The 72,089-nt window shown below is 40.9% G+C and overlaps 1 pseudogene across 1 annotated transcript; it reads right to left on the reverse strand.

Annotated features, from left to right (window-relative positions):
- Window positions 1-30,577: 30,577 nt before the first annotated feature.
- On the reverse strand, window positions 30,578-32,149 carry LOC311614043 (T-complex protein 1 subunit beta-like; annotated as a pseudogene). Its single transcript has one exon. The product of its transcript is annotated as a T-complex protein 1 subunit beta-like (transcript).
- Between the last annotated feature and the right edge of the window lie 39,940 nt (window positions 32,150-72,089).

Below are 72,089 nucleotides of genomic sequence, written 5' to 3' on the forward strand. Positions count from 1 at the left end.
AATGTGTGTCTACAAAATATGAGAGTAATTGTAACACAAGTGATAATAAGGAGGATAAAGGGAAAGAGGATAATGAAGATGAGGCTAGACTGAGACAGGGCTCTTAGCCTAAAGAAATGAAGGCTTTTCGTACAGACATACCATTGCCATGGATCTCCCAGTGAAGGGTGTAGACTGTAGAGGCTTCCCTAAAAGTATTGAGAAATGTCACACATGGGACCCCAATGAATTAGGCAGCTTGGGTGATTCATGGTAAGACCAGATCAGTAATGACCCCAAAAGTGTCCAAGTGCAGATCCCCTGGACCTAGGAAAGTGTTACCCTTCAAAATAGAATCACTGTGAGAATGTGCATGTAGGAAACAGGCTTTCCATTCCAACCAGTTGACAATGACATCTTCCTTATTTCTCTTGTTCTGTATTCCTGCTGAATTTTTAAGATTTAAATTTCTAAGGAACTCCTGTTCGTAAATATTCTGGTATTTCCTCTGGTGATATAAGATGTCTCTATCATGCCCACTACTTCCTTCTGGGACAGCACCAGAGGAGAGTTTAAATTCACATGTCCAGTAACTCTCTGTCCACGACCATCAGGCATATTTCTGTCATGTGGCTGAAAACAATCCAGCTTCCTCATCTCACCCAGATCCACAGTCAAGTCCAGATTTATGGGTAGTTTCCCAACAGTGCCCCTCTCTGGTACAAGAACCTCTCAAGTCCCTGTGGCTGCTGTAACCAATCTACACAGACAGTGTATGCTCAGCATTTTCTCTGGAGTTCTTTGTAAAATCATCCAAAACCAGTCCTATTAAAGGCAATAATGATGAATTGGATGATAATATAAGTAAAAACTTTTGTGCCACCAAATACTCCATCATGGAAATTAAATAACTAGCTTATCAGGAGAATATATTTCTGAATAATGTGCCTGATGGGAGAATGTGTTCATGATACATCAAGGATGCTATTGTATGTTATGGAGGAGAGCCTGACACTCTCTGACCACAATGAGCATCCCCAGAGACAGGACACAGGGAGACTTGGATGAAGGTTTCCTGACAAGACTGAATTTCCCTTTCCTGTGAGAAAATGTATGCTAGGAATTCTCCAATTCCCCTCACTCTGAACCCCAATATCACTGATAGCACTAGACTGAGAAATCAGGTCACTTAACAGGCTGCCATATCATTTCAACATATAAAAGATTCTCAAATGTGCACATGCATAACCACTGCTTTCATTTATTATCTTTTCTCCAGGTTAAAACATGATTCTTTCTGATGTGATTAGTTTGAGATCTTTGCAATGTGCCCTGTGCTTTCATAAGGAAAGAGTTTGCACAGTGTGTTATAATACAATAAAAAGTTCCTACATAAGGATCAAGGGTCTCCCTTTCTGGTGCTTGTGAAGCAGTTACTCATATCAAAGTGAAGAAATGAGGAAAGCATGGCATTAAAGATGACTTTTCTTTTTAATATTTTTACACTAAAGTAAATATAATTAGGTATAAAATGACAATGATAATCATTTGGTCATCATAGATATAACTAAGTGTTGGATTTCAGAAGCTCAACAAATCCCAAAACCTATTAAATTTGTTAGAAGGATTAAGGAGAACTTACCAATGTAACCTATTCATCTAGTCCAGTGGTCGGAAAACTGCACTCTCAAGCCATATGCAGCTCTTTGACCTCTTGAGTGTGGCTCTTCCACAAAATACCACAGCCTGGGTGAGTCTATTTTGATGAAGTGGCATTAGAAGATATTTAAGTTTAAAAAATTTGGCTCCCAAAATAAATTTCAATTTTTGTGCTGTTGATATTTGGCTCTGTTGACTAATGAGTTCGTCGACCACTGATATAGTCCAATATTTCTTCTTATGCTCAGGTGAGGTTGTCCTTGACTGAATTCCAATCAGCTTAATGACCCAAGTGGTCCTCTGTGCCTGACTTACATGGCGAGTGAGGTCAAGGGAAGTTATGCTTCACATAGGCTCCAGAAAGGCCAGGGCCCCAGAAAGGCCAGGGCAGTTTAGCCTCAGACCCCACACTTATAGGAAAGGCTGACCCACATGCAAATTTCTCTTCAAGCTCCAGGGTAAATTCTCTCCTGGGCTGTGCAGGCTCACAGCTCTCTCCTCACACAGGGCAGTGGTCTCTGGGTCGGCAGAGCTGTGGTCTAGAAGAAGATGTGGCTGCTGGGTCTTCTCCTGTGCCTGGTAACAGCCCCCCAAGGTGAGAGTCTCAGGGGTCAGACAGGATTCATGGGATGGCTGTGACTACTCATGACTGACAGGAACTGATGCTCCTTGTCCCCTGGAGTCCTATCCCAGGTGCAGCTGCGGGAGTGGGGCCCAGAATGGGTGAAGCCCTCGCAGACCTTCTCCCTCACCTGCTCAGACCATGGGTTATCCATCACAACCAGTGGTTACTGCTGGAATTGGATCCGCCAGGCCCCAGGGAAGGAGCTGGAGTGGATGGGGTGCATACGTAATGATGGGAGCACTTACTACAGCCCCACCCACAAGAGCCGAACCTCCATCTCCAGAGACACATCCAAGAACCAGGTTTCCCTGCAACTAAGTTCTGTGACTACAGAGGACACAGCTGTGTATTACTGTGCAAGAGACACAGTGAGGGGCAGTCATTGTGAGCCCAGACACAAACCTCTCTGAGACTATAACAGGCCTGGACTGCCAGAGGCGCTCAGGACACCAGGGGGCGCTCAGGACCCACCAGCACATGAGCAGTCCCAGCAATAGGGGCAAAGGGAGTTGGGGAGGGAAGGGCCTTCCTGTTGGGCTGAGGCAGTGGTAGGCAAACTCATTAGTCAAGAGAGCCAAATATCAACAGTACAACTATTGAAATTTCTTTTGAGAATCAAATTTTTAAAACTTAAACTGAATAAATAGATACATTATGCCAAAACCGGTTTGGCTCAGTGGATAGAGCATCGGCCTGCAGACTGAAAGGTCCCAGGTTCCATTCTGGTCAAGGGCATGTACCTGGGTTGCAGGGACATCCCCAGTAGGGAGTGTGCAAGAGGCAGCTGATCGATGACTTTCTATCATCAATGTTTCTAACTCTGTATCTCTCTTCATTCCTCTCTGTGAAAAATCAATAAAATATATTTAATAAATAAATAAATAAATAAATAAGGTAATTGTTATTACCTTAATTAGGGTACTCCTAAGATGGCCTTTGCTAAAAACGTCTTCAATCTGATTGAGGTATGTTCACCTTCCAACTCTCCCATCCACACTCATCTTGTATACTTGTTTCATCTATTTCCTTTCGTTCATCCTCTCTATGTGTCCAAACCATCTCTACATACCTTCCTCAATCCTCAACACCACATCTTCTTTAACTCCACACTGTTTCCTAAAATTAACTTAATAAACTTTACTTAAAGTTTTAAGTCTTAGTTAAACTATAGGTATGTTGAATAAAACTTGATATCATACTTAATAATGATATTATTTAGTGATGATCTCACTCAACTAGGGGAAATGGTAAACATAGACTGATGAACAAGAACCAGAGATAAGGAGCCATGGGTCAGACTGTTGGACCTCAAAGGGAGGGTGGGGATAAAAGGGAGAGATCAATCAAAGGACTTATGTGCACACATATGAGCCTAACCAGTGGTCAAGGACAATAGGGGGAGGTGTTTGAGATGGGAATGGAGGGGGGGGGGGATGAGGACAATTATGTGATACCATAATCAATAAAATTAAAAGAAGATTATCATTGTAATTTGTCAAATGTATAATTAGTTCATTTGAAAAAATTAAACAAAAATGTTTGATTACATCACTTTTCCCATGAGTCAAGATACAAAAGTGATTTAGAATGAAGGGCCTCTCCCACCTCTAGCTCCTAGATCCTTTTCCTGGAGCTAGGCAATGCCAGCAGTTCACTGTATGTTATTGAACAAGATTCCGTGCCTAACCATGTGTGCATGGGCTTTTTACACAAATGATAAACTATAAAAGACTTTGCTCTGGCCTTTTCCCTCCCCATTGAATATCAGTATGTAAGGAATAAGGAATCTGTTTCCTTTTTTGGATACATAAAATTCTATTGGATGAATATACCATAATTTATTTAATCTACCACTGATGAATAGTTGTTTCCTGTCTTTTGCTGTTACAGTGATAACTTTGAACCTGATGTTATCATATGTATCTATGTAGGGAATAGCCATAAGCTAACGTCCTAAAACTGTAATTTGCACTAAATATAGATAAAGTCCCACTTCATTGTGTGTTTTGCTTGTTGGGCAGCTTTATTGATAATGCCACGTCTGAGGACATTTTAGCAGAATTAGTAAACTGCAAGATTACTTAGAGACACCTATTTTCAGACAGTGATGGCACTGATACAAAGGGTCTCAGCATTAGAAAAGTCGATAACCACTGCTCCAGAGGCTCTTTCAGAGACTGAGCCTTTCCCATGACTGAGGCTAACAGCCAGCAGGTAGGCAGAGGCAGGCAAAGAGGATCCAAAGATGCCTTGGGATATTTGATGATCTTTCCCTAGGCCCTTGGTGATAAAAATAAGCCTCGGAGCTTAATTTGGTCCTTCTGGTGCCCAGTAAAGCCCAGCAGAGAAACTATAAACTTTGGGGCCACAAGTAACTTCAAATTGGTTGGTACAGGCGAGGCGTAGATGGTACCTAAGATTGGCCTTCACCAGAGAACTTCCCAGGATGCCCTAAAACAGCACACTTACTGGCCATCTGCAGACAATATAGGAGCAGCATCCAACAAGCTTCCCATATAGCCTATCCAAAGGGAGACTGCAGCAGGCACTATATGCTCTGCTAAGGTGAACCCCATTTTTTAATTTTTTTTTATTTCTTAACTATATTTTCTTTTCTATTTTTCCCTTCTCTTTTACATTTCTTATTTTTATATTTCTGTTTCTTATTCTGTTTATGTTTTCCCATTTACATTCTTCATTCTGTATTTTTCTTATTTCATTTCATATTTTTTACTTTTATTTTTTCTCCTTTTTTATGTTTCTTTCCTTGTTTATTTGTTTATTTATTTATTTGTTGTTGTTCTTGGTGGTGATCACTTTCTGTTCTCTCTCTCTCTCTCTCTCTCTCTCTCTCTCTCTCTCTCTCTGTCTCTTATTTAATATTTTAAGCATAGTATATAGATTTCATGATGTGGTCTGTTTTGAGCCTCAGACAGCCAGTCTGAAGGTCAATGGCAGTCATGAATGAGCCAACAGAAATCAAGACCCAATTACAACAAGAGGGCCCACATAACCCACACAGGGACATTCCATCTAGCTCAAGACATCAGAGAAACTGCACCAATGGGTTTCACAGGACACCTGTTACTTAAGGCCTCTCCACAAAGAGTGTGAGTCATAGAAATTCCATCTAATACATAGAAAAAGAAAAACCCAAAGAGACTTCCATATTAGGGAGATAAAGAAACAAGCTCTAGAGCAAACAATATCGGTCTCCAGAAAACAAGCTAAATCAAATGAAGGCAAACAATTTATCAGATATAAAATTCTAAGTAATGGTTATAAGGATGTTCAATGACCTTATTGGGAACTACAATGGTGTGAAAAGTTACATAGAAACTATATATAAGAACCTGATGAAAATGAAGAACACCATTTCTGCCACCAAGGATAAAGTGGATGGAATTAAATGTAGATTGGATGAAGCAGGGGGTTGAATCAGTGATTTTGGAGAAAAGGTATCGGGGAGAGAAACATTCAGAGAAGAAAAACTGAGAATAATTTTAGGAAAATTTTGGACAACGTAGAATGAAATATCTGCATCCTAGCAGTATCAGAATGAGGAGATACTGACCAAGTGACCAATAACCTATTAGATTAAGTAATGGCAGAAATGTTCCCTAAACTGGTAAAGGAAAAAGACACAAAATCTAGGAAGCACAAAGAGTCCCAAATAAGATGAAAGCAAAGAGGCCCACAAGTCAATCATAATTAAAATTACAAAAGTTAAAGACAAAGAGAGAATCCTAAGACTAGCAAGAGAAGGATACGTAAATACCTTAAGGTAGGTGTTTACAAGGCAGCTCCCATAAGACTGTCCATTGAATTCTCAATAGAAACCTTTCTGGCAGAAGGGCTTGGCAGAAATATTCAATGTGAAGAAAAGCAAGAACCTACAAACAGACTACTTTACTCAGCAAGATTTCAGAATTGAAGGCTAAATAAAGACTTTCCAAGACAAGAAAAAGCTAAAGGAGTTTGCTATATCAAACCAGTGTTATAAGAAATGTTAAAGCTTCTGCTGGAAGAAAGAAGAGGATCAGGAGGAGAAGGAAAAGAAGGAAGAGAATAAGGATAAAAAGAAGAAATAATACAGGAGGTAAAAGCATAAAATGGCAATAAATATATAACAATCAATAATCACTTGTAAAGTAATAGCTTAAATACTACAATCAAAAGACATAGGGTAGATGATTGGATAAGACAGCAAGACTCATATATGTCATCCACAACTGACATATTCCAGAACAAAAAATACACACAAAAAAGTAAAGTGATTTAAAAAGAAATTTCATGCAAACGGAAATGAAAAAACAAAAAACTGGGGCAGCAATACTTATATCTGACAAATAGACTTTATAATAAAGACTATATTGAGAGCCAAAGAAAGACACTACATAATAATAAAAGGGAGTAATTCAACAAGAGGATATAACTCTGGTAAACATTTATAAACCCAAAAGGAGGACCTAAATATATAAAGAAAATCTGAGTCAGGCCTGTGTTGCTCAGTGGTTGAGCTCTGACCTATGAACCAGGAGGTCAGAGTTGGAATCCCAGTTAGGGCATATGCCCATATTGCAGGATCTATCTCCATTACAGTGTACTTAGGAGATAACCAAGCAATGATTCTCTATTATCATTGAAGTTTCTTTCTCTCATTCCCTCTCCCTTCTTCTCTGAAATCAATAAAAATACATTTGAAGCCGAAACTGGTTTGGCTCAGTGGATAGAGCTTTGGCCTGTGGACTCAAGGATCCCAGGTTCTATTCCAGTCAAAGGCATGTACCGTGGTTATGGGCACATCCCCAGTAGGGGGTGTACAAAAGGCAGCTGATCGATGATTCTCTCTCATTGATGTTTCTAACTCTCTATCCGTCTCTCTTCCTCTCTGTAAAAAAATCAATAAAATATATTTTAAAAAATGCATTTGAAGAAAGCAAATCTTGAAGAACATGGAGAGATTAACAGTGATATGTTCATTGTATCAGACTTTAACACCCTATTGACATCAATGGGTGGGTGTTCCAGATGGAAAATCAATAAGAATATACAGATCTTCATTGATGTTCTAGATGAATTTAATTGAAATATTTAGAGCATTCCACCCCAAAGCAGCAGAATGTACATTCCTTCCAAGGGCACATGAAATATTTTCTACGATAGACCATATATGAGTACACAAAGCACCTCTTAATAAGTTTAAGAAGGTTGATATTATACAGAGCATCTTCTCTGACTATAATGTTATGAAATTATAAATTAACCACAATAGGGAAAAAATACAGAGAGAAAAGCATGCAAAGTCATTGAGGCTAAGGAACATGTTACTGAACAATGAATGGGTTAGGAAAGATGTCAAGGAAAAGCTCAAAGTTACTTTAAAACAAAATTAAAATAAGAACACAACAACCCAAATTTATGGGACACAGAACAAGCAGTTATAATAGAGAAATCCAAACCAGTACAAGCCTACCTCAGGAAAGAGGAACAAAGATAACAATCTAATTCTACACCTAAATGAACAGGATAAAAAACCTGAAGTGAATACAAGGAAGAAAATAATAAAGGCCATAGAGGAAATAAACAAAACACAGCTTAAAATATTAATGAAAGCAAGACTTGGTTCTTTGAAAAGATAGACTAAATTGACAAACTTATAAACAGATTCGTCAATAAATAAAGAGATGACACGAATAAATAAAATTTAAAAAATGAAAGGGAAGTAACAACTAATACCATAGAAATAGAAAACTTATAATAAACTATTATGAACAACCATATACTAACATATAAGACTATATGTACGAAATGCTAAATTCCTAGAAACATAAATCCTTTCAAAACTGAATCAGAAACAATCAGAAAATACAAATAGATCAAATTAACTTAATGAAATCATAGCAGAAATAATAATAAGAAGGAACTCCCAGATGATTTCACAGGTGAATTTTGCCAACATTTAAAGGACAACTAACACCTATCTTTCTCAAAATATTCCCAAATCTCAAGAAGGAAATCTCCCAAGTTGCTTCCATTATCCAAATTCTCCCTAGATTTGTCCCAGCCCCTTAATTCCATGGCCAGAGCCCTGCTGACTCTCCCCAGCTATTCCCACAGCTGGGAAGTGCAGACCATGTAAAACCCACCTGACCCCTTTCATCCACAAGCACCACTCTCACAGGTTCACCCATCTGTGGACATCCAGGATGGGTCACAGACCTGAAGCTGAGCCAGGACATGATGACAGCAGTCCCAAGAACCACATGCAGACATCAGATTTCCAATCACAAGATTTTCGTAACCTAAACTTAATTATTCCTCAATCATTACCCATATCTTCCTCTAAACGCAGTTGACCATGTATGAAACTGGATTAAAAAGAAGTCTAGAGAATAAATACAACAAAGAAGGAGGTGCACCTGCTACCATTCAGAACCAAACTCCCCTGAAGGAATAGCATGAAGCTCTGTCTGTGTCTCTATAGTTCATGCTTCTGGTTCCCAGGGAACCAAACAGATGCTCCGTTCTCCCCCAACACTTGGGCCACTGACTCTAGGCTCACACTCTGGTCTGAGTTTCTCCTTTGATCACTTTGTAGGGTAAATAGTGTCAGATGGAACTTCCTGACTCCTAAACATGAACCTCCTGCACTTTTACTTCTTTCTCAGATTGTGAGGGTTGATTTTCTTGGTTGTCATTACTGGTGACTGCCAAAAGCATCTCTCATTTTAAACCTTCTCCTTTTACTACTATAAAAAAAATTCTCTCCTTGGACTTTGTACATGTGACCTGCAGAATTTAGGTTCAGTGGGAAGTGCACAGGCCCATATGTGGAGAATTATTTATTTAACATACATGCACCCTTGGACATATCACATTCAGGGACACTGTACTCTATGTCAAAGTTCAACCCCAGAGCCCCTATATAGCAGGAAGATATGCAAATAGGGCCCCCAGTGCTAATAAACACCAGCCCAGCCCCAACGCTGCAGCTCTTGGACAAGAACCCAGCCCTGGGATCCACAGGTGTTCCCATTCCCTGAACAGGACTGATAAGAACCACTCACCATGCGGTTTGGGTTCAGCTGGGTTTTCCTTGTGGCTATTTTAAGAGGTAAATTTAGCAGAACAAGAGACACTGAGTGTGTGAGTGGGCATGAGTGATAAAAACAGTGGATGTGTGAGAGTTTACTGACCAGGATGTATTTGTGTTTGCAGGTGTCCAGTCTGAGGCACAGCTGGTGGAGTCTGGGGGAGGATTGGTGAAACCTGGAGGGTCTCTGAGACTCTCCTGTGCAGCCTCTGGATTCACATTCAGTACCTCCTGGATGGCCTGGGTCAGCCAGGCTCCAGGGAAGGGGCTGGAGTGGATCTCACTGATTAATCCTGATGGAAGTAGCACATACTATGCAAACTCTGTGAAGGGCCGATTCACCATCTCCAGAGACAACATCAAGAACACTCTGTATCTGCAAATGAACAGCCTGGGAGCCAAGGACACAGCCTTGTATTACTGTGCAAGTGACACACAGTGAGGGGAAGTCAGTGTGAGACCAGACACAAACCTCCCTGCAGGAGAGGCTGTAACCACGAGGGGGCGCGCAGGGACCCTGGACACAGGACCATCCCAGGTGCAGGTGCAGTTGAAGATTAGGGCTAGTTTCCTATGTGGTTTCCTCTTCATGTCCCAGTTTCCTTCAGGGAACCTCTCTGGATTCCAGACTCTGCACTTGCCTCTAATGTCTCTGAGATAGAAAAGGCTGTTGTAAACAGAGACAACTTTCTCAGGTGGACAAACCTCGGGCACTCTTGTCATTAACCTTTTGACCCAGGTCACTGTAATCTAACCAGAGGCTCTGCTGACTCAACAGTCCAGTTCAGTTCCTCACAGGTCAGGGTCCCAACCAGCCAGCATCAGGACAGGAGTGTACTGGACAGCAGGCACCAGAGGAGTGTGACCCCAAAACTAGAGAAGGAAGAACCTGGCTTATCATCATGCTCATAGCACCAAGAGCAGGTGGCACAGACAGAGGCAGAGGGACCTTTAGCAAATTGGTACACATGTCCAGGTTAATGAGAAACACACACACCAAGTGAACATAGACTGCTTATTTCATATGTAACTGACATCTCTGGGATGCACAGGAAAGGCCCTTCAGGAAGTCAGATCTGCTTTGATGGAGCCAAGAAAGGAGACTGGCTTAGGGTTTTATTTATCGAGGTGGTGACAGAGGGAGAGTATTTTTCCTTCCAGGGGTGTGTGTGGTTTCAATTTCACAATGACATCTAAAGACAAAGTCATGATTTTCTTATCAGATTTCCCCTGATGGACAGATGGAGAAGAGATAATAATAAGCCATCAGTTGTCAGCAGTCAAATTAAAAATATGAATGTGGCCCTAACCGGTTTGGCTCGGTGGGTAGAGCATCGGCCTGCTGATAGAAGAGTCCCAGTTTCAATTCTGGTCAAGAGCATGTACCTTGGATGAGGGCACATCCCCAGTAGGGGGTGTGTAGGTGGCAGCTGATCAATGTTTCTCTCTCATCGATGCTTCTAATTCTCTATCCCTCTCCCTTCCTCTATGCAAAAATCAATAAGATATGTTAAAAATAAGAGTATGGCTACCTATTTTACTTAATAAGTATACAAAATGACCAAAAATATTATATAAAGTGTCATTGTGTTTGTTAAAGAAAAACACAATAAAAACTAGGTCTACATTAAATGAGAAGTATAATTACAAGTAAAACAAATGATGATGGTGGTGGTGGTGGTGGTGGTGGTGGTGGTGGTGGTGGTGGTGGTAGTGGTGGGGATAGTGATGGTGATGATAGAAGATGATAGAATTGAACAGAGGTTGTGTTCTGAGGTATTGGTGGGAATCTTTACTTTATCAAGGTCATCAGTTTTTATTTTATGTTTGTTTATTTTTAAACATATATTTTCATTTATTTTAGAGAAGAAGGGATAAGGATAGAAAGATAGAAATATCAATGATGAAAGATAATCATAATTGGCTGCCTCTTGCATGCCCCACACTGGGGATTGAGCCTGCAACTCAGTCATATGCCCTTGACCAGGATCAAACCTGGGACCCTTTAGTCCACAGGCCAATGCTATATCAACTGAGCCAAACTGGCTAGGGCCAAGGTCATCAGTTTTTAGGAGGCCTTATACAAACCTAGAGTTGGGCCATTGGGGATTGAATTTTCAAATGACATCTAAAGATGAGGCATCTGCATTCTCTTCCTATAAAAAGTCATTGTGTAGACAACCATTATGTCTACAGAAAATGAGAAGAATGATGAAAAGTAATCAAATGGGGAAGGATGGATGGAGAGTAATCATCCAAGAATTTGGATGCTTATAAGCATGGCCCATGACCACAAACACTGGGGCAGTGAGTGCCTGGCACAGGGCAGCAGTACAGAGAGAAAAAAGAAAGCAAATGGTGATGTTGGTGATGATTAAGATGATGATGATGGTGATGATGACTATGATGGACTGAGAGAGAATCCTGTTCCAAAGAAATTATGGCACAAATACAAACACATTGCCACCATTGCTCCTCCAGTGAGTGATGTCCACTCTTCACCTAATGTGTTGAGATATTTCATAACTGGAACTTCAGTGAACTATGCAGATTGGATGATCCAGGGGAAGCCATGTGAATACTGACCCCAAAGGTATCCAAGTGCAGATCTCCTGTACCTGGGGAGGTGATACCTTCTAGAAAAGAGACACTGGGAGGATCTGCATGTAAAAAATAGGGATCCATTTCACACCAGTTTTTAGTGACACGTTCCTTATTCTTTCTCGTGTTGTGAGGGTTGGTTCTCCATGGTGTGTTCATTACTTGTGACTGTCAAAGGCATCTCATTTATACTTTGACCTCCCTTTTATTTTTTTTAATTGTTCATATTTTTATTTTTATGTACCGTATGAGAAATAGACTTTAAAACAATTGAACTTTATGGAAAATGAGCAGCAAATAAATCAGACCTATATTAAAATAAAAATCAGATAAGTTTCTAAACTTAAGGATATAAGAACCACACATAAACTTTCATGACACAGTCTTCTTTAAGATATCAAAGTCCATCAAACTATGTTGCTGTGAACTGGTTCAGGCATAACAACATATAGGAATTCCCAACAAGGGGGAAGAGAGTTAATCAGGGATACTTTTCATCCACACATAAAATTACCTCTGCTGCTTCAGCTGCACTCAAAAGAACATGCACTTCACTTGGACACTGTCTGTGATGCCCAGCATTTCCATATCACCAATAGTGCCTTCCTTCATATCCAGTACAGCAACTGTATTGCCTTTATGATGGTCAGCTCAGGGCTGTGCCACCAGATCTGCACTGTCACAACCTTTGTCCCAGCTGTAACATCAAGTTACATACTCAGTGCTTGAGCCTAAGAATCCATTGCAACAGCTTCTTTTTAATAATATATTTTATTGATTTTATACAAAGAGAAAGATAGAGAGTTAGAAACATCAATGAGAGAGAATCATCGATCAGCTGCTTCTTGCACACCCCCTACTGTGGATGTGCCCACAACCAAGGTACATGCCTTTGACCAGAATTGAGCCCGGGACCTTTCAGTCCGCAAGCCGACATTCTATCCACTGAGCCAAACCGGTTTCAGCTGCAACAGCTTCTTTACCTGGGGTTTATTGGCAGCTGTGACACAGCATGGGCCATCAGCAGCTCAGAACAGCCTCCTCTGTAAACTATTCTAAAAGCCTTCACAGTGTGTGCAACAACACAAAAGGCATCATGCAAAGATCTTTCTGATTCATCTAACATGTGCTGAGTGACACCACAAAGAACAATAGTCCAAACCTCACCAAGGGCTCCCCCAGAAATATGAATGAGTCTGTCATCTCCAACAATGACTTCCTCGTTAAGCTTGCAACTTCCAAGCTTCACTGGTTCTGGGAGGCCAAAGGTAGAGGCAATTTCTCCACCTGTGAAAGAGCCAGGTGTTCTACATGTTCAATAGCCATAACCCCAGCAGCCCCCAAAAGACTGATCAGGAAATTTATAAATTTATTGCATGTTAATAAAGCAATTATAAATTAACTAGAAGCCCAGTGGAAAAAAATTATGCATTTTTTTGGGGGGGTCTTCAACCCGGCCTGAAACCTCTCACAATTTGGAACTCCTGGTAGGGTCCCTAGGCTTGGCCTTGATCAGGGCCTATGAGGCTTTCCTTCCCCTGGCTGCTAACAGCTGTCCCCTCCCCCATTGCTGCCACTGCTTGGCATCTGTGTGGTTCTGCCCTCTTCCCCAGCAAACATTGTGTGTCCTCCTTCTTCAGGAGACAGATTTGGGGTACGATTTCTTGGCTACCTGGGCTCTCTCTTTGGGGAAATATATCTCAGAGCTCTGAGATTGAGAACCCAGTAGAGGGAGGCCTGGCACCTGGTGGGGATCAATTGCATCGCATCTGTCTTAGCTGGCCCCACACCAGTGCATGTCATAACCTGGTTGTCTCAAAGTCATCCTGAATATCATTCTGCTGTTTGGTGGTTTGGTCAATTTGCATATTATGATTTTATTATTATAGATTGCATTTAATAAAGCAATTCTTATCCTTTGCCTAAGTATACATTTAATTTTCTCCATCATTTCCTTTTCTGTTTGTTCTATTTCAGCAACCTTTGCTATAGAATTAACTCTTATACAAAACCAAATATCTTTATTTTGTCTATATTCATACCAGTATTTGCAATAAGAATTTTAGCATTTTCAATTCATTTTGGTTGATTTACTCCATTTTTTTTATCCCATAGAAAGCCTTCATCTAAATAGGAATCCACTTGAGTTCCTCCTAGCTTCTTGATGACATGAATTACCTTCAGGTTACCAGAGCCTTTCATCTGAGAAGAGATGAAACAGGGGAACTCAGTGTGAGCCCTGACACAAACCTGCCTGCAGGAGTGGCTGTGACCTTCTCCCTCACTCTTTCTGGATTCTCTTTAAGAAACTATCATGTACACTAGATCTGCTAGCCACTGGGGAAGGGGCTGGAGTGGATGGGATGCATAAATAATAATGGAGACACTTAATAAAGTCCCTCCCTGAAGAGCCAAACCTCCATCTCCAGAGACACATCCAAGAACCAGATCGCCCTGCAGCTGAGCTCCATGACCACTGAGGACACGGCCATGTATTACCGTACAAGACACAGTAAAGGGAAGTCAGTGTGAGCCCAGACACAAACCTCCCTGAGGGAGGCAGCAGGGCTAGGCTGCAGGCAGTACTCTGAATACCAGGGGCACTTAGGACCCACATAACCTAGAACATCCCCAGGAGCAGGGGCAGAAGGAGGTTTGGAGGGAAGGGCCTTCCTGTGGGCTCAGGGATTTCCTCTCAAGCTCTCAGCTGCCTCCAGGGACAAGTGTTGTTTTTCATATTTTCACTGAAGACAATAATGAAGAAGGGATATTTTCTGTTTGCAGGTGAGATGTCGGCATTTACAAAAACTCTCCATGAGGTCTCCTTCACAAATTCCAAAAGTGACTTTTTGTCACTGTCTTTTAAACTTTTAGGTGATGTATGTGAACTCTGAAGGTGGATTGCTGGGATTGAGCTGTGTGCACAGCTCTGCATCCATCCCTCAGTGTCTGACTCTCCATTCCCCCCCTTTCCTGGATCCAGGGAGATCACAGAGCCCTTCCTCTGCTGAAAGGCCTGAGCACACTCAGAGCTGTCCGATCTCACCCATCCTCTCTGGGTCCACATTGATCCCTGGAAGAGCTGTCAGCTCAGTGCACCGAACACAGGGAGCCCCTACATTTGTCCACACAAGGGACTCCTGTTGTCCTGCAAGAAGCAGTGCTAAGATCATGGTATGAACAGATGACTCTGGGGGCTGGGATGTGCATCATGTAACTCCTCTCCACCTTTCCTCTTGCATCCAAGGTTTTCTAGCTTCACTGTGGGTGAGATGTACTTTAGGAGCATGTTGGAAGCCTAGGAGCATTCATGGGACACCCTGTATCCATACCATTATCTTCCTACTTGCCCAGGAAACACAGTCACATAGACACATAGTCACACACAGAGAGAGTCACTCACAAACACAAATGTAGTAACACACACACAGACACAAACACAGTCACAAACAGTAACACAAAGTCACACACAGATGCACAGAGTCACACACATGCACACACATGCACACAGACACATTCTTTTTTTTTTGAAAACTCATGTACTCACTAATGAGCAGTGATACAAAACCATTCATGTAATTACAGCTGTACTTTATAAATCCTATATAAAAATATGGTTATATTTCATTCTCTTGGATGCCATATAAAATAAATATGTGATCTGTAAGCAACTATTATTTCAACACTGACCACATCTTATGAAGATCAACAGTTGAATTTCTCAGTCCACTTAGTAGGAGCTCAAATTATAAACTGGATCCCAAATTGGCTAGATTGCTTTGAATTAAAAAAAATAATAATTGATGCAGTAGTGAAAAACTTCAAATAAAAAGCAAAGACCAAATGAAGGGTGAATTCCACCAAAAACCTAAAGAAGAATTCATAGCTTTTTAATTATTCCTTCCTGAATTCTTCCAATAATTAAAAGAAAAGGATACACTTCCAAAGAGATTTATTGAGCTGACCATTACACTGATACCAAAGTCAAGTAAGGACACACACACACACACAAAAAAAAAAAAATGACAGATAAATGTCCCTGATGATCATAAATGCAAAAACTCTCAGTAAGATATTAGGAACCTTAACACCACAATGAAAGGATCATTAACCATGATCCAGCAGGGTATTTTGCAAAAATGAAAAGATTGTTCAGTGTTTATAAACCAGTAAATAAACTACCCTCATGCAAAGAATGAAGGATAAGGTGTACCCATATAGAATAAACTGATATAGAATAAAGCACTTAAATTCAAAAATTTCCTCATAATAAAATTATTAACAGATTCACTGTAGAACTGATAAACTTCAATATAATAAAGGCCACTTTTGAGAAGCCAACAACTGACATCATGCTACACAGAGAAAATTTCAAATCTATTCTTCTTGCATCAGGCCCAAGATAAGGGTGCCCCTGTGACTGCTTTTATTGAAAAACTAGAGTACTTGTCAAAATACTTAGGCAAGAAGAAGAAAAACAAAATGTATGCATTAGAGTAAAATATGTTAAAATCTCTTTTTATCTCTATATGTATAACATGATATTTTATACAGCAAACCCTAAAAACTGAATGAGAAAATGGAAAGACCTAGAAAGTGAACTCAGGAATGATATAAGGTACAACATCAACACACATATGGCTTGTGATCCTGCACACACTCTCTCTCTCTCTCTCTCTCTCTTTTTTTAAGGTACACATTGCAGCTGAGCATTTTATTGATTTTTTACAGAGAGGAGGAGAGAGGGATAGAGAGCTAGAAACGGCAATGAGAGAGAAACATCGACCAGCTGCCTCTTGCACACCCCCTACCGGGGATGTGCCCGCAACCAATGTACATACCCTTGACCAGAATCAAACCCGGGGCCTTTCAGTCCGCAGACCGATGCTCTACCACTGAGTCAAACCATTTTCGGCCTCCTGCACACTCTCAACAGTGTCTTGAATACTCCAGGAAATATGTGGTGCTGTTTCAGAGGAAAATGAGAAGAGAAAATTTGAACTGTAAAACAATGAGTGTATCACAATCCAATTAAAGAACTCTGGATGTATGTGTCAACCCCCAGTATGTACCAGGTAGCTTTCCCCCCAATGTGGCTATGTCCCATCAGGTGTAAAATTCATGTAATCATGTATGGACATGGTTACATTGGTCCCAAGGGTCACATGCAGACATCAGGTTTCCAATAATGGTTTCTTAAACCTAATCAGAACCTAATATTACCTACATCTTCACCACAACACCCTACCTTTAACCAAGTTTCATTTGTATTACCACTGATAGAAATCGATCTTGTAATTGAGTCTAAAGAATAAACACCACAAAGGAGGCAGTGCAGATGCTACACTTTCAGCTCCAAACTGGCCTGAAAAAATGGGGCCCAGGAGCTCTGTCTATGTCTCAATAATTCATGCTTCTGGTTCCCAGGGACCCTCACTGATGATTCACTTTCCCCCAGTGAACTTGGTCCACTGGCTCTAATTTCACACTCTGGCCTTAATTTCTATTCTGATCACTTTGTAGGGGAAATAGTGTCAGAAGAAACTTCCCATCTCCTGAACGTGAACCTCGTGTACTTTTACTTTTTTTTTTTTTATTGTGTAAAGCACTGGTTCTCAACCTGTCAGTAGTGATCCCTTTGGGGGTTGAAAGCCCTTTCACAGGGGACACCTAAGACATTTAGAAAACACAGATATTTATATTACAATTCATAACAGTAGCAAAATTACAGTTATGAAGTAGCAACAAAAATAATTTTATGGTTGGAGGTCACCACAACATGAGGAACTGTGTTAAAGGGTGGTGGCATTAGGAAGGTTGGGAACCACTGGTAGAGTATTACATACAGTAGTACATATATCTCCTTTTTGTTCCCTATTGACCTTTGACTAGCCTCCCCTACTCTCTGTCTCATGTCCTCATCCCACTCCCACCCACAGTCTCATGTCCATTGGTTGTGCTTATATGTGCGCATACATATCCTTTGGTTGATCTCTATTCCCCCCTCCTCAACACTCCCCAGCCTTTCCACTTTAATTTGACAGTCTGTTTGATGCTTTGCTGCCTCTGTATCTATCTTTTTGTTCATCGGGTTATGATTTTCTTTATTTTCATAAATGAGAGAGATATGTGGTATTTTTCTTTCATTGCCTGGCTTATTTCACTTAACATAATGCTCTCCAGATCCATCCAGGTTGCTGCAAATAGTAAGAATTCTTTCTTTTTGAGGGGACTTCCTGGAAGATGGCGGCCAGGTAAACACTTGTACAGGCTGCCTCCCACAACCATATCAGTGCTGCAACGAGGGATCTTACCTGAGACCTGAGAGGACCACAACTGTGGTCCCCGACTGGCGCGGACACGCAGATTCCACAGAAAGGTTGGATTTTGCAGGGGATAACACGGGGTGTCTGTCCCAACAGCGAAAGCGAAAGTGGCAGCTGCAGCTGCCTCAGAAGTGGAGGCCGCTGGGACCCCAGAAATCTGTGTCCACAGAAGCCCCCCACTGTTGGGGCTGGCGTGATTCGAGAGAGTGGACAGGGGTCCCCAAGTTTGCTACTAGTGGGGTTCTCTAGGGAGCAACCCATTCTGATCCTACACGGTGGGAGAACATAGGAGTTGGAAAGCAGTCTGTTTGTAAGTGCGAGTAGACTTGCCCATCGCGCACCTAGGCTGGTTCCCCTGCAACACTTTGCTTCTGATTACAAAGGAGAGATCACCCAGATTGGCTGACCCTAAGAGACAGCAGGGGAAAACTGCTTTTCTGGAAACTGAGAAGCAGAGCAGGGAGAAATCATCCAGGATTCAACTCCGAGGCAAAAATAAATAAATAAAAACAAACAAACAAACAAACAAACAAAACCACCAGTATTGAGTGCCACAGAAAAAGAAGGCTAGAGCAGCCAAAAGACAGGACATCAATCCACATACACTGCCACCTAGGGTATGGAGTACAAACTGACTGTGTTTATTATTAGTTTTATTTGACCAAAAACCAAGAAACTAAGGAATCGCCACTGAGGTGCAGCAGAACTCAGGGAACTGCAATACGGTCTGGACTGAGAAATGGGCATGTCAAATAGAATAGCAGTAGTGAATGGCCTTCTCAACTGCACACTTTTTTTTTGCTAAATTTATCTTTATTGTTTTATTTTTTTATTTTCATTTTTTGCATCTTTTACTTAAGAAACAATTTTTTTCCTTTTCTCCTCACTAGATTTTAACTTTTTAATTATTACATTTTTAGGTTCAATAAGCATTTTTACTACTTCCATTTTAATTTTTTTAAGTGCCATTTTATTTTCTCTTTATTTTACATTGAAGTTAAAGTTCTTCATTTTATTTTCATTTCTCCTTTAACATTGTTTAACCCTATCTCAACACTACCTTTACACCATCATTCTCTTTCTACCCTTCCTTCTTTTGCTATCCTGTTTATCTTAACCCTTTCCTGCTTTAGATTTCCTTACTCTTTCTGTATCCCCTGCGCTAAAATTTCTACCCTACTTATATATCTAATTTCCAATCCCCTGTGCCAAGTGCATACACACACCTCTCTGAGCTGTATTAACTAGAAAAAAAATGGTTTTCTCACTGTTCTTTAGATGCTATTTGGGGGAATTATGATTATATAGTATTTTTATGCTTTTTAGTGAGAGTATTTTGCTTATTCTTTTGTTGTTGCTGTTGCTCGGTATTTTCTTATTTGATTGATTCTTGTTCCTTGTTATTTCATTAGTTCTGTTTTCCCTTCCTGTGCTGGAAATTAGGGGATGTTGTAGATTGTATTATTCTCCAGGTACTGCTAACAGCATTTGTTGGGGTTAGTGGTTGTTCAATTGAAATTCTCTCCTGTATATATAGTTTATTCCCTTCTCTCTCTCTCTCTCTCTCTCTCTCTCTCTCTCTCTCTCTCTCTCTCTCTCTTTCTCTCTCTCTTTCTCCTCCCTGTCTCTCAAATTCATTTTGACACTCTTTTTCCTATCTTTTTCTTTTGCTCCCTCCATCTTCTTTTTTTACTCTTCTTATTTCTCTCTTATTCCCTTTCCCTAGTGGTTACCTTTATTGGAGGTTATTAATATTGAAAATACATTTCTGTTCAGTGCCTTGTGTCTTGTACATGGTTGTGTTGTATTTTGTGCCTTTAAATCAACGCAGGAGAGAGAAATCAACCCAGGAGAGAGACATCCTGAAAAGAGAGACCATGGGGAGACAAAGAAACAGCCCACAAATGAAAGAAAAGCAGGAATCACCAGAAAAGGAAGTAAACAAGATAGAGGCAAGCAACCTACCAGAGCAAGAATTCAGAGTAACGATCATAAGATGGCTAAACAGGATGGAAGACAACTTTGACAATATGAGTAAGATCCAAGAGGAAATTAAAAAAAAAAAAAAAAAAAACCAAGAGGAAATGAAGATGACTCAAGAAGAAATGAAAAATGACACCGCTACTATAAAGAACTCAATAGAAAGCATCAAGAGTAGACTAGAAGAAGCAGAGGACTGCATCAGTGAGCTACAAGACAAGATGGAAAAAATACCCAATTAGAGCAGCTTCTAGAAAAAAAAAAACAAAAATTAAAAGCAGGAGGACAGCCTATGGGAGCTTTGGGACAATGCAAAACAAAACAATATTCGAATAATAGGGGTTCCAGAAGGAAAGGAAAACGTATTTCAAGAAATAATGATAGAAAACTTTCCCGAGATAGAGAAGAAAAAACCCACACAAATCCAAGATGCTTGCAGAATCCCAAGCAAAATGAATCCCAGAAGACCGACACCAAGGCACATTATAATTAAATTGGCAAACACCAACGACTAAGTAAGAATCTTCAAAGCAGCCAGAGAGAGACAGAAAGTTACAAATAAAGGAACCCCCATCAGACTAACAACTGATTGCTAAACAGAAACTTATAAGGTCAGAAGGGAATAGGATGAAATATACAAAGTCATGCAAAGGAAGGGTCTGAATCCAAGAATACTGTACCCAGCAAGGCTATCAATCAAAATCGAATGCGAAATCAGGAGCTTCACAGGGAAAAAAAGACTAAAGGAATTTGTCTCCACCAAACCAGCAATGCAAGATATGCTAAAGGGTCTACTGTAAAAATAAAGAAATAGGAAGTGAAGGAGGAACACAGGGGTATAGAATAAAAATGGCGTCAAATGAGTACCTATCATTAATAACTTTAAATGTAAATGGTTTAAATGCTCCACTAAAAAGACATAGGGTAACAGATTGGATAAGAAAACAAGACCCATATATCTGTTGTCTACAAGAAACCCACCTCAGAAAAAAAGATGCACACAGACTGAGGGTGAAGGGATGGAAAAAGGTCTTCCAGGACAATGGAAATTAAAAAAAGCTGGGTTAGCAATACCTATATCTGACAAATTAGATCTCAGAGTGAAGGACATAACAAGAGATAATTAAGGCCATTTCATAATACTAAAGGGAGCAATCCAACAAGAAGAAATAAACCAGGTAAATATATATACACCCAATACAGGAGACCCAAATACATTTAAAAGAAAAAAAACTGCTGGAGAATATTAAGGGAGAGATTAATAGCAATACAATAATAGTAGGAGATTGTAATGCCCCACTGTCACCCTTCCACAAATCATCTAAAAAAAATCAGCAAAGAAATATCAATCCTAAATGACTCACTACACCAAATGGAATAAATCGACATCTTCAGAACAATCCACCCCAAAGCCACAGAATATACATTCTTCTCAAGTGCACATGGGACATTCTCAAAGATAGACCACATTTTGGGACATAGACAAAGTCCCTTAAAATTCAAAAAGATAGAAATCATATTGTATCAAGCATCTTCTCAGATCATAGTGGCATAAAACTGGAAATTAACTACAATAAAAATAACCCAAAGAAATCAAACACACGGAGACTAAACAGCATGCTATTAAAAAGGACTGGGTTACCAGAGAAATCAAGGAAGAAATTAAAGACATCCTGAAAACAAATGAAAATGAAAACACAACAATCCATAATCTATGGCACACAGCAAAAGCAGTTTTGAGAGGGAAGTTCATATCCCTACAAGCCTATTGAAAAAACAAGAAAAAATGGTAACAAATTATCTAACTCTACAAAACAAAAGAGATACAAAAAGAGGAATAAGAAAAGCCCAGTGTAAGCAGAAGGAAGGAAATAACAAAAATCAGAGCAGAGATAAACGACATAGAGATTGAAGAAACAATACATAAGATCAAGAAAACCAAGAGCTGATTCTTTGAAAGGATAAACAATATAGATGAACCTCTAGCCAGGCTAACCAAGAAATAAAGAGAGAGGACCCAAATGAACAAAATCAGAAATGAAAGAGGTGAAATAACAAGAGACCCCGCTGAAATACAAAGGATTGTTACAAAATACTACGAACAACTCTATTCCAACAAACTGAACTACCTGGAGGAAATTGACATATTTCAAGAGAAATATAACCTTCCAAAACTCAATCAGCAAGAATCTATAAATCTCAATAGAACAGTAACTTTGGAAGAAATTGAAACAGTCATCAAAAAGCTTCCAGCAAACAAAAGCCCAGGGCCAGATGGCTTCACAGGAGAGTTTTACCAAACATTCAAGGAAGAACTAAAACCTATCCTCCTCAGACTATTCCAAAAAATCCAAGAGGAAAGAACACTTCTAAACTCCTTCTATGAAGCCAGCATCACCCTAATACCAAAACCAGATAAAGACAACTCAATGAAAGAGAATTACAGGCCAATATCCCTCATGAACATAGATGCCAAAATCCTCAACAAAATTCTAACAAATTGGCTCCAGCAGAGCATCACAAAGATCATATACCACAATGAAGTAGGACTTATCCCAGGAATGCAAGGATGGTACAATATCCGCAAATCAATAAATGTGATACATCACATAAACAAATTGAAAGATAAAAATCATATAGTCATAACAATTGATGCATAAAAAGCATTTGATAAAATCCAACACCCTTTCCTGATAAAAACTCTCAACAAGATGGCAGTATAAGGATCGTACCTCAACATAATAAAAGCTATATATGATAAACCAACAGCCAACATCATACTCAATGGGAAAAAACTAAAACTATTTCCCTTAGGAACAGGAACAAGACAGGGTTGCCCACTCTCACCACTCCTGTCTGACATAGTACTAGAAGTACTAGCCATTGCAATTAGACAAGAAGAGGATATAAAAGGCATCCAAATTGGAAAAGAAGATGTAAAGGTATCCTTATTTGAGATGACATGATATTGTACATAAAAAACCCAAAAGACTCCATTAAAAAACTAATTGACTTAATAAATGAATTTGGCAATGTAGCAGGATACAAAATTAAAGCCAAGAAATCTATGGCATTTCTATACACCAATAGTGAACTTGCAGAAACAGAGACTAAAAAGGCAATCCCATTTTCCATAGCACCAAAAAAACTAAGAAACCTTGGAATAAACTTAACTAAGGAGGTAAAAGACCAATACATGAAAAACTACACAACACTGAAAAAAGAGATAGAGGAAAATGTAAACAGATGGAAGAACATACCATGTTCATGGATTGGTAGAATCAACATCATCAAAATGTCCATACTTTCTAAAGCAATCTATAGGTTCAATGCACTCCCAATTAAAATACCAATGGCATATTTCACTGACCTAGATAAACTTTTCAAAAGTTCATTTGGAACAACAGAAGTCCCAGAATAGCCACAGCAATCCTGAGAAAGAAGAGTAACATAGGAGGGATCTCAATACCAGATTTCAAGCTGTATTACAAACCACTGTTCTCAAAACAGCCTGGTACTGGCACAAGAACAGACATATATATATCAATGGAATAGAATTGAGAACCCAAGTATCAACCCAAATCACTATGCTCAGTTAATATTTGACAAAGGAGGCACAAATATACAATGGACTCAAGACAGTCTCTTCAATAAATGGTGTTGGAAAAATTGGACAGATACATGCAAAAGAATGAAACTGGATCACCAACTTACACCATACACAAAAATAAACTCAATATGGATACAGGACATAAACATCAGACAGGAAACCATAAAAATACTAGAGGCATCCACAAGCAGCAAAATCTCAGATATATGCCAAAGGAACTTCTTCACTAATACTTCCCCTAGGGCAATGGAAACTAAAGAGAAAATAAACAAATGGGACTACATCAAAATAAAAAGCTTTTTTACAGCAAAGCAAACAATCAACAAAACAAGAAAGCCCTCTGTATGGGAGAACATATTTGCAAATGATATCACTGATAAAGTTTTAATCTCCAACATCTACAAACAGCTTATACAACTTAAGAAGAGGAAGATAAATGACCCAATTAAAAAATGGACAATGGATCTAAATAGAATCTTCTCAAAAGAAGACAGATGGAAGGCCAAGAGGCATATGAAATCATGCTCTAAGTCACTAATTATCCGAGAGATGCAAATCAAAACTACAACGCGGTACCATCTCACAACTGTCAGAATGGCCAACATCAACAAATCAACAAACGACAAGTGCTGGTGAGGTTGCGGAGAAAAAGGAACACTCGTGCACTGCTGGTGGGAATGCAGACTGGTGCAACCACTGTGGAGAACAGTATGGAGCTTCCTCAAAAAAACTGAAAATGGAATTCCCATTTGACCCAGTAATCCCACTCCTAGGAATATATCCCCAAATGCTAGAAACATCAATCAGAAAGGATGTATGCACCCCTGTGTTTATAGCAGCACAATTTACAACAGCTAAGATTTGGAAACAGCCTAGGTGCCCATCAGCAGATGATTGGATCAGAAAACTATGGTACATTTACACAATGCAATATTATGCTGCCATAAAAAAGAAAAATATCTCATCTTTTGCAGCAACCTGGATGGAATTGGAGAACATCATGCTGAGTGAAACAAGCCAGTCAATTGAAGAGAGACACCACATGACCTCACTTATATATGGATGATAAAGAACATTATAAACTGAAGAACCAAAAGATAGATATAGAGACAGTAAAGCAACAAGCAAACTGTCAAATTACAGCAGGGAGTTTGGGGAGATCTGGGGGAGATAAGAGATCAACTGAAGGACTTGTATACATGCATATAAACACAACTAATGGACACAAAACTTTGGGGAGGGAGGGTATGTATGGGAGGGAGGGCATTGGTATATGTACAAAAATAATAATTTAATTAAAAATATATTTTAAAAAGATTAATTTTAGAATTTGAAAAAAAAAGAATTCTTTCTTTTTTATAGCAGCATAGTATTCCATTGTATAAATGTACCATCATTTTCTAATCCACTCATCTGCTGATGGGCATTTAGACTATTACTAAATCTTAGCTACTGTAAATTGTGCTGCTATGAACCTGGGGGGAGGGCATATATTCTTTCTGATTGGTGTTTCTAGTTTCTTGGGATATATTCCTAGAAGTGAGATCGCTGGGTCAAATGGCAGTTCCATTTTTAGTTTGTTGAGTAAACTCCATAGTGTTCTCCATAGTTGCTGCACCAGTCTGCATACCCAACAGCAGTGCATGAAGGGTCCTTTTTCTCCACATACTCTCCAGAACTTGTCAATTTTTGACTTGTTGATGATTGCCATTCTGACAAGTGTGAGATGGTACCATATCTTCATTTTGATTTGCATCCCTCAGATAATTAGTGACTTTGAGCATATTTTCATGACTCTTGGCCTTCCTTCTGTCTTCTTTCAAAAAGTATATTTAGGTCTATTGCCCATTTTTATTGTATATTTACTTTTCCTTGTATTAAGTTGTATGTGTTCCTTATAAATGTTGGAGATTAAACCTCTATCGGTGATAACATTTGCAAATATGTTCTTTCATACAGTGGGCATTTGTTGTTGTTGTTGATAGTTTTTTTGTTGTTTGTTTGTTTTTTGCTGTGCAAAAGCTTTTTTATTTTGATGTAGTCTCATTTGTGAATTTTCTTTTTAGTTTCCATGGTCCTAGGAGTGGTATCTGTGAAGAAATCGTTTCATAGTATGTCTGAGATTTTGCTGCCTCTGAATTCCTCAAGTATTTTTATAGTTTCCCATCTTATGTTTAAGTAATTTATCCATTTTAAGTTTATGTTTGTGTATGATGTAAAGTGGTTATCTAGTTTCTTTTCTTTTCTTCCTTTCTTTCTTTCTTTCTTTCTTTCTTTCTTTCTTTCTTTCTTTCTTTCTTTCTTATTTTTTTTTATTTTTTGCATTTATCTGTCCAATTTTCCCAACACCATTTACTGAAGAGACTGTCTTGACTCCACTGTATGTTCATACCTCCTTTGTCAAATATTAATTGAGCATATTAATTTGGGTCGATATATGGGTTCCCTATTCTATTCCATTGGTCTATATGTCTGTTTTTGTACCAGTACCAGGCTGTTTTGAGAACAGCGGCTTTGTAATACAGCTTGAAATCCAGTATTGAGATTCCCCCTACTTTGTTCTTTCTCAGGATTGCTGTAGCTATATGGGCTCTTCTTTTATTCCAGATTAATTTTTGGAGAGTTCTTTCTAGGTCTGTGAAATATGCCATTGGTATTTTAATGGGGAGTGCATTGAATCTATAGATTGCTTTGAGTAGTTTGAGCATTTTAATGTTGTTGATTCTGCCAATCTATGAACATGGTATGTTCTTCCATCTGTTTATGTCTTCCTCTATCTTTTTTTCAGTGTCCTATAGTTTTCTGCGTATAGGTCTTTTACCTCCTTAGTTAAGTTTTTCCTAGGTATCTTAATTTTGTATGTGTGTGTGATGGTAAATGGGATTACTTTTTAGTCTCTATTTCAGTAAGTTCACTATTGGTGTGTAGAAATGCCATGCATTTCTTGGCATTAATTTTGTATCCTCCTACATTGCCAAATTTATTTATTAAATCTAATAGTTTTTTTCTGGAGTCTGTATGGTTTTTTATGTTGTTGTTGTTTTGTTTGTTTGTTTGTTTTGTATGTGTGTGTACAGTATCAGGTCACATGCAAATAAGGACAGCTTTATTACTTCTTTGCCAACTTGGATGCCTTTTATTTCTTCTTCTTGTCTAATCTCAATGGATAATACTTCCAGTACTATGTTGAACAGGAGTGGTGAGAGTGGACATCCCTGTCTTATTACTCTTCTTAGGGGAAATGTTTTTAGGTTTTTTGTCCATTGAGTATGATATTGGTTCTGGATTTATCATATATGGCTTTTTTATGTTGAGATATGATCCTTGTATTCCCACCTTGCTAAGGCTTTTTATCAGGAAATGGTGTTGGATTTTGTCAAATGCTTTTTCTGCATCATTTGATATGACTATATGGTTTTTACCTTTCAATTTGTTTATGTGATGAATCATGTTTATTGATTTGTGAATATTGTATCATCCTTGCATCCCTGCGATAAATCCTACTTGGTCATGGTATATGATCTTTCTGATGTACTGCTGGATCCAATTTGCTAGAATTTTGGCATTTATGTTCATAAGGAATATTAGCCTGTAATTCTCTTTCATTGTGTTGTCTTTATCTTGTTTTAGTATTAGGATGTTGCTCGCTTTATAGAATGAGCTTGAAAGTGTTCCTTACTCTTGAATTTTTTTTTGAATAGTTTGAGGAGGATAGGTTTTAGTTCTTCCTTCAATGTTTGGTAAAACTATCCTGTGAAGCCATCTGGCCCTGGGCTTTTGTTTGCTGGGAGCTTTTTGATGATGGCTTCAATTTCTTCCATAGTTACTGATCTATTGAGATGTTTAGATTCTTCCTGTTTAAGTTTTGGAAGATTGTATTTTTCTAGAAAATGTCTATTTCTCCCTGGTTGTCCAGTTTGTTGGAATAGAGTTGTTCATAGTATTTTGTAACAATCCTTTGTATTTTGGTGGAATCAGTTGTTATTTCACCTCTTTCATTTCTGATTTTGTTTATTTGGGTCCTCTCTCTTTGCTTCTTTGTGAGTCTGGCTAATGGTTCATCAATATTGTTTATCCTTTTGAAGAACCAGCTCTAGGTTTTGTTGATCTTTTGTATTTTTTTTTTTTTTTTTGTGTGTGTGTGTGTGTGTGTGTGTGTGTGTGATTTATCTCCGCTCTGATCTTTATTATTTCTTTCCTTCTCCTTACACTGGGCTTTTCTTATTGCTCTCTTTCTAACTCTTTGAGTTGTAGGGTTAGGTAATTTATTACTATTGTTTCTTATTTTTTTCAGTAAGCTTGTATAACTTTGAACTTCTTTCTCAAGACTGCTTTTGCTCTGTCTCATAGATTTTGTATTGTTGTGTTTCATTATCGTTTGTTACCAAGATGTTTTTTTTTATTATTTATTTTGTTTTGTTTTTCTTCTTCTTCTTTGATCTCTCTGCTAACCCAGTCATTGTTTAATAGAATGCTATTTAGTCTCCAGGTGTTTGATTTTTTTTGGATTGTTTTTATTGTAGTTGATTTCCAGTGTTATGCCATTGTGATCTGAGAAGATGATTTCTATCTTCTTGAAATTGAAGAGGCTTTGCCTTTGACCCAATATATGATCTATCTTTGAAAATAACCCATGTGCCCTTGAGAAGAATGTATATTCTGTGGCTTTGGGGTGAATGTTCTGAAGATGTCAATTAATTCCATCTGGTCTAATGAGTCATTTAGGATAGATGTTTCTTTGCTGATTTTTGTTTAGAGTATTTGTCCAATGGTGATAGTGGGGTATTAAAGTCCCCTACTATGATCACATTGCTGTCAATCTCTCCCTTGTTACTTGATATCCTCCAGAAGATTTTTTATGTATTTGGGTGCTCTTGTATTGGGTGCACATATGTTTACCAGAGTTATGTCTTTCTGTTGTATTGTTCCTCTTAGTGTTATGAAATGGCCTTTCTTATCTCTTTTATGTCCTTCATTTTGAGATCTAATCTGTCAGATATAAGTATTGCTACCCCAGCTTTTTTTTGTTCATTTCCATTCACCCCCCAAAAAAAACGTTTTTCCATCCCTTCACCATCATGTGTATCTTTTTTTTTTTTTTTTCTGAGGTGGGTTTCCCGTAGACAGCAGATATATGAGTCATATTCTCTTATCCAATCTGTTACCCTATGTCTTTTGATTAGGGCATTTAATACATTTACATTTAAAGTTAATGCTAGGTAATTGTTTTTAGCCATTTTTATTCATTACCCCCGTGTTCCTTCTTTGCTTCCTATTTCTTCTTTTTACAACACACCCTTTAGCCTTTCCTGCATTGCTGGTTTGCTGGCATTAATCTCCCTTAGTCATTTTTGTCTGTGAATCTCCTGGTTTTACCCTCAACTTTGATTGATAGCCTTGCTGGCTATAGTATTCTTGGATTCAGACCCGTCCTTTGCATTACTTTTGTATTTCATTCATTCCATTCTTGCCTGCTGTGTTTCTGTTGAGAAATCAGTCGCTAGTCTGATGGAGAATCCTTTGTCAGTAACTTTCTGTCTCTCTCTGGCTGCTTTTAAAATTGTTGCTTTGTTGGTAGTGTTTGCCAATTTAATTATAATGTTCCTTGACATTGGTCTTTTGGGGTTCTTTTATTCTTGGATTTGTGTGGGTTTTCTCTTCCCTATATCAGAAAAGCTTTCTGTCATTATTTGTTCAAACATGCTTTCTATCCCTTGCTCAGTTTCCTCTCCATCTAGTGTCCCTATTATGTGAATGCTGTTTCCTTTCATGCTGTCCCAAAATTTCCCTTGGCTCTCCTCCTGTTTTCCCCTCCCCCCTAGAAGCTGCTCTACTTAGTTATTTTTTCCTACTTTGTCTTCTAACACACTGATGTGGTCCTCTGCTTCTTCTAATCTTGATGCTTTCTATCGAGTTCCTTATAGCAGTGATGTCATTTTTCATTTCTTCTTGGTTCTATTTCATTTCTTATTAGCTCTTACACATATTTTTGAATTTCTATTCCATTATTTTCATCCACTTTATGACCATTTCTCCCAATTTTTTGTCTGGCAGGTTGTTTCCTCCATTTTGTTTACTTCCTTTTCTGGTGATGCCTGCTTTTCTTTCATATGTGGGCTCTTTCTTTGTCTCCCCATGATCTCTCTTCTCAGGGTGTCTGGTTATGTAGTTATTTCCTTATTCCAGGTGAAATCTGACCTTCTTATGAGAAGGTGCAGTGCTTCTATGAATCTGTGTGCTCCAGCCACTTGGTAACTGTTGCTCTCAGGTTTGCAGCTGTTTGCTAGGTGCTATAGTTGTACATTTTCAAGCTTCTGATAACATCCACTTTTTCCTTCAAGATGGTGGAGTCTCAGTGTCCTACTTTAATTTCTTTCTCAGGATGTGATGGTTGGTTCACCTTATTGTGTTCATTATAGTGACTATCAAAGTCATCTCATTTATATTCTGACCTTTGTTTTTTTATTTTTTTAATTGTTCAAATTTTTATTTTGATGCACTGAATGATAAATGTACTTTTACAACAACTGAATTTTATGGAAAATGATCACAAATAAATTAGACTCATGTTAAAGTAAGTTTAGACTAAATGTCTCAACATAAGGCTATCAGATCCATAGATAAACTCTGATTCCACAGTCTTCTTTAAGAAATCAAAGTCCTTATGCAGTGGTCCAGAGCATAACAGCAAATCAGAATGCCTAACAAGGCTGGTGATTAAGGACACGCTTCCTTGATGCTGCTTTAATGATCTCATCCTCATGCAGAATTACCTCTGCTGCTTCAGCTGCACTAAGAATAACCTTCACTTTGAAACTTCCTATTATGCCCAGCACTGATATGTCATCAATACCACTTTCCTTCATATCCAATTCACTAGCTATATTGCTTCACAATGGGCAGCTCAGAGCTGTGCCACCAGATCTGCACTGTCACAGCCTTGAGCTTTAACAGTAGGCAACATTCTAGGTACTTGAGGCTAAGACTCCATTGCAACTGCTTCTTTGCCTGGCACTTTATTGGCAGCTGTGATACAGCATGAGGCATCAGCTCAGAACAGCCTCCTCTATAAACTGTTCTAGAATTCTTCACAGTGTGTTCAAGAGCATAAAGAGCATCGTGTAAAGATTTTTCTGCCTCATCCAAAATGTCTTGAGTCACACCATGAAGAACAATAGTGTAAGCCTCACTCAGAAACTTGAATGAGTGTGTTTTCTCCAGTCATGACTTCCTCAACGAGCTTGCAACTTCCAAGCTTCACTAGTTCTGGGTGGTCAAAGGTAGAGACAATTTCACCACCTGTGACAAGAACCAGGTGTCCTACACCTGCAAAATCTGCATGTTCAATAGCCATAACCCCTGCAGGATAAAAAAATATGCTCAGGATAATTATAAATTAATTGGATGTTAATAAAGCAATTTATCCCATGCCTAATAATATGTTCAACCTTCTTCATTATTCCTTTTCTGCTTATTCTACTTAAATAACCTTTGTTATAAAATCAACTCTTACATGGGAACCACATATCTTTATTTTGTTTGTATTCATACGAGTATTTGCAATAAGAATTTTAGCATTTTCAATTCTTTTTGGTTGATTTACTCCAATTTTTCATCCAAGAGAAAGCCTTTATCTAAATAGTAATCCAACAGACTTCCTCCTAGTTCTTGATGACATGAATTGCCTCCAGATTATCAGAGCCTTTCAATCTGAGAACAGCATCTACAGCTAACTTAGTAAAGTGATCTTTGTGATGAGTATGAAGTTTTGAGGATAATGTTGTTCTTGGAAGTCTCACTAAATCTTGGAGGAATTTTTCTTCATTTGAACCATTATCAACTGCAGAGTTCAACAGAGCCTCTCTTGCTGCCTTAGTGGCTTCTTTCCAACCCCCACTGATGGTATGAAGATTAATCTTTTTTGAAATTAAAGATTATTCTTCCTGTAGTAATTCTGCTGCCCAAATGGGAACAGATGTAATGCCATATCCAACTTCTTCATCCTTAACTCTTGACATATCAAGTAACACTTTAGGTGCTCTATTACCAACACTGATGTTTTTGAATAGTTGCAACATCATTGGTCCTTATAAGAGAAGCATCCTCTCCACTGATTTTCAGAATTGTGCCCATGCCTCTGGGTCTCAAGCTGCTCTTTACCAAATTTCCCATAGTGATGGACCAATAAAGGAAGACAGTTGAGCTGCCTCTGCTCTCTCTTCTTCAGCGCCAACCTGAAAGATGTTGACAGGTGCCAGGGAAAGGGACATCATGGTTCCAAAGAGGTGGTCATTCATGCTTCTCTCTCTCAGCTCACATCCTGATCCCAAGAGAGAGAAGCAGGATGTGATGTCAGTGGGTCTGCACATGGGTCAGGGTCATGGCCTCTCTGCTCAGCACTGCTCACATCCTGAGCAGAGAGGCCATGTGGAAGAGCTGATCTCTATTTTCTTATGTGACCATGTCTGTTTTTCCCCACAGGATCTACCACTATCACTCCAATGTGATCAGTGTCCCTTCACAGTTGCTAATTTCCACAGTATAACAGGTCATTTCCCCAGTAGACAAACTCCTTCCTGAAAATGAGCACTCCTGAGTAACCCATACAAATCCCCATATACACAGGAACAACTACTGTATTTCTTCTCTTTGATCAACAATTTGTAGCAGTCCCATCCAGGCACACCTCCCCCATCTGGCCAGGTATGACCCGTGCACATCTGTAAACTCCAAGGAATCTGGGATCCTGATGAGAAAGGCCTCACCTGCTCAGGATGCCAGGTGCTCTCCCCTCCAAGGCCCTGGGACAGGTCAGTCCCCATGTCCAGTTGCTCACCAAAGGGCCAGCACCTTCTCCTTGAGCTGCTCCAGGGGGCTCTTCCAGGACCTGCATCCAGGGGTTAGAGTTTATGACTTAATCATCTAAAAAGATTACTGACCACCCAGGTGATGAGACTTTGCACTCAAGGCTGTGTTCATGAAAAAAAATGGAGAAAATGACATTTTAGACACTAAAAGCAATAGATGAAAATCACCCCTGCAGAGGTGGATCCACTTCCTCATGTCCCTGAGTAAGTTAGTACAGCCGTCCCTCCACTGCAATGACTCATATGGTCTCAAGCAAAATCCCAGAATTCATATATAGGGGTTGTATTGAAGGGGCATGGCTCCTGGTCAGGGAACTGTCCTCTGTCCATGGGGAGTCTGTCCCCTGTGCTCACCGCTCCCTGCAGCTCCTCTGCCAACAGTCACGGAGGGTCCCCCACAAATATCAGAAAACATGTTCCTGAGCTAAACAGGCACTGCTGTGTCTCATGGTTGACACTTCAGGATGCTGAATGCACACCAGGCTGGGTGAATGCACCTCCCATGTGCAAGCTGAGGGCCTGGCACTAGAAGCCTGGGCTGCGGAGGGTTATGATTCTCAGGTTCTCCCCAAGGCAGCCGCCTGAGGCCGAGGATGTTCTTGCAGAGAATCACCTGCATACAAGTAGCAGGACTGGGGCTGTCACTCTTTCGGAAATGCCAGGGAAAGCTTCCCCTTGGCAGACATGCCTGCTTTGTCTCAGGAAGCTGGTAAGAAATCTGTCATCAGCCGGGACCGGTTTGGCTCAGTGGATAGAGCATCGGCCTGCGGACTGAAAGGTCCCGGGTTCGATTCCGCTCAAGGGCATGTACCTTGGTTGCGGGCACATCCCCAGTGCGGGGTGTGCAAGAGGCAGCTGATCAATGATTCTCTCTCATCGATGTTTCTAACTCTCTGTCCCTCTTAATTCCTCTCTGTGTAAAATCAATAAAATATATTTTTAAAAAAAGAAGAAAAAAAAAAGAAATCTGTCATCAGACTGTGAGGCTAAGAACAACCACTAGGAGGCACTGTCATTTCCACAATCCTGTCCCAGGATGTCTCCTGAGAAGTTGTATGTACAACCTTCACTGAAGAACTGTAAAAGTCCCACTTTCCATCCTGATGGATTGTGTCTCTCACTGTTCACAGACAAGCTTCTAGAATGAGCAGACCATCAGCATACCCCTGAGTCCAGACCCAGGCACCCTGATGTACCCGCCCTCCCCATATGACCACAGGGAGGGAGGAGAGTTCTGGCAGCTCAGACAGGTCCTCAGGGGAAGACATGCAAATGTGGCACCTCCCCTGCTCATGAAAACCTGGCAGGCCGAGTCCCTGCAGACCCTGGAGAGGAGCCCTCCTGTGTGAGCACCTCAGTGTCCACACCATGGGCTCTGTGCTTATCTGAGCTGCTCTTCCCTTCGCTGTCAAAGGTACATTCCTGTGCATCAGGCTCACAGGGACTAGGTGACATGGGGCAGTTCTCAGTCTGTGTCTCTGTTTGCAGGTGGCCTGTGCCAGGGGGCATGGTTCTGCTTCTGAGCTTCTCCTGCAAAGCCTCTGGATTCACCTTCACTTACTACATCATGTTCTGGGTCCGCCAGGCTCCAGGGAAGGGGCTGCAGTGGGTGGCAACAGTGAGTCAACCAACTGGAAAGGATCACTGAGATGCTCCAGCAATTCAAGAAAGTTTCACAATCTCCGAGGACAATCCTATGAGCATAGTCTCTCTTAAAATCACCAAGCTGATATCTGAGGGCATGACCCTGTATTACTATACAAGAAACACAGTGATGGGAAGTTAGTGTGAGCCCAGACACAAACCTCCCTGCAGGAGAGGCTGTGACCAAAAGTGGGCACTCAGGAGGCACAGCCCAGGTGCAGATTCAGATTGTCCTTAAGGGCTGATTTCCTGTCAGGTGTGGGGTTGCCTCTTCACTATCTGAATTACAGAGATTTAATGTAGTAGGAGGAAAACTTTTTCACATGAGCTAAAGGATGAGTCAAATGCATTTGCTTACTCTTGTCCCTAAATGCCAATTAATCATTAAATCTTCTGATCCAGGTCACCTAAATCTATCTGTTCTGTTGACTCAACAGTGCAGCTCATCCCTATACAGCTCAGGTTCCAGTCTGCCCACATGTGTGTGCTGGACAGCGGTCAGAGGAGTGTGACCCCAAAGCTAGAGAAGAAAACCTTGGTGGTGAAGGTTAATGACTTATCATCATAGCACTGAGAGTGGGTGATACCAAGCAGAGTGAGAGAGACCCACACAGCTTGGTGCAGATGACCAGGGTGATGACAAATGCATGCACCAAGGACATGGAAAGGTTATTGTGAACAAAATCCGAATTCCTGGGAAGCACAGGAAACACCCTTCTGGAAGTCAGATGTACTTTGATAGTGCCAGGAAAGGAGCCTGACTCCTGGCTTTTATTTTGTAGATGTAGAAACAATGTATGCACCACTATTTTAATAGTAGCAAAATTTATAATAGATAACATCTTGAAATACCCAAGTGCCCATCAGTGGACAAAAAGCTGTGGTACATTTATGTCATGGAATACTATGCAGCAGTAAAAAAGGATTTCTTATTCTTTATGTATCCATCATTTAGGAACCTAGAGAAAATCATGCTAAATGAAATAAGCCAGTCAGAAAAGACAATTATCACATGATCTCGTGCCTATGTGGAACCTAATCAACAAGATAAATTGATGAACAGAATGGATCCAGAGACCTAGAAGCATGGAAAAGACTCAGGAATCTCAGACAGAAATCAGGGTAGGGTAAATAGGTGGGAATATATCAACCAAAGAATTTGGATGTATATATGCATCTTCCATGGACAGGCAATAGGATGGTAAATGGCTGGGGATGGGCTAGAAGGGTCAATGGGGGATAAAAAGAGACATATGTAATACCTTCAACAATAATGGTATAATAAAAAAAAAAGAATAAGGACTTGGACCCTCTACTTCCACTGAGGGTGGTCCCTATGTCATCCATCTTCTCTCAGGTGGGGACAAGACCTCATTTATAAAACACTCTGCCTCATAGATATGCAAAATAGAGGGGGGAGAGTAGGTTAAATATGGGTAAGTCTGTGCTCTGAGGGCATCACCCGCAGCCACACCCTTCCCTACAGAAGTACTCACAGCACAGCCCTCACCATGGACTGGAGCTGGAGAACCCTCCTTCTGGTAGCCATAGCTTCAGGTAAGGGGATCCCCAGTACCTGGATTGAGGAAGGAACCTGGGATAGTCAAGGGGGATTTCCACCTACTCATTTCTTGTCTCCACAAGTGTCCACTCCCAGGTGCAGCTGGTGCAGTCTGAGACTGAGGTGAGGAAGCCTAGGTCCTCCATAAAGGTCTCCTGCAAGGCTTCTAGATACACTTTCACCAGCTACTGGTTGCACTGGGTGGTACATGCCCCAAGACAAGGGCTTGAGTTGATGGAGTGGATTTACCTTAATGATGGAGACACAAAATGCACACAGAAATTCCAAGGCAGAGTCTACATGTCCATAAGCACAGTCTACATGGAGCTCAACAGCCTGAGAGCAGAGGACCGGGCCATGTATTACTGTACCAGGCATAGTGAAAGGAAGTCAGTGTGAACCCAGACTCAAACCTCCCTGCAGCAGAAGCTATGAACACCAGGAGGCCAATCAGGGCCTCTGAACGCAAGGACCACCCAGCAGCAGATGCAGTTGGAGGTTTGGGCTGATTTCCTGTGTGGTTTCCTCTTCATGTCACAGTCTCCCTCAGGGAACCTCTGGATTCCTGATTATGCACTTACCTCTGAGGTCTCTGAATTAGAAAGTCTGTTGTAAACAGAGAAAACTTTCTCATGTGGATAATCCTTAAAGATTTTCTAACAGCCTTGTGCCCAAATAATAATCATGTAATCTCCTGACCCTCTCCACCTAAATCCAACTAGAGGCTCTGATGATTCAACAATGCAGCTCACTTCTGCATAGCTCAGGGCCCCAGCCAGCAGGACATGAGCATGTTGGATACAGGCACCAGAGACATGTGACCCCAAAGCTAGAGAGGAAAGACCTAGATGGGTGGTTAAAGTCATTGATTTAACATGCTCACAGCACCAAGAGCTGATGACTAGGCTGAGGCAGAGGGATCACAGCAGCTTGTACATATGTCCAGGGTGATGACAAGCACACACCTGTAGACATGGCATGTTTATTATGCACATAGTTGAGACCTCTGGGAAGTACAGGGAAGCACTTCAGGAAGTCAGAGCTGCTTTGATGAAGTCAGGAAAGGAGACTGACTCAGAGATTTTATTTGTCAAGGATGTGGAAGAGGGGGAGAAATTCTGCTTAAAGGGGCTGGTGTGGTTTCAATCTCACAATTACATCTAAAAACAAAACCATGATTTCTTATCAGATTTTCTGTTTGTGGCAGATGGAGAAGAGGCAAGAGTAAGCCATCAGTTGTCATCAGTAAAATTAAAAATAAGAGTATGGCAACTGATTTACTTAACTATACAATGTCAGCACAAAAAAAATAGTGTCAGAGGAGGTAAAATGGTGGAAGAATAGATGGGCGGATTCTGAGCCCTCTCCCGAAGCTGAAAGAGAGAGCAACTGATGATCTTGTGCTGTGAGTGTTTATTAGCAAGCTGGGAGACAGAGAACACCAGTAGAAACTGCTGGGGAGCCGCTGATGGAGGTACCCCTCACAGGGAAGCACCCACGCGGGCTACTTCCCTGCCCAGAGCTACCTACCGGCTTGGATGGGGAAACCTCACCATCTTGAGAGGAAGATAGGATCATGTCAGAGGCCTGAATATCCACAGCCACAGCAACCACCAAGCAGCTGTGACCCTCAGAAAGCAGATCACAGAAGGCGCGAACACCTGGCTGCACTGGAGTGCCGCACTGCTCGGCGAAAAGGTCAGATTTCGCAGGGAGAGGGTGGAAAGTGCTGGTGGCGAAGACAAAAAGCCTGCTCTCACAGAGCGTGCGGAAGCTGGAGGACAAGGGCGGTGATTACAAGTAGAAGCCCCCGCTGTTGGGCGGGTGTCACCCGTGAAAGTGGACGGGGCTCCTAACAGGGGAGATATTTAAAGAGCAACACATTTGGATCTGGCTCAGAGGGATATCGGAGAGTTGCAGGAGATTGCAGTTGCTTGGACCTGCCCCCTCCCCCACTCTGTAGTTCCTGCTTCAGAGAGGATGGAAAAAAAACAGCAAAAAGCAAAAAAAAAAAAAAAAAAAAAAAAGCTTGAGTCTGGGAAGTCAACCCAAAAACACTGCCCCCAGAGGCTAATTCACAAATTGACTCTAGTGTAATAAAAACAAAGCAAAACCTGCCTAAAAATCAGGACTGGATCATAACAATAGAGGAAGCGAATGACCTTCATTACTGCAAATTTTATTTAAATTTTTTTAAATTTTAATATTTTTTTTAATTTTTAAATTTTTGTTTTTTATTTTTGTTTTCATTATTTGCAACTTTTACTCAAGAAACTATTTTTTTTCTTTTTCCTCCCTTGATTTTATCTTTATAATTATTACATTGTATATGTAATCAACATTATTACTACTATTAATTTACCTTTTTCATTTTATTTTCTTTTGTTTATTTTTATTATTTTTATTTCATTTGATTATATAGATATTTTTTTATTTCAGGATTACTGTTCTACAGTCTTTATCTATCTTTCCTTCTCCAACGCTTTATTCTATATCAACCCTACCTTTATGCCTTCACCCTCTTTCCAATCTTTTCCTTTGGTACCCCATTTATCTTAACCCTTTCCTGCTCTAGATTTTCCCCATTCCTTCTGTCTACCCCCTCCTAAAATTTCACCCTACTTGTATATATCTAATTTCCAACTACCTGCTCCAAGCCCATTCACACCTCCCTCGCAGTTGTCCTAAAAACAAAACAAAACAAAACAAAAAAACAGTCTTTCTCTCTAACTCTTTGAAGTTGTATGTTGAATGTTAACTATACTGAAGTTGTATGCTTTTTTTATAAGATTGATTTGCCTATGCTTTTTGTTTGATTGTATGTTTTTGTTAGCTGGGTTCTAGTCACCATTATTGGTGGTTATTAATATCGCAAACACATTTCTATTCAGTGCCTTGTGTGTTGTACCTGGTTGTGTTGTATTTTGTGCCTTTAAATCAAAGAAGGAGAGAGAAAACTACACAACCAGACATCCTAGATAATGGGGAGACCAAAAAACAGTCAGCAAATGAAGAAAAGCAGGCTTCATCAGATAAGGAAGTAAACGAGATAGAGTCAAGCAAACTACCAGAGCAAGAATTCAGAGTAATGATCATAAGATGGCTAAAAAGAATGGAAGACAAATTTGACAATATGAGTAAGACCCAAGAGGAAATCAAGAAGAACCAAGAAGAAATGAAAAATGACATTGCTACTGTAAAGAACTCAATAGAAAGCATCAAGAGTAGATTAGAAGAAGCAGAGGACCGCATCAGTGAGCTAGAAGACAAGATGGGAAAAAATACCCAATTAGAACAGCTTCTGGAAAAAAAAAAATTAAAAAACAGGAGGAAAGTCTAAGGGAACTTTGGGACAATACAAAACAAAACAATATTAGAATAATAGGGGTTCCAGAAGGAAAGGGAATTGAGGAAGACATGGAAAATGTATTTCAAGAAATAATGACAGAAAACTTTCCTGAGATAGGGAAGAAAAAACCCACACAAATCCAAGATGCCCGCAGAGTCCCAAGCAAAATGAACCCCAGAAAACCCACCCTTAGGCACATTATAATTAAGATGGCAAATACCAACGAAAAAAAAAGAATTTTAAAAGCAGCCAGAGAGAGACAGAAAGTTACATATAAAGGAACCCCCATCAGACTAGCAACTGATTTCTCCACAGAAACTTATCAGGCCAAAGGGGAATGGGATGAAATATACAAAGTCATGCAAAGGAAGGGTCTGAATCCAAGAATACTGTACCCATCAAGGCTATCAATCAAAAGTGAAGGTGAAATCAGGAGCTTCACAGACAAAAACAGACTAAGGGAATTTATCTCCACCAAACCAGCAATGTAAGAAATGCTAAAGGGTCTACTGTAAAATTAAAGAAATAGAAAGCAAAGAAGGAACACAGGGGTATAGAATAAAAATGGCATCAAATCAGTATCTATCAATAAAAACTTTAAATGTAAATGTACTAAATGCTCCAATCAAAAGACATAGGGTAACGGATTGGATAAGAAAACAAGACCCATATATCTGTTGTCTACAAGAAACCCACCTCAGAAAAAAAGATGCACACAGACTGAGGGTGAAGGGATGGAAAAAGGTCTTCCAGGACAATGGAAATGAAAAAAAAGCTGGGGTAGCAATACTTATATCTGACAAATTAGATCTCAGAGTGAAGGACATAACAAGAGATAATGAAGGCCATTTCATAATACTAAAGGGAGCAATCCAACAAGAAGAAATAACCCTGGTAAATATATATGCACCCAATACGGGACCACCCCAATATATAAAAAAACTGCTGGAGGACATTAAGGGAGAGATTAATAGCAAGACAATCATAGTAGGAGGTTTTAATACCCCACTGTCACCCTTTGACAAATCATCTAAACAAAAAATCAGCAAAGAAATATCAATCCTAAATGACTCGCTAGACCAGATGGAATTAATCGACATCTTCTGAACATTCCACCCCAAAGCCACAGAATATACATTCTTCTCAAGCGCACATGGGACATTCTCAAAGATAGACCACATTTTGGGGCATAGGCAAAGTCTCTTCAAATTCAAGAAGATAGAAATCATATCAAGCATCTTCTCAGATCATAGTGGCATAAAACTGGAAATTAACTAAAATGAAAAAAATCCAAAGAAATCAAACACATGGAGAGAAAAAGCATGCTATTAAACAAGGACTGGGTTATCAAAGAAATCAAGGAAGAAATTAAAAACATCCTGGAAACAAATGACAATGAAAACACAACTATCCAAAATCTATGGGACACAGCAAAGGCAGTTTTGAGAGGGAAGTTCATATCCCTACAAGCATATTGCAAAAAAAACTGGAAAAAATGGTAACAAATGATCTAACTCTACAACTCAAAGAGTTAGAAAAAGAGCAACAAGAAAAGCCCAGTGTAAGCAGAAGGAAGGAAATAACAAAAATCAGAGCAGAGATACATAAGATCAACAAAACCAGGAGCTGGTTCTTAGAAAGGATAAACAAGATAGATGAACCTCTAGCCAGGCTAACCAAGAAACAAAGAAAGAGGACTCAGATAAACAAAATCAGAAATGAAAGAGATAAAATAACAACAGACCCCGCCAAAATACAAAGGATTGTTACAAAATACTATGAACAACTCTATTCCAACAAACTGAACAACCTGGAGGAAACGGACATATTCCTAGAAAATTACAACCTTCCATAACTCAATCAGGAAGAATCTAAAAATCTCAATAGACCAGTGACTTGGGAAGAAATTGAAACAGTCATCAAAGAGCTTCCAGCAAACAAAAGCCCAGGGCCAGATAGCTTCACAGGAGAGTTTTACCAAACATTCAAGGAAGAACTAAAACCTATTCTCCTCAGACTATTCCAAAAAATTCACGAGGAAGGAACACTTCCAAACTCCTTCTATGAAACCAGCATCACCCTAATACCAAAACCAGATAAAGACAACACAATGAAAGAGAATTACAGGCCAATATCCCTCATGAACATAGATGCCAAAATCCTCAACAAAATTCTAGCAAATCAGCTCCAGCAGAGCATCTCAAAGATCATACACCATGACCAAGTAGGATTTATTCCAGGAATGCAAGGATGGTACAATATCCGCAAATCAATAAACGTGATACATCACATAAACAAGTTGAAAGATAAAAATCATATAGTCATAACAATTGATGCAGAAAAAGCATTTGATAAAATCCAACACCCTTTCCTGATAAAAACTCTCAACAAGGTGGGAGTACAAGGATCATACCTCAAAATAATAAAAGCTATATATGATAAACCCACAGACAACATCATACTCAATGGACAAAAACTAAAACCATTCCCTCTAAGAACAGGAACAAGACAGGGATGCCCACTATCGCCACTCCTCTTTGACATAGTACTGGAAGTACTAGCCATTGCAATTAGACAAGAGGAGGAAATAAAAGGCATCCAAATTGGAAAAGAAGATGTAAAGGTATCCTTATTTGCAGACGACATGATATTGTATATAAAAAACCCAAAAAGACTCCATTAAAAACTAATTGGCTTAATAAATGAATTTGGCAATGTAGCAGGATACAAAATTAACGCCAAGAAATCTATGGCATTTTTATACACCAACAGCGAATTTATCGAAACAGAGACTAAAAAAGCAATTCCATTTACCATCGCACCAAAAAAATTAAGATACCTAGGAATAAACTTAACTAAGGAAGTAAAGAACCTATACGGGGAAAACTACACGACACTGAAAAAAGAGATAGAGGAAGATGTAAACAGATGGAAGCATATACCATGTTCATGGATTGGTAGAATCAACATCATCAAAATGTTCATACTTCCTAAAGCAATCTATAGGTTCGATGCATTCCCCATTAAAATACCAACGGCATATTTCACTGACCTAGAAAGAACTCTCCAAAAGTTCATTTGGAAAAATAAAAGACCCCGAATAGCCACAGAAATCCTGAGGATGAAGAGTAAAGTAGGAGAGATCTCAATTCCAGACTTCGAACTGTATTACAAAGCCAGTGTTCTCAAAACAGCCTGGTACCGGCATAAAAACAGACATATAGATCAATGGAATAGAATCGAGAACCCAGATATCAACCCAAATCACTATGCTCAATTAATATTTGACAAAGGAGGCACAAATATACAATGAACTCAAGACAGTCTCTTCAATAAATGGTGTTGGGAAAATTGGACAGATACATGCAAAAGAATGAAACTGGATAACCAACTTACACCATACACAAAAATAAGCTCAAAATGGATACAGGACTTAAACATCAGATGGGAAACCATAAAAATACTAGAAGCATCCACAGGCAACAAAATCTCAGACATATGCCAAAAGAACTTCTTCACTGATACTGCCCCTAGGGCAATGGAAGCTAAAGAGAAAATAAGCAAATGGGACTACATCAAAATAAAAAGCTTTTTGACAGCAAAAGAAACCATCAACAAAACAACAAGAAAGCCCACTGTGTGGGAGAACATATTTGCAAATGATACCAATGATAAAGGTTTAATCTCCAACATCTACAAACAGCTTATACAACTAAATGAAAGGAAGATGAATGATCCAATTAAAAAAAAATGGGCAATGGACCTAAATAGAATATTTTCAAAAGAAGACAGAAGGAAGGCCAAAAGGGACATGAAAACATGCTCAAAGTCACTAATTATCCGAGAGATGCAAATCCAAACAACAATGCAGTACCATCTCACACCTGTCAGAATGGTCAACATCAACAAATCAACAAACGACAAGTGTTAGCAAGATTGCGGAGAAAAAGGAACCCTCGTGCACTGCTGGTGGTAATGCAGACTGGTGCAACCACTGTGGAGAACAGTGTGGAGTTTCCTCAAAAAACTGAAAATGGAACTCCCATTTGACCCAGTAATCCCACTTCTAGGAATATATCCCAAGAAACTAGAAACACCAATCAGAAAGGATATATGCACCCCTATGTTCATAGTAGCACAATCTACAATAGCTAGAATCTGGAAACAGCCTAGGTGCCCGTCAGCAGATGATTGGATCAGAAAACTATGGTACATCTACACAATGGAATAGTATGCTGCCATAAAAAAGAAGGAATTCTCATCATTTGCAGCAACCTGTATAGAACTAGAGAACATCATGCTGAGTGAAATAAGCCTGTCAATGAAAGAGAAATACCACATGGCCTCACTCATTTATGGATATTAAAGAACATTATAAACTGACAAACCAAAAGATAGATATAGAGACAGTAAAGCAACAAGCAGACTGTAAAATTATAGCGGGGAGAGTAGGGAGATCTGGGGGAGATAAGAGATCAACCGAAGGACTTGTATACATGCATATATGTACAACCAATGGACACAAAACTCTGGGGAGGGAGGGTATGTATGGGGGGGACAATGTTAAAATATGTACACAGATAATAATTTAATTTAAAAAAATAGTGTCATTATGTGTGATTAAAAACTAGATCAATATAAAATGAGAGGAATAATTTTAAGTGACCAAATTATGATGATGACATTGGTGATGGTGATGTAGGCGATTATGGAATTGGACAGAGGTCATGGGTCAATATTTTGGTCTGAATCTGTAGCTTATCCAAGTCAACAGTTTTTAGAAGGCCTTGTGTCAACATAGAGTTGATCCTTTAAGTTTTCAATTTCTCAGTGACATCGAAAAAGAGAAGCCTGCTTTGTTTTCCTATAAAAAGTCACTGTGCATAAGACAACCAGCATATCTATAAAAAATAAGAAAAACATTATAAAGTAAGAAAATGGTGATGATGATGATGATGATGATGATAAGACAAGACCATGACAGTGAACTGGGAAAGGGTCTTGATCCAATGAAATGGTGTCTCCTCATACAAACATCACCATGGCTCCTGCAGGAGGGGTGTCTACTCTTCTCTGCAATTGTTCTGAGATTTCATAAATGGTACCCCAACAAATTATGCAGCTTGGGTGATTCAGAGTGAGCCCATATCAGCAAGTCCCCAAATATATCCAATTGCGGATCCCCTGGACCTGGGAAGCTGTTACCTTTTAGAACAGAAACAACATGAGAATGTGCATGTCAGAAACAAGAATCACCTTCCCACTAGGTTGCAGTGATACATTCCTTATTTCTATTGTTCACTTCCTGCATGAGCTTTAAGGTTCCTATTTCTAAAAAACTCCTCTTGTTAAATATTCAGATATTTTCTAGGATGATACACGCTGTCTCTATCATGCCCTATACTTTCTGCTATGCCTTCAATGGAAGAGGTATAAAGCCCATATGTCCAGTAACTCTCTATCAATGCACACCAAGCATATTTCTGTCATGTGGCTCAAAACAAGTAGGGATTTCTCCCCTCTCCTTCAAATTTGTGGGTAGTTTCCCAGCAGCATTCCCCTGTGGTACAAGAATCTGCTCCAGTCCCTGTAGCTGTGGTAGCCAATCCACATGGACAGTGGAGGTCATCATTTTCTGGGGAGTTCTTTTTGAAACGACCCAAAATAAAACCTATTAAAGAAAATATTATTAAATTAGATTTGGTTAAATCTAAAGACTTTTGTCCCACGAAAGATTCCATTGAGCAAATGAAGACACAAACATAAATATAAGGAATATATAATTAAATAATGTCTTATATGAGAACAGATAAATTACACATTTAGGATGTCATATATTTTTGGGCCATCCCAGCACCCTGTGACCACAGTGACTTCCCAGGGGAAGGTCAGAGGGAGACTGGGGGTGAGAACTTCCTCTAAGTGTTGAAGTTTCCTTTCCTGAGAGAAGTTCTATGATAGGAATTCTCTTCACTCACCTCCCTCTGGACCCCAACATCACTGGTAACACTAGACAGAGTGAACAGGTCAATTGCCTTCCAACATCATTGCCACATATGAATGATTCTGAGTTGTACACCTGCATGATCACTGCTTTTATTTCTTGACTTTTCTTTTGTTAAAGCCATTATTATTTCTAATGTAAGTCTACTGGGGTCTCTGCAATAGTCTTGAACTTGCATATAGAATAATTTGCACAAGAAGCTGTAGAAACAATAAAAAATTCCAATATCAAAAATTATAAATGTCTCACCTGCTTGTGCTTGGGAGGTAATTTCTCACATCAAAGTAACATCATAAATTTAGGACATTAAGAATGGCTGTCCTCACCAAAACCGGTTTGGCTCAATGGTAGAGCGTCGGTCTGCGGAATGAAAGGTCCCAGGTTTGATTCCGGTCAAGGGCATGTACGTTGGTTGCAGGCACATCCCCGGTAGGGGGTGTGCAAGAGGCAGCTGGTCGATGTTTTTCTCTCATCGACGTTTCTAGCTCTCTATCTCTTTCCCTTTTTCTCTATAAAAAATCAATAAAATATATATTTTTTAAAAATGGCTGTCCTGACCTATAGGCTTGGACAGGGAAATCTCGCATCTTGAAAGGAAGATTAGATCGTGTCAGAGGCCTGAATATCCACAGCCACAGCGACCACCAAGCAGCTATGAGCCCTAGAATGCTGATCCCAGGCAGCATGGACTCAAAGGAGCGCCCCACCGCACAGCGAAAAGGTCAGATTTTGCAGAGATAAGGTGAGTGCTCCCAGCAAAGATGCCCACAAGCGCCTGGCGCTAGGAAACTGGAGGACAGGGCCGGTGTTTACAAGTAGAATTCCCTGGCTGTTGGGCGGGTGTCACCCATGAATGTGGATGGGGCTCCTAATAGGGGAGATATCTAAAGAGCAACACGTTTGGATCTGACTTGCAGGGATATCGGAGAATTACAGGGGAGTAGAGTTGGCTCGGACTCCCCCCCCCCCCCATCAGTGCTGCAGAGAGGGAAAAACAAAACAAAACAAACAAACAAAAAAACCTAGAGAGGCTTTAGAGCCCTGGAAGTAAACCTATCAATAGAAACACTGCCATCCAGAGGCTAAATCACAAATTGACCCTAGTGTAATAAAAAAATCAAAACAAGACCTGCTTAAAAATCAGATCAGGATTACAATACTGAGGAGCAGTGAAACACAGAGAACTTCAGTACTGTCTGGACTGGAAAACAGGCTTGCCAAACAGAATGATAGAGGAAGTGAATGACCTTCATTACTACAAATATTATTTAATTTTTTAAATTTAATTTTTTTTTTAATTTTTAAAATTTTTTTCATTATTTGGAACGTTTACTCAAGAAACCATTTTGTTCTTTTTTCCTCACCTGATTTTATCTTTTTAATTATTACATTGTATATGTAATCAACATTATTACTACTATACTATTTTACTTTTTTATCTTATTTTCTTTGTTTATTTTTATTATTATTTTTTAAGTGTCATATTATTTGCTTTTTCTTTTTTTTACTTCGGGATTAGAGTTCTACAGTCTATATTTATCTTTCCTTCTCCAACACTTTATTTTATCTCAACGATACCTTTATGCCATCACTTTCTTCCTAACCTTTTCCCTTTGGTGCCTTTTTTATCTTAACTCTTTTCTGCTCTAGATTTTCCTATTCTTTCTGTTCACCCCCTCCTAAATTTCACCCTACTTATGTATATCTAATTTCCAACCCCCCGCTCCAAGCCCATTCACACCTTCCTTGTCGCTGTCCTAAACCCACACACACACACACACACACACACACACACACACAAAACAGTCTTTCTCTCTATCCTTTTGTAGTTGTATGTTGAATGTTAACTACATTGAAGTATTATGCTTTTTTGTAAGATTGGTTTGTTTATTCTTTTTGTTTGATTGTATGTATTTGTTAGCTGGGTTCTAGTCACCTTTATTGGAGGTTATTTATATCGCAATCACATTTCTGTTCAGTGCCTTGTGTGTTGAACCTGTTTGTGTTGTATTTTGTGTGTTTAAATCAATGCAGGAGAGAGAGAACTACATAACCAGCCAAAGAGAGATCTTGAGGAGACAAAGAAACAGCCCTCATATAACAGAAAGGCAGGCATCACCAGAAAAGAAAGTAAACAAGTTAGAGGCAGGCAACCTACCAGAGCAAGAATTCAGAGTAATGATCATAAGATGGCTAAAAAGAATGGAAGACAAATTTGACAATATGAGTAAGAACCAAGAGGAAATGAAGAAGAACAAAGGAGAAATGAAAAATGACATCGCTATTGTAAAGAACTCAATAGAAAGCATCAAGAGTAGACTAGAAGAAGCAGAGGCGCGAATCAGTGAGCTAGAAGACAAGATGGAAAAAATAACCAATTAGAGCAACTTCTGGAAAAAAAAATTAAAAAGCAGGAGGAGAGCCTAAGGGAACTATGGGACAATACAAAACAAAATAATATTAGAATAATAGGGGTTCCAGAAGGAAAGGAAAACGTATTTCAAGAAATAATGACAGAAAAATTTCCTGAGATAGAGAAGAAAAAACCCACAAAAATCCAAGATGCTCTCAGAGTCCCAAGCAAAATGAACCCCAAAAGACGGATGCCAAGGCACAATATAATTAAACTGGCAAACACCAATGACAAAGTAAGACACTTAATAAAGGAACCCCCATCAGACTAGCAACTGATTTCTCAACAGAAACTCATCAGGCCAGAAGGGAATGGAATGAAATATACAAAGTCATGCAAAGGAAGGGTCTGAATCCAAGAATACTGTACCCGGCAAGGCTATTAATAAAAATTGAAGGTGAAATCAGGAGCTTCACAGACAAAAAGAGACTAAGGGAATTTATCACCACAAAACCAGCAATGCAAGAAATGACAAAGGGTCTACTGTAAAAATAAAGAAATAGGAAGCGAAGAAGGAACACAGGGGTATAGAATTAAAATGTCATCAAATAAGTACCTATCAATAATAACTTTAAATGTAAATGGATTAAAAGCTCCAATCAAAAGATATAGGTTAACAGATTGAATAAGAAAACAATACCCCTATATCTGTTGTCTACAAGAAACCCACTTTAGAAAAAAAGACGCACACAGACTGAGGGTGAAGGATGAAAAAAGGTTTTCCAGGCAAATGGAAATGAAAAAAAAAAGCTGGGGTAGCAATAATTATATCTGACCAATTAGATCTCAGAGTGAAGGACATAACAAGATATAATGAAGGCCACTTCATAATACTAAAGGGAGCAATCTAACAAGAAGAAATAACCCTGGTAAATATATATGAACCCAATACAGGAGCACCCAAATATATAAAACAACAACAGAAAAAAAAACAAAAACAAAAACAAAAACAAAAACACCTGTTGGATGACATTAAGGGAGAGATTAATAGAAATATAATCATAGTAGGATATTTTAATACCCCACTGTCACCTTTGGACAAATTATCTAAACAAAAAACAGCAAAGAAATATCAATCCTAAATGACGTACAATCACAAATGTAATTAACCAACATCTTCAGAACATTCCACCCCAAAGCCACAGAATATACATTCTTCTCAAGTGCACATGGGTCATTTTCAAATATAGACCACATGTTGGGACATAGGCAAACTCTCTTCAAATTCAAGAAGATAGAAATCATATCAAGCATCTTCTCAGATCATAGTGGCATAAAACTGGAAATTAACTACAATAAAAATAATATAAAGAATTCAAACACATGAAGACTAAATAGCACGCTATTAAACAAAAACTGGGTTACTAGAGAAATCAAGGAAGAAATTTAAAACACCTTGGCAACAAAAGACAATGAAAAACACAACAATCCAAAATCTATGGGACACAGCAAAAGCAGTTTTGAGAGGGAAGTTTATATCCCTACAAGCCTATTGAAAAAAACAAGAAAAAATGGTAACAAATTATCTAACTCTGCAACTCAAAGTGTTAGAAAAAGAGTAACAAGAAAAGTCCAGTGTAAGCAGAAGGAAAGAAATAATAAAAATCAGAGCAGAGATAAATGACATAGAGACCAAAGAAACAATACATAAGATCAGCAAAACCAAAAGCTGGTTCTTTGAAAGGATGAACAAGATTGATGAAACTCTAGCCAGGCTAACCAAGAAACAAAGAGAGAGGACTCAAATAAACAAAATGAGAAACGAAAGAGGTGAAATAACAACAGACCCCGCCTAAATACAAAGTATTGTTACAAAATACTACGAACAACTCTATTCCAACAAACTGAACAACCTGGAGGAAACGGACATATTCCTAGAAAATTACAACCTTCCATAACTCAATCAGGAAGAATCTAAAAATCTCAATAAACCAGTGACTTGGGAAGAAATTGAAACAGTCATCAAAAAGCTTCCAGCAAACAAAAGCCCAGGGCCAGATGGCTTCACAGGAGAGTTTTACCAAACATTCAAGGAAGAACTAAAACCTATCCTCCTCAGACTATTCCAAAAAATTCAAGAGGAAGGAACACTTCCAAACTCCTTCTATGAAGCCAGCATCACCCTAATACCAAGACCAGATAAATACAAACCAATGAAAGAGAATTACAGGCCAATATCCCTCATGAACATAGATGCCAAAATCCTCAACAAAAGTCTAGCAAATTGACTCCAGTAGAACATCACAAAGATCATACACCATGACCAAGTAGGATTTATTCCAGGAATGCAAGGATGGTACAATATCCGCAAATCAATAAAGGTGACAGATCACATAAACAAATTGAAAGATAAAAATCATATAGTCATATCAATTGATGCAGAAAAAGCATTTGATAAAATCCAACACCCTTTCCTGATAAAAACTCTCAACAAGGTGGGAGTACAAGGATCATACCTCAACATAACAAAAGCTATATATGATAAACCCATGGCCAACGTCATACTTAATGGGCAAATATTAAAACCATTCTCTCTAAGAACAGGAATATGCCCACTCTCAACACTCCTGTTTGAAATAGTACTGGAAGTACTAGCAAATCCAAATAGACAAGAAGAGGAAATAAAAGGCATCCAAATTGGAAAAGAGGAGGTAAAGTTATCCTTATTTACAGATGCCATGATATTGAACATAAAAAACCCAAAAGACTCCATTAAAAAACTAATTAACTTAATAAATGAATTTGGCAATGTAGCAGGATACAAAATTAACGTCAAGAAATCTATTGCATTTCTATACACCAATAGTGAACTTGCAGAAACAGAGACTAAAAAGGCAATCCTATTTACCATCACACCAAAAAAACTAAGATACATTGGAATAAACTTAACTAAGGAGGTAAAAGACCTATACACGGAAAACTACACAACACTGAAAAAAGAGATAGAGGAAGATGTAAACAGATGGAAGCACATACCATGTCCATGGATTGGTAGAATCAACATCACCAAAATGTCCATACTTCCCAAAGCAATCTATAGGTTCAATGCACTCCCAATTAAAATACCAATGGCATAGTTCACTGACCTAGAAAGAACTCTCCAAAAGTTTGCTTGGAACAATAAAAGACCCCAAATAACCACAGCAATCCTGAGAAAAAAGAGTAAAGTAGGAGGGATCTCAATACCAGATTTCAAGCTGTATTACAAAGCCACTGTTCTCAAAACAGCCTGGTACTGGCACAAGAACAGACATATAGATCAATGGAATAGAATTGAGAACCCAGATATCAACCCAAAATACTATGCTCAATTAATATTTGACAAAGGGGGCATGAATATACAATGGAGTCAAGACAGTCTCTTCAATAAATGGTGTTGGGGAAATTGGACAGATACATGCAAAAGAATGAAACTGGATAACCAACTTACACCATACACAAAAATAATCTCAAAATGGATACAGGACTTAAACATAAGATTGGAAACCATAAAAATACTAGAGGCATCCACAGGCAGCAAAATATCAGACATATGCCAAAAGAACTTCTTCTCTGATATTGCCCGTAGGGCCATGGAAGGTAAAGAGAAAGAAATGGGACTACATCAAAATAAAAAGCTTTTTTACAGCAAAAGAAACCATCAACAAAACAATGAGAAACCCCACTGTATGGGAGAACATATTTTCAAATGTTATTACTGATAAAGGTTTAACCTCCAACATCTACAGACAACTTATACAACTAAATAAAAGGAAGATGAATGATCCAATTAAAAAATGAGCAATGGACCTAAATAGAATCTTCTCAAAATAAGACAGAAGGAAGGCCAAGAGGCACATGAAAACATACTCCAAGTCACTAATTTTCCGAGTCATGCAAATCAAAACAACATTGAGGTACCATCTCACATCTGACAGAATGGCCAACATCAGCAAATCAACAAACAACAAGTGTTGGCGAGGTTGAGGATAAAAAGGAACCCTCGTGCACTGCTGGTGGGAATGTAGACTGCTGCAACCACTGTGGAGAACAGTATGGAGTTTCCTCAAAAAACTAAAAATGGAACTCCCATTTGACCCAGTAATCAAACTCCTAGGATGTAATCCTAGGAGTTGTGGAGTTAGATAATCTGTTACCAAGAAACTAGAAACACCAATCAGAAAGGATATATGCACCCCTATGTTTATAGAAGTACAATCTACAATAGCTAGGATTTGGAAACAGCCTAGTTCCCATCAGCAGATGATTGGATCCAAAAACTATGGTACATCTACACAATGGAATACTATGCTGCCATAAAAAGAAGGAATTCTCATCATTTGCAGCAACCTGGATGGAATTGGAGAACATCATGCTGAGTAAAATAAGCCAATCAATGAAAGAGAAATACCACATGACCTCACTCATTTATGGATATTAAAGAACATTATAAACTGATGAACCAAAAGATAGATATAGAGGCAGTAAAGCAACAAGCAGACTGTCAAATTATAGCGGGGAGGGTAGGGAGATGTGGGGGAGAAAAGAGATCAATCGAAGGACTTGTATACATGCATATAAGTACAACCAATGGACACAAAACTCTGAGGAGGGAAGGTATGTATGGGTGGGCAATGGTAAGATATGTACACAGATAATAATTTAATAAAAAAAATAAGGGAAAAAAATAATGGCTGTCCTTTATCTTTATTTTCCACAATGGTATTGGTTATTTCCATAAAATTAGACTCAAAAATTTGAAAAAGTATATATACAATAATATTTTGAGATTCATAAATGATCTAATGCTAATCCCTTTTACACCTGTTTGAAAGATGCATGAAAAGTTAAAAGTGTAGCCTATTCATCTAGTCCACTATTTCTTCTTATGCTCATAAAGTTTAGACCATTCTTTGACCTAATTCCAATGTGCTTCATGTCCCATGTGGTCCCTAGCATGGCCAAGGATGAACCTGAGGAGGGTTGGTGAAGGACTGAAGAAAAGACAGACAAGATAATACAGCTGGGAAAATTGGACAGATACATGCAAAAGAATGAAACTAGATATGGCCTGCCTGTGGATGCCTCTATGAGGAAACAAAATACCTAAGCCTTCAAGTCAATGCTTTATTTTATTGTCTGATTAAAACAAGGGTAGAGTAACATGCATACAAATGTTCTTATTTTGGCAACACTTGCTGCTTCTGCAACTCCCACAGCCCAGAATTAGGGAGGACTATAAAGTCAGGATTAATTATGCTAGGAGAGCTCTGCCCTCCAGGCTGGGACTTATTTGTGGCCCTGCAGCAGATCAGCCTGAGGCTTGGCCCTAGATCCCACCCTACAGTTTCCTGTCTTTGACTTACTTTCTGAGTGATGTCAAAGGAAGAGATGTCCTAAGAGGGTCTCTAGAATGACAAGGGCATCCTAACCTTAGGCCAGATACTTACAGGAAAGTCTGTCCCACATGCAAATTTCTCTTTAAGCTCCAGGATAATTCATCATATGGGCTATGCAAGCTCACAGCTCTCTCCTCACACAGGGATGAGGTCTCTGGGTAGTCAGAGCTGTGGTCTGAAGAAGATGAGACTGCTGGGTCTTCTCCTGTGCCTGGTGACAGCCTCCTGAGGTGAAGGTCTCAGGGGTTAGGTAATGGGATGGCTGATTGCAAGTGACTGACAGGGACTAATGCTCCTTGTTCCCCGGAGTCCTGTCCCAGATGCAGTTGAATGGTCGGGCCCAAGACTGGTGAAACCCTCAGAGACCCTCTCCCTTACCTGCACTGTCTCTGGATTGTCTCTATCAAGCTATGGTAAGCACTGGACCTGCCAGGCTCCAGAAAAGGGGCTGGAGTAGATCAGGGTTATATGGGCTGATGTAAGTAGAATCTATAACCCAACACTGAAATCCTGAATCAGCATCACCAGGGACACGTCCAACAGACAAGTTTACTTAATACTAAACAGCCTGAGAGCTGAGGACACAGCCAGTTACTACTGTGCAAGACACAGTGAGGGGAAGTTAGTATGAGCCCAGACAAATCTCCCTGAAGGAGACCACAGGGCTGGGCTGCAGTGGCTGCTCAGGACACCAGGAGGCACTCAGGACCCACATCATAGAGAGCATCCCAGGAGCAGGGGCAGAAAAAGGAAGGAGGAAAGGACATTGCTGTTGGGCACAGCTCTCAGCTGTGCTCTGGGAGGAGTCTTCCTTCTCACATTCTCACTGCAGACAATCATGAAGAAAGAACATTGTCTGTTCACAGGTGACATGTTGGCAGTGATGGGGTCTCTCCATGAAGTCTCATCCACAAATTATAAGGGTCTTTTTTTAGTGTCTTTTCAACGTTTCACTGATGAGTGTGAACTCCACAGGTGGGTTGCTGGGATTGGGCTGTGTGTACAGCTCTGCATCGATCCCTGGCGAAGGAGGACACATCTACCCTCAGTGTTGGACTCTCTGTGTGCCCTTCCTTTCCTGATTCAAGGAGATCACACGGCCCTCCTCTGCTAAAAGACCCGACCACACTCATGGCTGGTGGACCTTACCCATCCTCTTGGGGTCCACATTGATCCACAGGAGAGCTGTCAGCTCAGTGCAGTATATACAGAGAGCCCCCACATCCATCTAAACAAGGGGCTCCTGATGTCCTGGAAGAAGCAATGCTAACCCCATTTATTTAAGTTGCAAGCTCCTCCACAGCAGAGACAGGTGACCCTAATGGCTGGGATGTGCATCATCAAACTCCTCCCTCCACCTTCCCTCCTGCATCCAAAGTTTTATAGCTTCATTGTGTGTGAGATGTGCATTGGGAGCATGTTGGAAGCTGAAAAGCTGTCCATAGGACCCTCTGTGTCCATACTGTCCTCTTACTACTTTCCCAAGAAACATTGAGTCACATAGACACACAAAATCACACACAGTCACACCTACACCCAGTTGCACACTTGTTTTTTGTAAAACACATGCATTCACACTTGAGCAGTGATACAAAACTATTCATGTAATTATACACTGTACTTTATAATTTCTATATCAGAAATTGTGGTTGTATTTCATTGTCTTGGATACAATCTATAATAATCTGTAATAATAAAAGCAGAACATGCTAATTAGAACTTATAGCCAAACGATCTTCTGAAGGACTTTATTCAGGATGGCCTTCAGGATAAAGCCACGATGGCAGGGATGAAATAGAGGCAGTAAAGGTTGATAGGCAGGCAGATGAGTAATTAGGGGTGATCAAGCAGGCAGGCAGAGTGATTAGGTGTGATCAGGCAAGCAGGTGAGGGGTTAGGGGTGATCAGGCAGCCTAGGCAGGAGAGAGGTTAGGAGCCATAGGTCCCGGATTGTGTAAGGCATGTCAGACTGCCGGTTTAGGCCCAAGCCCACTGGGATTGGGCCTAGATTGGCAATCAGACATTCCCCAAATGGTCCGGATTGTCAGAGGGTGCAGGCCAGTCTGAGGAACTCCTCCTCTTGCCCAAATGCATGAATTTCATGCATCAGGCCTCTAATATGAAATAAATATGTGGTCTGGAAGCAACTATTATCTTAACGCTGCCCACATTCTGTGAAGATCAAAATTGTATTTTTTAGTCCACTTTGTAGGTGCTCAAATTAGGAATTTTATCCCAACTTTGCAAGATTGCTACAAATTTTAGAAAATAATTGATGTAATAGTGAAAACCTTCCAACAAAGAAAAGCCAAGGACCAAATAGACTCAAGAATGAATTTCACTGGAATTTCAAATAAGAATTGTTAATTTTTAAATCAGCTCTTCTCAAACTCATCCAAGTATTAAATAAATAGACAACACTTCTAGCCCTAGCTGATTTGGCTCAGTGGATAGAGCACTGGCCTGTGGACCAAAGGGTCCTGGGTTTGATTCTGGTCAAGGGCACCTATGTAGGTTGCAGGCTTCTACCTGGGCAAGGCCATGGTCAGGCTCGTGCAGAAGGTAACCAATCAATGTGTCTCTTACATCAATATTTCCCTCAGTCTTATCCTGTCTCTTCCACTCTCTTTTAAAATTAATGGAAAAAATCCTCAGGTCAGAATAAAAATTAAAATAGAGGCAAGACTTCCAAACAAATTTATTGAGGTGATCATTATACTCATATCAAAGAAAAAGAAAAATATACAAAAAAAGTCAAGATCCCTGGTAAACACACATGCAAAAACCCTCAATACTATACTAGGAATCTTAACAGCACACTGAAAGGATCATTTGCCAAGATCAAGTTGATACTGTCCTGTAAATGTAAGGATGGTTCACAGTATGTAAATCAGTAACTGTGATATATCTCATTCACAGAACGAAGGGTAAAGTATACCACTATATAAATAGATATAGAATAAATTCTTCAAAATTGAAAATTACTTCAGAATTTAAATTCTTAGCAGATTAGTTTTAGAAGTGATAGGCCTCAATATATTGTAATAAAGGCCACGTTTGAGAAGATAACAAATGTCATGCTACACAGAGAAAATTTCAAAGCTTTTCTTCTTACATCTGGACCAAGACCATGGCTCTTCAGTGACTATTTCTATTCATCAAAACTAAAATTCCTTGTTAGAATAACTAGGCAAGAAAAATAAGTTTAAAATGTTTATATCAGAAAAAAAAACAAGTTAAATTGTTTCTCCTTATCTGTATGCAAGGCATGACATGATATTGTACAGAGAAAAGCCTAAAAAATGTATGAGAAGCTAACAGAACTAGAATTCAGGAAAGATGTAAGATACAAAACTAAAGCACAAATGGCTTGTGCCCTGCATCCTCTCAACAGAGTGTCTTCAAGACTGTAGAAAATATGTACAACTGTTTCAGAGTAAAGCGAGGAAAGAGTTATTGAACTGGCTAAACAACAAGATCACAACCTAAGGAAACAACCCTAGTCATGTGTGTGCTTGGGCTTGATTAATCCCACATTCATGTTCCCAGATAGTTTTTCCCCCAATGGTACTGAGTCATGTGACCCTATCATATAGGAACACGGGGCAGGAGTCCCTACGGTCAAATACATACATCAGCTTTCCAATAACAAGATTTTCATAACCAAAACTTAAATATTGTTAAATCATTACCAATATCTTCAGCTAAACACAACTGGTCATGACAGACACTTTTTTTTATATCCCAAGGTATGAAACTGGGTCTACAACAGATTCCAGAGAATAAACACTACAAAGAAGGCAGTCTAGCTGCAACACATCCAGGTCCAAACTCCCCTGAAGGAATAGCATCCAGAAGCTCTGTCTATGTCTCTATAGTTCATACTTCTGGCTCCCAGGGACTCACACAGATGCTCCTCTCTCCCCTATCTTGGTCCATTGGCTCTAGGTTCACACTCCATTCTTAGTTTATTCTCTGATCATTTTGGAACTTCCATCTCATGAACATGAATCTTCTGTATTTTTATTCACCTCAGATTTGATGATTAATTTATCTTGTTTGTCATTACCGGTTTCTGTCAAAGGCATCTCAGACATTGAACCCGATCTCTAGAGCAGATCATATCCTAGGTGCGCAAGCACTTAGAAACCCCTCTGGAGGTTGATCGAAGAAGGGAATCACAAGGAAACAAAATGCAAAATCTTTCTTTCGACCTGTCTTTCTATCCCTAGCTATCTGTCTTCAGTAGCAATCAAATCTACCACTATAAATATAAATTCCTCGTATTTATTCCAGATAATCTCATTTACTCTCAGCTGTTGTTTGTGTGCAAATCATAAAGGTCTATGGCCAAGCTTGAAGTGATTTCCCAGGAGACAAGAGGTGCTGCCCACCTGCAGGTGACTGCATTTATAGATGCAAGGAAGATCTTAACAAAATTCTTCCCTGTCTCCTTCTTGAGGGTACAGCACCTGCACAGTTGGGGTGGGGATGCAGGGTTGTCCTGGGTTTACTGGGGGCCCAAAGTGCTGCTGGCCCCCCTTCTGAAGTGTAATAAATAAGGGGCATCATGATTGCAGCGTGCGTTTGCGTGTTGTATTTTTCTTTTCACTTTGTTTTTCTCTTGCAAGTTATTGAACCCGTATGCATGGAATCTAACCTCTGACACACGTATACTCCTAGATTGTCATTAGTACCATGTCATATAAAGGGTCAGTTAGGCAACTCTCAGAATGCTGTGTCAATCTTGTTTTTCTAGAGTTGTGCCATTTTTTAAAGTGACTTTTCCAGGGAAACTAGAGGCGTAGCTGGAGCATTGTGCATGTCAGTGTGCTTCTGAGAGGCCGAGCTGCCAAACCGGAGTTGCAGGGAGACCGAGACTGCAGGGCGAACTCCTGTGGAGACAGGTCTCCTCCAAGTCGGACATGAAGGAGCCACCTGCTCATTCGCTGGCACTGTCTCCTCCAGGCTCCACTTTCTATCTTTATCATGTCCTTCTCACAGTTCCTTTATATTTGACTAGTGGCCCAGGGCATGAAATTCGTGCACTGGGCGGGGGAGGGGGGAGAGGGGGAGTGTTCCTCAGCCCAGCCTGCACCCTCTTGCAGTCTGGGAGCCCACAGACATCCTTAGCACTGCTGTGCAGACTAAGAGAGGCTCCTTCCACCTCTGGGGCACTCACCATCCCTAGTCTGGCTTCTGGCTGAGTGGATCTCCCCTTGTGGGAGAGCACTGACCAGCAGGAAGCAGCTCCTACACTGAGTGTCTGCCCCTTGGTGGTCAATGCGTGTCATAGCGACCAGTTATTCCCCCGTTTGGTCTATTTGCATTTTAGCCTTTTATTATATAAGATTATATTTAATGTTAACTTTTTTAGGAGCTTAATGGAATTAAACATGCTGACAATATCCTTAAATAATTTCATTGTAAACTCCAACTGAATGTATTAGTATTTAGAGTCAGGCCCCGGCTCCAAGCAAGGGAAGGCTGTTCTGTGGGGTCAGAGGTCAGGGAGGTCAGAGTTCAGTGGTCTGAATGGTTCCATCCAATACTTTTCCAGTGTTCCCAGTACTGTCTCAGTTCATATCAGGGCTTCCCCAGCTTGGGCCAGGGAGGCTGCCCCAGCCCCTGTCTCTGAGGAGCTGAGCTGGTACAATACTGGAAGGACACCCACCTGTCACTAGGGCCCCATCCATGGGATCCACTCCAGCCATTGAAAGGAAATCAGCTGATTTGGGCACAGGCTTCCAGGGAAAGGGAGTCCTGACCAGAACTCACCCTGTGCCATGGGTCTGTTATGACTATTGGACGGCTTGTTATGAGAATTTCTAAGATGCTTATGTCTGATCCTGACAGAAGATCCCACATGAGGTCTTCCAGGGTAGTGGAGGGGCAACACTGTCATGGATCCCAGTCTTCCCAGATCACTCAGATTTACCACTCGAATCAGGTTTCTCATGTCACTCATATTTCCTGTCACTCACATTTCTCCTGCACCTCAGATTTCCATAGTCACTCAGCTTTCCTGTGTCACCCAGAGTTCTTGTCACTCAGATTTGTCACTCAGAATTCCCTTGTCACTCAGATTTCCTGTCACTCAAATGTCCTGTCACTCATAGTTCCAGTGTGATACAGATTTCTGGGGAGCAGTCAGGCTAGTATGGACAGTAGATGGGCAGATTGCAGGTACTGGGCCTGGACCTGCATGTGCTTGATGGTTCATGGCATTACCTTCCTAAAGACACTCTCAGTCTCCCTGAGCCAGAATGCAGAAACCCTGTCCTTCAAGACTTCCTCCAGGGCCCTGTCACAGTACACATCACAGGGAAGCAGGAGGAGAACACACAGGTGCTCTCAGGTTTAGAGGGGTAGAGTCTCCACCACAGGTAGGATGCCAGCCTTTAAAATGTTCTTTCAGTCTCCACAGTCTTCCCTTGAAGTGGGTGAGAAGTCCCTGGTCCCAGAAAGGGATTTGTCCACAGTTGGGCACATTTAGGGATCCATGAGATTGAGGGTGTGACTACTGCTCTGTTCTGGGAGTGCTCACAGCTCTGGCCCAGCTGCAGAAGAAAGCCTTTCTGTGCAGGTGGGGACATGTGACTGCTGTTCATTTGGGAATACGGTGACAGCTCCCAACAGGCACAGAGAGAAATCAGTATGGCCTGGGCAGGGTCTGCTCTGCTCTCTATTGGATTGAACATGAGCAGGGAAAATTACATCATTCAAATGCCTGATGATGGCCAGGTGATGCAGGGACACATCCTCTGGGGGCTCTGGGCCTGACTCTTCCCAACAAATAGCCACACACACAGCAATCTACAACCCAGAGCATTGGACAGACTTAGTGGGTCCAGAGGCACATGGGGGGGACATTGATAGATGTGACATCTGACCGCAGGGCCAGCTGAGGCTATTACAGTTACCACTGGCCTCCTAACCTTTACATGTAGATGTCCATGCACATCAGGGCTGGAGAGCATCTCAGGCCCCTGGCAAAAGAGTGGACAGACAGGGGATGTGGGGATCACGATAGTGGTCCTGGGCCAAACAGAGACCTCAGGTGCATGTGACAGACCAGGGGAACCTGACTCCCCTCAGGTGATGAAGGATGACCTCCCAGGTGAGGCATGACCTTATTCATAATAGAGAGGACTGAGACCTCAGGGGAATCCAGCCCTGAAATGGGGGTAGCACCAGAGCACTTATCTATGCTCTCATCTCACACCATGTTTCTATACTCTCACTGGAAGATTTTGCTCTGACTTGGAGTTGATTCAGGAGAGCAATGGTGACCAGTGGGAAGGGGCTGTTCCTGATCAGTCCAGAAACAGGCTCAGTGTCACCAGATGTGGTCCCATGGACATTCCCTAAAACTCATGATTCTGTATTTAGTTATTGAAATGTTTTCATGACATGATTTGCCTCAGGACACCTTCACCTGCAAAGAGTCACTACTATCCCTGTAGGTCTCCAGCCCCAGAGCTCCCTATATAGCAGGAGGATATGCAAATAGGTCCACCTCTGCTCATAAAAACCAGCCCAGCCCTGACCCTGCAGCTCTGGGACAGAAGCCCAGCCCTGGGGTTCCCAGGTGTTCCCATTCCCTGATCAGGACTGAACACAAACCACTCACCATGGGGTTTGGCCTCCGCTGGGTTTTCCTTGTGGCTCTTTTAAGAGGTAATTTATGGAGAACAAGAGACACTGAGTATGTGAGTAGATATGAGAGAATACATGATCATGTGAGAGGTTCCTGACCAGGACATCTTTGTGTTTGCAGGTGTCCAGTGTGAAGTGCAGCTGGTGGAGTCTGGAGGACGCTTGGTGAAGCCTGGGGGGTCTCTGAGACTTTCCTGTGAAGCCGCCGGATTCACTTTCAGTAGCTATGGCATGAACTGGGTCCACCAGGTTCCAGGGAAGGGGCTGGAGTGGGTCTCTGGTGTTAGTAGTAGTGGTACCACATACTATGCAGACTCTGTGAAGGGTCGATTCACAGTCTCCAGAGACGATGCCAAGAATACGATGTACCTCCAAATGAACAGCCTGAAAACTGAGGACACAGCCGTGTATTACTGTGCAAGAGACACAGTGAGGGGATGTCAGTGGGAGCTCAGACACAAACCTCCTTGAGGGAGACAGCAGAGCTGGGCTGCTGGGGGTGTCCAGGACTCCAGGGGGCGCTCAGGACACATAGATCAGAACATCCAAACCAGAAGCAGAAGGAAGAGCAGGTTGGATCCCTGGATCCTGTTGGAGGCTGAGTTTCCTCTTCTTATGACATTGGCTCCTGGACCTTCTCCCAAGTCATGTTTGGGACACAGACAGTTCGACAGCAAAGAGCTGTCACTCCTGATGGAGAAGAGAGGCCGCAGGGTGGCCAGTGCTCAGCCCTTACTCACAGAGATGATGGCTGTGGATTCAGTGCAAGAACAACATGACTCCCGCCCACATAACCTGGATCTCTGGAGGCAGGGAGACATCTCCAGCAGGTGCAATGGCTTCAGGGAGCCAGAAGAGGCCTGGCGCAAGGTGAGCTGTATCAAGGAAGGAGATTTTTGGGGGTTCTTGTGTTGGGAAGGGGCTAGAGTTGATGGACCCCTCCCAGACAGAAGAGAGACCACCAGGATGCCTCACCCACATGTCTAGATGTGGGCATAAGTGGAGAAGGGAGGGCAACACTTCAGAGCTGCCAAATGTCAGCACAAAACCTGGGGTCAGACTCCTGTGTCCACCTAACAATTGCAATGATAAGGGAAAAGGACTCATGCATTCAAAGTGGATGGTGAGCCGGTCAATAGGCATAAAGCAGGAGTGAGAGTTGGGTTTTGTTCTCACATTGACTGAAGCTTCCTCTGTCTGATCCTCAATTTGTTACCAAATTTTATGGGTCATCCTCTGCTTCCAGAATTGCAACTTCTCAAGGGTTCTGAACATCCTGAGTTTGACGTCCTGCACTGGAGCAGTTCTCAAAGGTGTGGATTCTGAATTGCTCTGTGAGCTGTAAGGTGTAAACTTGGAGGCTAACCTCAGTTTCATGATGGCCTTTATCGTGAAAACATATTATCAGGTCTCTTCAGGACATTCAAAAGTCCTTTTTTCCTGATATCTCATTAGGTAAATATCAGTTAAATGATTTTTAAAAAGATACACCTGCTCTGCATTTTTATCCTCTCTCCATCTGTAGTCTTAGCCCATCATGAGCTCACAGACTCCTTCCCAGATAGTCAACCTTCAGGTTTCCTTTCCCCAGGGTCTCAGGTGGATGCTGGGAAGGCAGGTACCAAAATGACTCTCTGAGACCAGAGGCAGGTCCATGTCCACACCCATGTCAGAGCGCCTGCTGGTCTAGAGTCAGTGCTCATGTCCCTCTAGGGAAAGGTGAGTCCAGTGTCTCAGAGCCTCTGTGTGGTTCAGGACCTGGGAGACCTTCCTGAGCTGCCCCCTGTGGGAGAGACTTCCTGCTGGGAGTAGTGAAGAGAGAGGAGGGACAGAGTGTGAGCCTGTCTCTGCTGTGTGGCCTGGGCTTTGCTCATGGTAGGCAGGTGCTCCCCAGCAAGGCCTATTCCCCGGAACTGGACAGAGACAGGGAGGAGCCCTGCATGGTCACTTGCAGGGCCAGGAGACTTCCAGCAATGCACCCCTGCAGTCAAAGAGTGACCCAGCCCAACCTCTGATTCTCCCTTGAGCAAACATGACCCGTTCCACCTGCATCTGGGAGTGCAGGACCTGCAAGAGCACAGATACGCTAGTGTCTGCTCTTCAAAGTCTGTGTTTGTATTATGGGTGCATTTGATCGGCTTCCAAAGAAATTCACATCCTGACCTAGAATTCACATGTGGTCCCTGCCCATGTATGATGTACAGAGAAGAGGGGCAAATGTGGATTTCATAACAGAGAAAACCATATCAGTGTGTGTGTGTGTGTGTGTGTGTGCATTTTTTTAAATAAATGTGCAGTGAGATTTGGCCATACACTGGGATATGAAGATGGGGCCGTCAAAGAGAGGAACATAAGGACATAAGAGACCAAGAACTTCTCAATGAAAGGAGGGTTGGCTGTGTCCATGCATCTGGCAGCTTCAATGAAGGGCTACTGGATTCCCTCAATATAGCCCTGGTTTGGGGTCTCCTTGCAGAGCCATTGGGGATCAGTAAGGCCAGTTCACTCTACCCAGAGATGTCCAAACCACAAGGTGTCCCTGAGGGAGCAATCTGACCTCAGGTCACAGCCTTCAGTACTGAACAAGAGACACTAAGAGGTCAATGCCCTGTGAGGCCAGACAGGACTTTCCACTGCACAGCCAGGGATGGGCAAACTATCCAAAAATTCATCTGGAATAAAAACAGACCTCGAATAGCTGCAGCAATCCTGAGGAAGAAGAACAAAGTTGGAGGGATAACAATACCAGATATCAAGCTATATAACCAAGCCACGGTTCTCAATACTGCCTGACACTGGCACAAGAACAGACATATAGACCAATGGAAAAGAACATAGAACCCAGAAATCAACCTAAGCTATTATGCTCAATTAATATTTGAGAAAGGAGGCAAGAGCGCACAATGAAGCCAAGACAGTCTCTTCAATAAATAGAGTTGGGAATATTGGACAGATACATGCAAAACAATGAAACTAGATTTACCAACTTACACCATACACAAAAACAAACTTAAAATGGCTAAATAACTTAAATGTAATATGGTAAACCATAAAAATCCTAAAAGATTCCATAAGCGGCAAAATAGCAGACATGTGTCATAGCAATATCTTCACTGATACAGCTCCTAAGGCAATGGAAACTAAAGAGAAAATAAACAAATGGGACTACTTCAAAATAAAAAGCTCCACACAGCAGAAGAAACCATCAACAAAAGAACAAGAAAGCCCACTGCATGGGAGAACATATTTGCTAATGATATTTCAGATAAGAGTTTAATCTGCAAAATTTACAGAGAACTCATACAACTTAACAAAAGGAAGATAAATGATTCAATCAGAAAATGTGCAAATGACCTAAATTGAAGCTTTTTGAAAAAGGACATACAGTAGGTCAAGAGACATATAAAAAATGCTCAAGTCACTAATAACCTGAGAAATGCAAATCAAAACAACAATGAGATACCATCTCACACCTGTCAGAATGGCTATCATCAACAATTAAACAGAGGACAAGTGCTGGCGAGTATGTGGAGAAAAAGAAACCTTCTTGCACTGCTGGTGGGAATGCAGACTGGTACAGCCACTGTGGAGAACAGTATGGAGTTTCCACAAAAAGTTAAAAATGAAACTCCCATTTGATCCAGTAATTCCACTTCTAGGACTATGTCCCATGAAACCGGAAACACCAATCAGAAAAGATATATGCACCCCCATGTTCATAGCAGCACAATTTACAATAGCTAAGATTTATTGCTTCTCAGCCTTTTGGCTAAGATCAAGTGTAGTATCTGTTCTTATCAGTTTAATACAATAGCTAAGATTTGGAAACAACCTCCTTGCCCATCAGCTTATGAGTGGATTAAAAACTGTGGTACATCTACACAATGGAATACTATGCAGCTATAAAAAGAAGGAAATTTTTACCATTTGCAACAACATGGATGGAACTGGAGAGAATTATGCTAAGCAAAATAAGCCAGTTGGAGAAAGATAAATATCACATGATCTCAGTCATATGTGGGATGTAATGATCAACATAATTTGATGAAGAAAAATAGATCCAGAGAAAAATGGCAGGGGGGGTGGGGATGTTAGAGAGCAACCAAAGGAATTATATGCATATATATTAGTATAACCAATGGACACAGACACTGAAATGGGCTTGCCCGGGATGGGAATGTCTGAGGTGTGGGGGAGAAGGGGGACCAGTGGGGAAAAAGGAGACCTATGTAAAACTTTAGACAATAAATAAAAAATAATAAAATTGGACAACAGCAGCTCTCTGTTCCAATGTCTTTGTGGGAGTCTGTACTTTATCCAAGATCACTAGTTATTAGAAAGCATTGTGCCAAATTAGAGTTGGGCTTTTGGGGTTTCAATTTTCCAATGACAGCCAAGGAGAAGATGCCTTATCTTTCTCTATAAAAAGTTATAATATATGGACAAACACCTTGTGTATAGAAAATGAGAAGAACAGCCAAAACCGGTTTGGCTCAGTGGTAGACCGTTGGTCTGCGGACTGAAAGGTCTCGGGTTCGATTCCAGTCAAGGGCATGTACGTTGGCTGTGGGCACATCCCCGGTGGGGAATGTGCAGGAGGCAGCTAGTCTATGTTTCCCTCTCATAGACGTTTCTGGCTCTCTATGTCTCTCCCTTCCTCTCTGTAAAAAAAAAAAAAAAAAAAAAAAAAAAAAAAAAAAAAAAAAAAATCAATAAAATGTATTAAAAAAAGAAAAAGAAAATGAGAAGAACAATTATAAGTAAGAAAATGGTAATGATGTTGATTAAGATGATGCACAATGGGGCAAAGGAGAAACTTATATAACACTTCAAACAATATAGATTTCTTAAAAAAAGAATCACACACATTAAGAAAGATAATGACTACAGATTGAGGTCCTTGGTCTAATGAAATGAAGGCTCCTCATACAGACACACCATCACCATGGCTCCTCCAGTGAGGGGTGTCCACTATTACCTTTAAGTGTTGAGAGATTTCATATAAAGGACCCCAGTGAATTAGGCAGCTTTAGTGATTCAGGGTGAGACCAGATCAGTAATGACCACAAAGGTGTCCAAGTGCAGATCCCTGGACCTGGGAGGTGTTACATTCTAGAACAGAGACACTGTGAGAATGTGCATGTAGGAAACAGGGAACCCCTTCCCACCAGTTTGCAATAACATGTTCCTTATTTCTCTTGATCCCGGCCTACAAGATCTTTAGTGATTTTATATCTAACAACTCCTGCTCATAATTATTCAGGTATATACGATGATGACACAAGCTGTCTCTACCATGCCCTACAATTTCTTCTGGGCCTTCACTGGAGGAGGCTTTAAGCCTATACGTCCTGAAACTCTCTGTCCATGAACATCAATCATATTTCTGTCATGTGCCTCAAACTAGTCTAGTTTCCTCCAATCACCCAGACCCATAGTCAAGTCCAGATTTATGGGTATCTTCCCAGCAGTGCTCCTTTCTGGTACCAGAACCTGCTCCAGTCCTGTAGATGCTCTAACCAAATTACATGGAGACTGGAGGCTGAGCATTTTTGGGGGAGTTCTCTGTAAAATCTGCCAAAGCAGGTCCTGATAAAGGAAATATTGTTAAATTATACTTGGTTAAAATTAAAGCATTTTTATCCCAAAGATTTCATTAACAAATTAAAACACAACATAAATATTCCATTGAATAAATTAAAATACACACATAAATATGAGGAACATATTTCTAAATCATATGTCTGATGGGAGAATGTAAAATATATATATATATATATATATATATATATATATATATATATATATATATATATATATATAATGTCCCAGTGCATGAAATTCATGCATGGTGGGGGGGAGGGGGTGTCCCTTGGCCCAGCCTGCACCCTCTGCAATTTGGGACTCCTCGAGGGATGTCTGACTGCCTGTTTAGACCTGATCCTAGTGGGATCAAGCCTAAATGGCAGTCAGACATCCCTCTCATGATCCAGGACTGCTGGCTCCCAACTGCTCACCTGCCTACCTTCCTGATTAACCCTAACTGCTTCTGCCTGCCAGCCTCATCAACACCTAACCCAGTGTTTCCCAAACTTCTCTCATGATGAGAATCACCTGGTGGAGTTGTTAAAACACAGATTCCTGAATCCCAACTAAGAAGTGCTAAACTAGAATTTTTGAGAACATATAGGTAAAATTGCATACCTAACTTAGTGCTCTGTAGATAAAATCTGTCTTAGAGCACTAGTTAAGTATACAATTTTACCTATATGTTCCCAAAAATTCTAGTTTAGCACTTCTTAGTTGGGATTCAGGAATCTGTGTTTTAACAACTCCACCAGGTGATTCTCATCATGAGAGAAGTTTGGGAAACACTGCCCTAACCACTCCCTTGCCAGCCTGATTGATGCCTAACTGCTTTCCTGTCAACCTGTTTGCCCCTAACTGCCCTCCCCTGCAGGCTGGATTGCCCCCATCTGCCCTCCCTTTCAGGCCTAGTCCCTCCCAACTGCCATCCACTGCTTGCCATCTTATGGTGGCCATCTTGTGTCCACATGGGCAGCCATCTTTGACCACATGGAGGCAGCTATTTTGTGTTGGAGTGATGGTAAATTTGAGTGTTATTATTTTATTAGATAGGATAGAGGTCTGATGCATGGGTGGGGGCCAGCTGGTTTGCCCTGAAGGGTGTCCCGGATCAGGGTAGGGGTTTCTCTTGGGGTGTGGGGCATCCTGGGTGAGGGGCCTGTGGTGGTTTGTTTTGTAGTCCGACCATGCCCACCAGCAACCCAAGCGGAGGCCCTGGTATCTGGGATTTATTTATCTTCTATAATTGAAACTTTGTAGCCTTAAGTGGAGGCCAAGACAGGCCAGGGATGTGGAAGCTTGGTTTCCTCTATCATGGGGGGCAACTCAAGCCTCCTGCTTTCTCCAGTTCTGTGGCTGCCACCATTTTTGTTGGGATTTATTTATCTTCTATAATTGAAACTTTGTAGCTTTGAGTGGAGGCCTAGGCCAGCCAGGGTGTGAGGAAAGCTTGACTTCCTCCATTTGCTGGGGAAACCTAAGCCTCCTGCAGCCACCTTGTTTGAGTTAATTTGCATACTCACTTCTAATTGGCTGGTGAGTGTGGCTGGTGGTGTAGCTGAGTGATGGTTAATTTGTATATTAATTTGAATATTGCACTTTTATTAGATACCATATATACATTAAGGATGTTATATGCGTGTGGGAGAGCTCAGCACCCTCTGACCAGATTGACCTACCAGGAGGACAGAAGGAGGCTGGGAGTGAGGGATTACTCTCAGGGTTGAGGTTTCCTTTCCTGTGATAAATTCTATTGTGGAATTCTCTTCACTCTCTCCCACTGAGCCCCAACATTACTGATAATACTAGACAGAGAAAATAGATTAATGTCTTTTCATCATCATTTCAATATAGGAATGATTCTGAGTTGTGCATATTCATGACCATCGATTTTATTTCTTGTCTTTTATCCACATAAAGCCACAACTCTTTCTGATGTAACTAGTTTTGGGTCTCTTCAATAGGCTATGGGATTTTGCATAGAGAGGTTTCACAGTGAGCTGTAGACAAAATCACCAAATTTACAAAATACAGATCAAAGAATGTGTCACCTGCCTGTTCTTGGAGGTAGTTACTCAGATGAAAATAACATCATAAATTAAGATATATGATATTGAGAGTAGCTATCCTTTTTATTTTTCACAACAGTAGGAACTTTTTCTGTAAAATTAAATTTTAAAAAATTGGAAATTGTGGATACCATGAGATTTTGAAAATCAGAAATGGTTAGAACAAATGCTAATCCTTTTCACATCTGTTTGAAAGATGCATGAGTAGTTAAACCTGTAAACTACTCATCTAGTCACAATTTCCTCTTATGCTCAGAAATTTAGGCAATTTTTTGTTTAATTCCAATGTGCTTCATGACCCATGTGGTCCCCTTTCCCTGATTTGCGTAGTGAGTGAGGTCAAAGAAAGAGATTCTCCCATAAGGGCCCCAGAATGACCATGGAATTTAGACCTCAGGCCCTACACTTATAGGAAAGGCTGCCTTACATGCAAATTTCTCTTCAAGATCCAGGATAAATCCTCTCTTGAGCTGTGCAGTCTCACAGCTCTCTCCTCACTCAGGGTTGAGGTCTTTGGGAAGGCAAAGCTGTGGTCTAGAAGAAGATGAGACTGCTGGGTCTTCTCCTGTGCCTGCTGACAGCCCCGCAAGGTGAGGGTCCTATCCCAGGTGCAGCTGCAGGAGTCGGGGCCAGGACTGGTGAAGCCCTCGCAGACCCTCTCTGTAATATGCACTGTCTCTGGTTACTCTATTACCAGTAATTATTGCTGGGGTTGGATCCATGACTCTATGAGGAAGGGGCTGGAGTTGATGGGGTGCATATGGTATGATTCAGATACTAAGTACAGGGCCCATGAGTGACCTGGTGTTTGTGGAGGGGCAGGAGGTGCACAACGAGAACACTGTCATGGTTTACAGTCTTCCCATGTCACTCAGGTTTCCTTGTCACTCAGATTCCTGTCACTCAGATGTCCTATCACTCAGATTTCTTGTGTCACTCAGATTTTTGGAGAGCAGCAGCCTAGAAAGACCTGCTTGAACCAGAGGAGTCATGTCATTATCTTCCTGAAGACACTGTCAGCCTCCCTGAGCCTGAAATCCTGTCCTCCAGGACTCCCTCCAGGGCCCTGTCACAACACACATCACAGGGAAGCAGGGGGAGAACACACAGGTGCTTACAGGTTTAGAGAGGAAGAGTCTCCACCACATGTAGGGTGCCAGCCTTTAAAATGTTCTTTCAGTCAGCACAGTCTTCCCTTGAAGTGGGTGAGAAGTCCCTGGTCCCAGAAAGGGATTTGTCCACAATTGGGCACATTTAGGGATCCATGAGATTGAGGGTGTGACTGCTGCCCTGTTCTGGGAGTGCTCACAGCTCTGGCCCAGCTGCAGAAGAAAGCCTTTCTGTGCAGGTGGGGACATGTGACTGCTGTTCATTTGGGAATACGGTGGCAGCTCCCAACAGGCACAGAGAGAAATCAGTATGGCCTGGGCAGGGTCTGCTCTGCTCTCTATTGGACTGAACATGAGCAGGGAAAATTGCATCATTTAAATGCCTGATGAGGGCCAGGTGATGTAGGGGCTCTGGGTTTAGGTATTCCCAACTAACAGCCACACCCAGCAGCCTACTCCCCAGAGCATTGGACAGATTTAGCGAATACAGAGGTTCCTGGAGAGGCAATGATGAATGCCACGTCTGACCCCAGGTCCAGCTGCAGCCATGAAAGTTATTGCTGACATCCTAAAACCCATATAGAGATGTCCATGCACATTAGGGCTGGAGAGGGCCACAGGCCTCTAATAATAGAGTAAACAGACAGGGACTATAGGGTTCACAACAGTGGTCCTGGGCCCAACACAGACCTCAGGTGCATGTGACAAACCTGGGGGAACATGAGTCCCCTTATGTGACCACATTCGAGGTGAAGCACTGCCTTCTCCCTGGTAGCGAGGACACTGAGGCAACAGAAGGGTCCCACCCTGAAGTGGGGGTAACACCATAGCATATATTCTCATTCATGCTCTCATCTCATGCCAGGGTTCTGCAAACTCACCGAGCAGGTTCTGCTCTGCCCTGGGGTCAGTTTATGGGGGCAATGGGGGTTATGGGAAGTGCTCAGCCCAGATACTGGGCTCATTGTTACCAGATGTGGACACTTGACAAATCTCCATAACTCCTTATGATTGTGTATTAGTTACTGACATGGTATCATGACCAGGATTCTAACTCAGGACATTCATACCTGGATGAAGGCACTGTCCTTACTATAGGTCTCCAACCCCAGAGAATCCTATATAGCAGGAGGATATTCAAATAGGGCCCCCTCTTCTCATCAAACAAGTCCAACCCTGACCCTGTAGCTCTGGGACAGAAGCCCAGCCCCCGGTCCCCAGGTGTCCCCATTCCCTGATCAGGACTGAACACAAACCACTCACCATGGGGTTTGGCCTCAGCTGGGTTTTCCTTGTGGCTCTTTTAAGAGGTAATTTTTGGAGAACAAGAGACACTGAGTATGGGATTAGACATGAGTGAGAGAAACGGTGGATATGTGAGAGTTTTCTGTCCAGGACATCTTTGTGTTTGCAGGTGTCCAGTGTGAAGTGCAGCTGGTGGAGTCTGGGGGAGGTTTGGTGCAGCCTGGCAGTCTCTGAGACTATCCTGTGAATCCTCTGGATTTAGCTAAGGCATGAACTGGGTCCACCAGGTTCCAGGGAAAGGGCTGGAGTGGGTGGCAGTTTATAGAGTGATGGAAGTCTGACATACTATGCTGACTCTGTAAAGGACCGCTTCACCATCTCCAGAGACAATGCTGACAACACACTGTATCTTCAAATGTGCAGCCCGAGAGCCCAGGACAGGACCATGTATTACTGTGCCAGACACACAGTGAGGGGAAATCAAACACAAGCCTCCCTGCAGGAGAGGCTGTGACCACCAGGGGGCGATCAGAATCAGTGAACACAAGGACCATCCCAGCAGCAGGTGCAGTTGGAGGTTTGGGCTGGTTTCCTGTGTGGTTTCCTCTTCATGTCACAGTTTCCCTCAGGGAAACCACTGGATTCCAGATTCTATGCTTACCTCTGAAGTTTATTAATTTGAAATTCTGTTGTAAAGAAATACAACTTTTTTGCCCAAATGATAATTAACGATCTAACTAGAGGTCTGGTGCATGAAATTATGCACATTTGGGGTCCAGCTGGCACAGATAGCAGCTATGGGGGCTGGGCTGGCAGGTGGAGGGATGCAGGAGGTTGGCTGGCCAGCCTGCACTCTATCAGGGTGGCAAGGGGGGGCAATCAGTGGCAGGGCTGGCCTGGGGGAGAGATTGTAGGCAATTTTGGGGGTGTTATCAGGGCCCCACTGGGCTGGTTGGCCACTGCAGTGCCTGTCATAATGACTGGTTGTACTGTTTGTTCCAGTAATTCTGCTGTTCTGGTTACATGGCTTTTATAGAGAGAGAGAGAGATTCTGACCCATGTCACCTAAATCTAGCCAGAGGCTCTGCTGACTTGACAGTGCAGCTCAGCCCCATCCAGCTCAGGTCCCAGGCAGCCAGCAGCAGGAGACAGCTCCCAACAGGCACAGGATGGGCAACAGGCTTCAAAGAAGTGTGACCCCAAAGCTAGGGAAGAAGAACACGGGTGATGAGGTTTACTCACTTGTCATCATATTTGTAGCACCAATTGGAGGCACCATCGGGAGTTGGTAGAGGGACCCACCATACATTGGAGTGGATGTGCAGGCTG

Source organism: Pipistrellus hanaki, assembly GCF_964339955.1.
Source record: "Pipistrellus hanaki genome assembly, chromosome: 20".
In the NCBI taxonomy this organism is placed as follows: Eukaryota; Metazoa; Chordata; class Mammalia; order Chiroptera; family Vespertilionidae; genus Pipistrellus; species Pipistrellus hanaki.